The sequence below is a fragment of the Capra hircus genome, chromosome 6, assembly GCF_001704415.2.
Source record: "Capra hircus breed San Clemente chromosome 6, ASM170441v1, whole genome shotgun sequence".
In the NCBI taxonomy this organism is placed as follows: Eukaryota; Metazoa; Chordata; class Mammalia; order Artiodactyla; family Bovidae; genus Capra; species Capra hircus.
This window is the reverse complement of record NC_030813.1, coordinates 92,733,246-92,805,334: the sequence shown is the minus strand read 5'-3', so window position 1 is coordinate 92,805,334 and position 72,089 is coordinate 92,733,246. Positions and strand designations below refer to the sequence as shown.

The window sequence follows — 72,089 nt, the reverse complement described above, 5'->3', positions numbered from 1 at the left end:
GGGGATGGTCTTGATCCCTATCTCCTGTACAATGCCACGAACCTCATTCCATAGTTCATCAGGCACTCTATCTATCAGATCTAGGCCCTTAAATCTATTTCTCACTTCCACTGTATAGTCATAAGGGATTTGATTTAGGTCATACCTGAATGGTCTAGTGATTTTCCCTACTTCTTCAATTTCAGTCTGAATTTGGTAATAAAGAGTTCATGATCTGAGCCACAGTCAGCTCCTGGTCTTGTTTTTGTTGACTGTATAGAGCTTCTCCATCTTTGGCTGCATAGAATATAATCAGTCTGATTTCCGTGTTGACCATCTGGTAATGTCCATGTGTAGAGTCTTCTCTTGTGTTGTTGGAAGAGGGTGTTTGCTATGACCAGTGCATTTTCTTGGCAAAACTCTATTAGTCTTTGCCCTGCTTCATTCCGCATTCCAAGGCCAAATTTGCCTGTTAGTCCAGGTGTTTCTTGACTTTCTACTTTTGCATTCCAGTCCCCTATAATGAAAAGGACATCTTTTTTGGGTGTTAGTTAAAAGGTCTTGTAGGTCTTCATAAAACCATTCAGCTTCAGCTCTTTCAGCATTACTGGTTGGGTCATAGACTTGGATAACTGTGATGTTGTATGGTTTGCCTTGGAGACGAACAGAGGTCATTCTGTCATTTTTGAGATTGCATCCAAGTACTGCATTTCAGACTCTTTTGTTGACCATAATGGCTACTCCATTTCTTCTGAGGGGTTCCTGCCCACAGTAGTAGATATAATGGTCATCTGAGTTAAATTCACCCATTCCAGTCCATTTTAGTTCGCTGATTCCTAGAATGTCGACGTTCACCCTTGCCATCTCTTGCTTGACCACTTCCAATTTGCCTTGATTCATGGACCTGACATTCCAGGTTCCTATGCAATATTGCTCTTTACAGCATCGGATCTTGCTTCTATCACCAGTCACATCCACAATTGGGTATTGTTTTTGCTTTGGCTCCATCCCTTCATTCTTTCTGGATTTATTTCTCCACTGATCTCCCGTAGTATATTGGGCACCTAATGACCTGGGGAGTTCCTCTTTGGTATCCTATAATTTTGCCTTTTCCTACTGTTCATGGGGTTCTCAAGGCAAGAATACTGAAGTGGCTTGCCATTCCCTTCTCCAGTGGACCACGCTCTGTCATGGCATGACATTAGTCTTTCATTGATCCTTTTATGACAACTTATGAATTTATATAATGTTACCTTTTCAGGTAAGTTTAGGTTCATTCACTCACTCACTCCCAAATTTTTTCTGAAGAAAGGGCAGTGGGCATTTATTAAGCATCCTTATCTGCTGAGAGTCGTATCAGTCGTTTCATATTCCTTGACTCCTCTCAACAGCCCCATGAAATAGATACTATCATCTCCATTTTATAAGTGAGATAATACTGATTTCAAGAGTTTCAGTAGCAGAGTTAAGCCCACAGAGCTGTTGAGTGGCAGAGCTGATATCTAAGTCCAGTTTTTCTCTTATGACATCAATCATGACGTTTGCCAGTGAGGGAAGAGTGGCCCCCAAACCTTTGCCATTCCTCCACATCGAAGATGAACATGATGGTTCCTTTCAAGGGTTTTGTCTCTGCTTCAAGACAGGAGCCAGTAAAATGCTTGTAGATTTGTAAAATGTGGTCATAACGTGCCTTTCCCTCCCAAGCTCCCCATCACACGCACCCTTCCCTGGTGCTGTCTCACTCACCCCATCCTGAAGACACGTGATGATGGAGAGTCGTCCCATGTTTTCCCTCTTCACGGCCTCAACCTGTGCTGCTTTATTCCAGCCATCATCTTAGATGGGTCCATTTCTATCATCATTTACAAGCATAATTTAGCTTTTTTCTGCCTCAGTGGAAATAGACTGTATGGCTTCGTGTGACTTCTTGCAGATGATGTTACAATGTTCCTCTTGTAACCACTACACCTACCCTGTGGACAGTCCCCTTACTGACCACTGGCTTCCTAAGATATTCTACCTGATGGTGCCCTCTAGCTGCTGGGGCCTCCTCAGCCCACACACAGAGCAGGAAGGAGATGTCAGAATGTTAAACGCCCCCAGAGGGAACCCCTCAATGAGTGAAGGGTAGGAACTTGTGGATAAATACTCTGACCCCCTCATTCCTCAGTGGGGAAATTCCAAGACATGTCTCTGAAGGGACTCGAGGGAGTCTGAGCCCCAGTCGTTCACGGTAGTTACATGCTTCTCAGTATGTACATGCCTCTTCATCTTCCTTCTGTCTGTTGCAGATTGTGCTTCCCAACAAGCTGACTGTGAGAATAAGATTAGCATTCAAGGAGTTTACTGGAAAGTGCTCTCAGGATAAGTGCATGTGAAGGAAGGTAGGAAGGAGGGAGGTGAGCCAAGGGAGAAGTTAAATAGTCATGTAATTTAGAAAAGTGTCCACCGACCCCCTTAGGGAGATCAGTCTTCAAAGTTGTCTCAGTTGGATCAAAGGGCTAAGACCATGATACCCCTGCATGGACAAGTTATTACCAAATTCACTCTGTCCCTAGGAGACAGAGACCTGTTGTGAAACAGGTCCTTTTAGCTGAGGGCAGTATTTGGAGTGTGTTGGCAGCTGAGGAGGAAGGTATTTTCCAGCACTCCTAGAAGTGTGGGGATCCAACCAGTCAATCCGAAGGGAAATCAGTCCTGAATATTCATTGGAAGGACCGATGCTGAAGCTGACACTCCAATACTTTGGCTCCTAATGTGAAGAACTGACTCTTTGGAAAAGACCTTGCTGCTGGGAAAGATTGAAGGCGGGAAGAGAAGGGGACGACAGTGGGTGAGATGGTTGGATGGCATCACGGACTCAATGGACATGAGTTTGAGTACACTCTGGGAGTTGGTGATGGACAGGGAAGCCTGGCGTGCTGCAGCCCATGAGGTTGCAAAGAGTTGGACACAACTGAGCGACTTGAACTGAACTGAGCAGCTTGGGGAGTGGACCCTTCCATCCTGGAGGCAGAGCTGGGCAGCAATCACAGTGTTCACTACACTGTGCCCCTTGCGCCACTCTGATTCCCTTCATCTAAGTTCTGGAGCAGCTCTTTAGAATTCTGGTGTGCTTCTGGCATACTGTGGGGGTAAACTAAGAGGAAAGTTAGATGGATGAGCTGCAGCCTCATTACTGGTGCTCATCTCAAAGTCATGACTCATGCCCACTTCCTCCCTCTTCTACTGTCCACGGTGGATTTCCCTGACACTCAGCTGGCACTTCTGCTTAACTCATTCCTGAGGGCTGGTCCCATTCCATTCTCAAGCTGTGGCTGCTGCACTTATTCATTTACAGGCAAAACTGGGCAAGGAAATAATACCAAGAGATGCCTAAGTGAATTTCTTGGGTGCCTAACATATTTCTGTATGCCTCTCTGCATGTAAAGGAAGCCTAATATCCCTCCAGTGATCTGCCAGGAAAGTGACTCTGATTGAGTGAGTGGTTGGTTGATTGACAATTCCTGATTGCTTATCCTTCAGAATGAGTAGTCCAAAATTCTCGGTGGCTGCTATATCATAAAGCTTAATGGGATTCCCGATTTATCCCAAGTAGAAACATTTTTATTTTCCAGAGCCAGTATACCTCAACACGTAGGGCCTAGAAATGCCAGGGTGATGGGAAGCAAAATATTCCAAAGGGGGTCACTAGAAATAATGATAAATATTATTCCTGCTCCTACTCCTTGGTTTCTGGAACCACATATTCACATGTTGAGGACACAGCCATAGAGTGGTCACTGATTTAAAGTGTGCACTGAATCCTTGAGTGTACCCTCAAGTGAGTGTGCATCCTTGAGTGGGCCTCATCCTCCCTGTCTGTTGTCTCTGAGCAGACACCTCAGCTGTACCTTCAGAAGGCCTTTCATCCCAATGTTAGACTAGCAGCATCTGCCTGGCATGGTGTGGGATATTACCAGTAGATCCAGAGGTCATGTGTTCAATGCCACATCTCCTTTTCTGTAAAGGGAATCACTCATCCTGGTGTGATGTGATGTGGAACAAATATTCTATAAGCCCTTGTTGGTGGTGGTGCTGCCTAAGTCAGGCACTTGCATTACATAAAATAAGAAACGACATCAGGGCTTAGATACAATGGCCAAATCTACTTCTGGATCCCTGTCAAAGGCCCATCTCCAAATACCATCACCTCGGGGATTAGGGCCTCAGCATGTTATTTGGAGGGGGTGGGGCACATTCAATCTATAGCAGTTAATGTACATTTTAACTTCAGGCCACTTGTCTTTCCACACAAAGTGAATGATCAAGCGCACCATTCAAAGCTCTCTTCATTGGGATGCTGAGAAGATTTCCCCTTCCGCCTGTCTTTTAAACCCACCCAAGATCAAGCTTAAGTGCAGCTGCTGTCAATTTATCCTTCTCCATGAGCAAACCAGTCCATCCTAAAGGAAATCAGTTCTGAATATTCATTGGAAGGACTGATGCTGAAGCTGAAACTCCAATACTTTGGCCACCTGATACGAAGAACTGACTCATTGGAAAAGACCCTGATGCTGGGAAAGATTGAAGGCAGGCGGAGAAGGGGATGACAGAGGATGAGATGGTTGGATGGCATCACCAACTGGATGGACATGAGTCTGAGTAAGCTCTGGGAGTTGGCGTTGGACAGGGAAGCCTAGCATGTTGTGCAAAGAGTCGGACATGACTGAGCAACTGAACTGATGAGCTATTTGTAAGGGAAGCTCTCCACTTTGAGTGTGGCCATAGGTGTGAGCTGAGGGTGAGGTACTGGTGGATTAGCCATGGATGACAAGGACCTGGGACACCTGATCATACTGCTTTCTTATTCCCCACCTCTAGCTCCACCCACCCAGGGCCGGATTCAAATATGAAACTTTCATCTCACAGTGGAGTGTTGCTTGCTTGCTTGACTTTACAACCTATGGGTTGTAAATGACGACAGCTCTGGCCACATGATAGCTTGTCTCTCCCTTGCTAACAGGAAGTGAAAGTCTATCAGTTGTGTCCGATTCTTTGCAATTCCATGGACTGTAGCCCACCAGGCTCTTCTGTCCATGGAATTCTCCAAGCAAGAATACTGGAGTGGGTTGCCATTCCCTTCTCCAGGGGGTCTTCTCAAGGCAGGATTGAACCTGGGTCTCCCACATTGCAGGCAAATTCTTTACCATCTGAGCCACCCATTAGAAACTTTGTTTTTCTTTCCAGAAAGAGGGTAACTTTTCACTTTAGATGGCATAACCTTGCTCCTGGACCCTAAAGGTCTACATTATGATCTCTAAGGCCTGCTATAAACTCCACACAGATACTGCTAACACCTAAGTTCTGCTAGGTCACATGGGCAAAAATCTAAGCCATGTGACTGTAGCAGGGGACTGTTGTTGAACATATTCATGTTCAGCTGACAGCCATTCATTCACTCAATTTACTGGTTGAAGTAGTATTCCAGATATGGATTGTTCTTCCTCAGGAAACCCTAGAAGCCCACTGGGCATTGTGCGTCATCTTCATGATGGAAAGTGCATGATGCAAAAATTCATCGTTTACTCTGGAGGGGAAGTCCTGACAAGCTCCAGACCACTGAATCCCTAAGCACTTCATTGATAGGAATCTGAAATTTTCATAGGCTTTGTCTTACTCTCTCTGGAGAACATGTGTCTTACTAAGGTTGTTCACACACTTGCCACTTGTTACTTATCTAGTCAGGTTAGCATGATGTCATCCACAGTGTGGGCCAGGGCGAAATTCAAGGCTGGGGGGTGAGATTATATTACGACAGAGGACAAGAATTAAGCCTAGTCCTGGGGCAAGACTATAATTATAGTATTTATAGTACATTACAGTCTGTTCTAAGTGAACATAAGCTGTTCTTATTTTCCTTTTTGATGAGAATAGAAAAGAAAATATTTACCAGATTAATGATTGTGTACCATGTAGCTGAGGATTTCCTAATCTGCTCTATTAAAAGATACCACACCTTGGTCAATGTACAAGTAATGTAAATATTTAGTGAAGGTTGTAGTAAGCTATTTTCAGGATCCATCTGGATTTTAGAGCCTAGCCAGGCAGGCTCCTCTGTCCATGGGATTCTCCAGGCAAGGACACTGGAGTGGGTTGCCATTTCCTTCTCCAGGGGATCTTCCCAAACCAGGGATCAAACCTGTATCTCTCATATCTCCTGCATTGGCAGATGGGTTCTTTACCACTAGCCCCACCTGGGAAGCCCCAAATATTTGGTGAAACTTGTAGTAGGCTATTTTCAGGATCCATCTGGCTTTTAGACAGGCCACACTGGTGAGTTAAAAGGACCATCACTCCTGCATCCCTTAGGTCTTTAAGAGTAGTCCTAATCTTTGCCATTTTCCAAGTGATAAATACTTTTTTATTTGCTATATAGCCTGATTATACAAAAGCAGGCATTCTACTTGAGTTTTCATGATATAATAGCTCTTATCCTACAGGCCAAGGACTGGGCTTCCTTGGTGGCTTAGACAGTAAAGAATCCACCTGCAATGCAGGAGATCTAGGTTCAGTCCCTGGGTTGGGAAGATCTAGTACCTTGTATAAGGGGAATCAAACAGTATTTGTCTGTACCTAATATATATTGGAATGAATTTTTAAGCTTAGCAATATTTATCCTACAAGTAAATTGTACCTTATTTTCTCCCCTGTGCTATAGAGTAGGTTTTTATTATTTAGTTCAGTTCAGTCGCTCAGTCGTGTCCGACTCTTTGTGACCCCATGAATCGTAGCACGCCAGGCCTCCCTGTCCATCACCAACTCCCGGAGTTCACTCAACCCACATCCATCGAGTCAGTGATGCCATTCAGCCATCTCATCCTTGGTCGTCCCCTTCTCCTCCTGCCCCCAATCCCTCCCAGCATCAGAGTCTTTTCCAATGAGTCAACTCTTCACATGAGGTGGTCAAAGTACTGGAGTTTCAGCTTTAGCATCATTCCCTCCAATGAAATGCCAGGGCTGATCTCCTTCAGAATGGACTGGTTGGATCTCCTTGCAGTCCAAGGGACTCTCAAGAGTCTTCTCCAACACCACAGTTCAAAAGCATCAATTCTTTGGCACTCAGCTTTCTTCGCAGTCCAACTCTCACATCCATACATGACCACTGGAAAAAACCATAGCCTTGACTAGACGGACCTTTGTTGGCAAAGTAATGTCTCTGCTTTTGAATATGCTATCTAGGTTGGTCATAACTTTTCTTCCAAGGAGTAAGCGTCTTTTAATTTTATGGCTGTAGTCACCATTTGCAGTGATTTTGGAGCCCCCCAAAATAAAGTCTGACACTGTTTCCACTGTTTCCTCATCTATTTCCTGTGAAATGATGGGACCAGATGCCATGATGTTCGTTTTCTGAATGTTAAGCTCTAAGCCAACTTTTTCGCTCTCCTCTTTCACTTTCATCAAGAGGCTTTTTAATTCCTCTTCACTTTCTGCCATAAGGGTGGTGCCATTGCATATCTGAGGTAATTGATATTTCTCCCGGCAATCTTGATTCCAGCTTGTGCTTCTTCCAGCCCAGAGTTTCTCATGATGTACTCTGCATAGAAGTTAAATAAGCAGAGTGACAATATACAGCCTTGACATACTCCTTTTCCTATTTGGAACCAGTCTGTTGTTCCATGTCCAGTTCTAACTGTTGCTTCCTGACCTGTATACAGATTTCTCAAGAGGCAGATCAGGTGCTCTGGTATTCCCATCTCTTTCAGAATTTTCCACAGTGTATTGTAATCCACACAGTCAAAGGCTTTGACATAGTCAATAACGCAGAAATAGATGTTTTTCTGGAACTCTCTTGCTTTTTCCATGATCCAGCGGATGTTGGCAATTTGACCTCTGGTTCCTCTGCCTTTTCTAAAACCAGCTTGAATGTCAGGGAGTTCATGGTTCACGTATTGCTGAAGCCTGGCTTGGAGAATTTTGAGCATTACTTTACTAGCATGTGAGATGAATGCAATTGTGTGGTAGTTTGAGGATTCTTTATTATTAGCAGGTATCTATTTTATATGTAGTATCAATAGTTATATATGTCAATCCCAATCCCAGTCCCCCAATTCATCCCACCCCCACTTACCCACTTGATGTCCATACATTTGTTGTCAATGTCTATGTCTCTCTTTCTCTATTTGTACTTTACAAATAGGTTCATCTGTACCATCTTCTAGATTCCGCATATATGTATTAATATATGATATTTGTTGTTTCTTTCTGACTTACTTTACTCTGTATGAGAGACTCTAGGTCCATCCACACTCTGCAAGTGGCACAATTTAATTCCTTTTTATGGCTGGGTAATATGCCGCTGTATATATTTTCAACCTCATTTTTTATCAGGGCGACTAGTTGTGTTGTGGCCTCCCTTATAAGTGCCGTGCCCTACAGAGGAGGCATCTCAGGGATGCTAGGGGCCTGCCCAGCAGTATCCCTTACTGTTTCAGTAAACTAAAGGCCCTCCCACTAAACATAGTTATGTGATGAGGTTTCCTGTGTTATAGCATATCCGTTTTAGCACACCCACTTTCCTGAACCTTTTCATCGCCCCTTTCACTGTCTGCTACAGCAAATCTGGCAGTTCTGTTTCATTTAGGAGCTTGAGAAAGTGATGGCCCAGACTAAACCACCCCAGAAATGTATCTGCCTTGAGGTGTTTGCCATGGTGTTAAATCCTTTATCCCAAAAGTGTGTCCCCATATTGGTAAACTCTTTCTAACCCTGACTTGTGTCCTACCAGCCAGCCCCTTAATTTGACATCTTGGAGTTGACTTTCCCATGTCCTGTCTTGGTGCTGCAGGTCCTTTGGGGTTTAATCCTTTGCTTCCTTTGCATTGTGTTGTGAACTCACTCTATTTGCTGATCTGGTGGCAGGAGGTGGGGTGGGGCAGAGACCAAAGGAGGCCCCTGTCTTCATGCGCGGCCAGTGGGAATGTGCTTCCTTCAACAGTGCTGCCCACTTCTGCAGGCTCAGGGCCCCGTGTGGATTCTGAGAGTTTAATATGTTCTAGTGCATTAATCCAGATGTGGTCATCTCAGTTTTTAGGGTCCCAAGATTATAGACCTGGCTAGGCTGACTTCAACCTTCTCTGGAGCTCTGCCACTGTTATGATTAAGTCCTGGATGTGGTCCTTCGATTTCCCTGCCTTTTGCCAGTGGGAAGAGGAGGATCTGATGTGCTCCAAGGAGGCTGTCTGCCTTTCATATCTAGTCTACTTGCTGATTAATCATTTTGTGCCGTCTATGATCTTTTTCCAAATTATCTAATGCCTACAGGCATAGCCATCCAATTCTATTTTTCTTAGAATTATAATTTCCCAATATTTCTCAGATCCACTTCCTAATACATTTCTTTACCAGTTTGCCATCCATCCCAGTTCACAACAGGTCAAAGCGTTCACAACTGCACTACTACCTAGGGCAGGGGCCAGGCAGGCTCCCAGGGATGTGGTCCTTACTGCTGGCTGGCTGGTTGGGAATTCACTTCCAGAATCCCTTTGTAGCCTCTGCTTTCTCTAACAACATCTGGTACCCACCTTTGCAGGGTAGGCTCCCCAGCTAATCATAGTGATAAGGAGATTAGCAAGCAGAACATTGATTTGGGAGTGTTTTAGGATTAACCCTGGTAGGGGGAGAGAAGGAAGCAAGATTAGGCAGTGGGAGGCTTTGAACATGAGGCAGTTACAGCAAAGGCATCAGTGACCCCCAAAGGCAGCTTAGAAGCTAGGTCACCATTCAGATTTGATGGGAGTAGGGAGGTGAATGTGGGACATATACCCACTCGCATTGACCAGTCTTGAGAAGGGAGTCTTGGGTGAAAGCAATTCCAAGACTGTCAGCTGCAGCCAGCTGCAACTGGGGGAAGTAAATGCTTCAGCCCTGAGGGTGGATCTGGCAGCCCAGCACAGTCCTCACAGCCCATATCACTTCCCCAATCCTCACTGCACTCACTGCCTGGATCATCTCTAGCTACTGTTCTTTCACCCAAATCCTTGAATTGGAGAACTTTTGAATTAAAACAGCCTTGCATGTGGCTAGGCAGTTTTAAGATAGCTATTGCAGTAATAAATCACATTTGGAATACTTATTACAGGCAACAGGTCACAACCTTTCTTCATCTCTAAAGTGATGGTGTTTGAATAGATGATTACTAAGCGCCCTTCAAACTCAAATGTTCTACCATCTCCTTTCCTGCTCATGTCACAACATAAGTTCCTTCCTCTCCTTGTTCCCGGGCTCTGTGTCCAGCAGCAGAAGGATGGGGTAAGAGATGTCTGCATAGATGAGCCTTACTACTTCCTTTGTTTATGAGGCTACTCATTGTGTTAAAGCAGAGACAAGGCAAAGAGCTTGGCCCCTACACAGAGTTCAAAAGTTCAAAAATAAGGTGGAAAGTTTTTTCTGTTCTACTGAGGTCAGTGGTTCTTGGAGATGGGGGAAGAAAATTGCCCTCGTAGGTGGGATGCTGTTGGTAAACAAGTCTACTCCCATAGATTTTCAATGACTAGTAGTGTTTAGGGGCCAGGGGCTAGAGATGAGAGCATCTCCCATGCACAGGACACACCCAATCCAGGACTCAGCATGCCAACGGTTCTCCTGTTGAAAAACCAAAGGAAGATAATCCTTGAGTCTTTTCACTTTCTACCTTCTATAAAGGAATAGCATCAAAGGTACATCCAATGGGCTGTGGAGCAAGGTTGTGTGAGGGGGTAAGAAAGTAGAGGTGAGCCGCATTGTGGATTTCTTTCTACGTAGATTCATGTTTGGTTTGTTCACATTCAGCTCACCACATGGTTACAGGCCTCTGTGAAGACTTGGCTCTGGAATTCTCCCCACAAACTTTCCTGCTTCATGAAGTTGTACTCAGCTATGAGTCAGAGTGTAGCAAGCTGTATTCCTTCCAAAATTTCTTAAAGTGAAGGAAAAGATAATCTGTAAAGTAGCAGAACCCTTCGTTCAGTTCTCGCTGCTTATTTTTTAAATTAATTTTTATTGGCATATACTTGCCTTACAATGTTGTGTTAGTTTCTGCTGCGCAGCAAAGTGAATCAGCTATAGGTATACACGTATATATGTCCCCTTTTTGGGGTTTCCTTCCCATCTAGGTCACCACAGAGCACTGAGTAGAGTTCCCTGTGCTGCACAGTCAGTTCTCATTCATCTACTTTATACGTAATAGTTGGGCTTCCCTGATAGCTCAGCTGGTAAAGAATCCGCCTGCAATGCAGGAGACCTGGGTTCGATCCCTAGGTTGGGAAGATCCCCTGGAGAAAAGAAAGACTACTCACTCCAGTATTCTGGCCTGGAGAATTCCATGGACGGAGTCGCAAAGAGTTAGACACAACTGAGTGACTTTCACTTACATAGTAGTGGATATATGTCAATCACAATCTTCCAATTCATCCCACCCCCACTCCCTCACAATTTATTTATTTTGAGTTTAAAATGATAAAGCACATTCAAGGGGAATCAAAGTAAAATGCCGATGATAAGAGTGGGGATGTCAGCAAAGTGAATACAGAGAAATTTCCTCATGCTGCCCAGAGACCTGACAAACATCTTATAGGCTAACCAAATTTGTATTATAAATTGTATCCATCTGTGACAGCTGTGCTTTAGGGACTATCATCTGACCAGCAGCAAGCCCCAGCCAGACAAAAGAAGCAGCCTAGATGCTGCTCTAGCTTCATAGAATGAATCACAAGTTTTTAGTAAAGCCAGTATTGTAGTTTGGAGAAAATCTAGTGGCTAAGGTATTTTCTCTGTTTTTGAAATACATTGGAGTGCAGCAATTCAGTAGGACCCCAAGAGATACCTTGTGGCTTTCTCTTCCTGAATCACAAAAAGTTATACTGGAACCAAAGTATTTAAATTGGTGTCTGCTCTGGAACTTGGTTTGACTTTGCACTCATGTATTTAATTGAGACAAGATACATGTTACAGTGTTTCAGATGAAATCCCTATGCATTAGCAGTTCCATGATAAAAGTACTCTTTTTACTATTGTTAGTGAAGTCAGTGTCTGGAGGGGGAATTTTGAGAGCAGAGAGAACTATTATTAACAGTTGCTTGGGTTTGAAATTAATGCTGTTTTAAAGTTTAGGTTTTCAAGTTTACATTTTTATCAAGTTTAACCTCTAAATCTTATTCTAAGATTCATATAAATATTAATCCATTTTAGTTGATTTTAATGTTCAACTCCAGTCCAATAAATAGAACTCATCTTAAACTCATCTTTACAAACATGAATAAATTCCTCTTAAGATTGTAGAATATCTTAATATAATATTAATATATCCCACTTTTTCTAGGTATTTCAAATACGTGAGAAAAATCACAACCTTGACAGGTCTTCCTGACTACTTAAGAAAATCTTGTAATCAAGTATATACAATGATGAATTTTTACATACCAGGTTTTCTTACATACTCTAATACACTTAAAATTGATACTAAACTTTTCAGCTTGAAAATCACAGATTTAAAATAGCTACACATCAAATTGAAGTTGTATTTCTCTGAGAGGCCAAATTCTTTCAGACTTTACAAATACATGAGTCTGATTTATTCCATCAGCTCTAAATGTAATTTTAAGCCTTCCTGACTTACAAAGTCACTTATTCAACTAAGGAACAAGTTCATTCACATGATCAAACACAGTGGTGGAAATGGAGTGGCCAGATCCCAGAGGTATTGAGGAAGTGGGGTCAGTTGCTCTTGCTGAGTAACTGAAAGAGGAAAGTTAAGGAGAGAATGTCAAAAATGGCACTTGAGTTTAATTTTAATGAATAGTAGTGCCAACCAGAATGTTGGAGGAGGAAAGGCTGCCAGGAGGGTAGCAGCATGACCCTAAGGACTGGAAGATGCCTTAGCAGCTGTTATTCTTCCCATTTACAAATAAGGAGACCAAGACTCAGAAATCAACTTCTTTTTCAATTAGAAAAAGTTTTTCCAGTGTATGTAGCTAGAGAGTAACAAACATGCTTTTTTCCTGGATTCACTTCCTTTCAGTTTATCTGTCTCAAAAATAGACAGGATGCAGTGGGATCCTGGAGACATTGTTCTTGTCCTGCCAGTACTGGAACACTGACAGACAAAGCAAAGAGTAGAAAAATTGCTTCCACGATATTGCTCCAGCCTGGGGTGATATGATGCAAGATAAGGAGATTTTATTTTTAAAGCTGTAAGTCAGGCAGGTACACAACAACCTAGCTATTTTGCATTGGGTTAGATGCCACACTCCACCAACTTCATGGGCTAGATATGAACACGAATGCTAGATGTCAAAATCCCAAAGTTGCAGGACACAAAACAGTATTTTTGTGGTTAATACATGTTGACTTTAGCACTGCCAAAAACTAACACAAATTTTGGCCAAGGTTTTCCCAAAGTTATACAGACTTTTTACTTTAAATTGGTTGGATGGGCTTATTAGTCATGGGTTAACACCGAGGTCCCAGTTCTGTTCTGAGGAACTCAAGAGTGTGGAACTGGAGCACATAGACAATTGAAGGGAGCAAAAAGGAGTGAGGAGACTTCCTCAATTTTAATCTTCCTTGGAATTTTAGTTTTGGCTAGGAAAAAACCACCTTTCTAGTTCTTACTGTGACAAAAGAGACCTAGAGGGAATTTTAAGGTCCCTCTCAGTCAGTAGGATTTAGAACTGGCCAGAGTCTCCAGGAACCACAGGCATTCATAGAAAGTGAATCCCCGTACCTGCCTTTTGGGCTTCCCTGGTGGCTCAGATGGTAAAGAAACTTCCTGCAGTGCAGGAGACCAGGGTTCGATCCCTGGGTTGGAAAGATGCCTTCTCCAGTATTCCTACCTGGAGAATTCCATGGACAAAGGAGTCTGGTGAGCTACAGTCCATGGGGTTCCAAAGAGTTGGACACCATGAGCGACTAATACTTTTTGACTTGATCACACCAGTAGATAAACACACAATTACTTGCCTCACAAGCCACTAGGGGTGCTCCTTCGAGGAATCTACAGATTGCATACTAAAGAGTCTCTCTAAGAAGTTCAGTTCAGTTCAGTCGCTCAGTCATGTCCAACTCTTTGCAACCCCATGGGCTGTAGCATACCAGACCTACCTGTCCATCACCAACTCCTGGAGCTTGCTCAAACTCATGTCCATTGAGTCGGTGATACCATCCAACCATCTCACCCTCTGTCGTCCCCTTCTCCACCTGCCCTCAGTCTTTCCCAGCATCAGTGAGTGAGTGAAGTTGCTCAGTCATGTCTGACTCTTTGCGACCTCATGGACTGTAGCCTATCTACCAGGCTCCTCCCTCTGTGGGATTCTCCAGGCAAGAGTACTGGAGTGGGTTGCCATTTGTCTTTTCAAATGAGTCAGTTCTTTGCATCAGGTGGCCAAAGTATTAGAGTTTCAGCTTCAATGTCAGTCCTTCCAATGAATATTCAGGACTGATTTCCTTTAGGATTGACTGGTTTGATCTCCTTGCAGTCCAAGGGACACTTAAGAGTCTTCTCCAACTCCATGGTTCAAAAGCATCAATTCTTCGACACTCAGCTTTCTTTATAGTCCAACTCTCACATCCATACATGACTATTGGAAAAACCATAGCTTTGACTAATCAGACCTTTGTCGGCCAAGTAATATCTCTGCTTTTAATACGTTGTCTAGGTTGGTCATAACTTTTCTCCCAAGGAGTAACAGTCTTTTAATTTCATGGCTGCAGTCACCATCTGCAGTGATTTTGGAGCCCCCCAAAATAAAGTCAGCCACTGTTTCCACTGTTTCTCCATCTATTTGCCATGAAGTGATGGGACCAGATGCCATGATCTTAGTTTTCTGAATGTTGAGTTTTAAGCCAATTTTTTCACTCTCCTCTCACTTTCATCAAGAGGCTGTTTAGTTCTTCTTCACTTTCATAAGGGTAGAGTCATCTGCATATCTGAGGTTATTGATATTTCTCCTGGAAATCTTAATTCCAGCTTGTGTTTCATCCAACCCAGTGTTTCTTAAGATGTACTCTGCATATAAGTTAAATGAGGGTGACAATATACAATCTTGACGTAGTCTTTTCCCTATTTGGAACCAGTCTGTTGTTCCATGTCCAGTTCTAACTGTTGTTGGCTTTTGACCTGCATACAGATTTCTCAGGAAGCTGGTCAGGTGATCTGGCATTCCCATCTCTTTCAGAATTTTCCACAGTTTGTTGTGATCCACACAATCAAAGGCTTTGGCATAGTCAATAAAGCAGAAGTAGATGTTTTTCTGGAATGCTATTGCTTTTTTGATGATCCAACAGATGTTGGCAATTTGAACTCTGGTTCCTCTGCCTTTTCTAAAACCCTCTTGAACATCTGGAATTTCATTGTTCACATACTGTTGAAGCTTCGCTTGGAGAATTTTGAGCATTACTCAAAATGCTCAGTGATCAGTGCTAAGAAATAGAGGGAAAAAAATAGAATGGGAAAGACTAGAAATCTCTTCAAGAAACTTAGAGATTCCAAGGGAATATTTCACGCAAAGATGGGCTCGATAAAGGACAGAAATGGTATGGACCTAAGAGAAGCAGAAGATATTAAGAAGAGGTGGCAAGAATACACAGAAGAACTGTACAAAAAAAAGATTTTCATGACCCAGATAATCACGATGGTGTGATCACTCATCCAGAGCCAGACATCCTGGAATGTGAAGTCAAGTGGGCCTTAGGAAGCATCACTACGAACAAAGCTAGTGGAGGTGGTGGAATTCCAGTTGAGCTATTTCAAATCCTGGAAGATGATGCTGTGAAAGTGCTGGACTCAATATGCCAGCAAACTTGGAAGACACAGCAGTGGCCACAGGACTGGAAAAGGTCCATTTTCATTCCAATCTCAAAGAAAGGCAATGCTAAAAAATGCTCACACTACCACATAGCACTCATTTCACATTACACACATGCTCTAAGAAGTACTTAGAAACAAATTTCTTTTGTTAATCCTAAAGGCATAGTTGGATAGTAAAGAAGGGGACATGAATAAGGAAGATTTAAAAAATTTTTATTTTTAACAATAAGAAAAAGACTTGCACCCAGGATAGAATAATTGTAGCACAGTGAATCTTAATAGCCTCAGTTTATATCCTCATTGAGATTGAGATTGTCAGATTCTCATTGACTTTAGTGAAAAGTATATCAGCATATATGATTGTCTTAGGTGGGAGAATGTGGGGAGATGCTTTAACTTAAAAAAAACAAACTTTCCTGAATGGAGAAAATATTTGCAAACGAAGTAACTGACAAGGGATTAATTTCCAAAATATACAAACAGCTCATGCCCCTCAATATAAAAAATACAACCCAGTCAAAAAATGGGCTGCTGCTGCTGCTAAATCACTTCAGTCATGTCCAACTCTGTGCGACCCCATAGATGGCAACCCACCAGGCTCCCCTGTCTCTGGGATTCTCTAGGCAAGAACACTGGAGTGGGTTGCCATTTCCTTCTCCAATGCATGAAAGTGAAAAGTGAAAGTGAATTCACTCGGTCATGTCCAATTCTTAGCGACCCCATGGACTGTAGCCCTCCAGGCCCCTCGGGCCATGGGATTTTCCAGGCAAGCGTACTGGAGTCAGTTGCCATTGCCTTCTCCAAAAAAATGGGCAGAAGACCTTAATAGACATTTCTTCAAAGAAGACATACAGATGGCCAAGAGGCACAGGAAAATATATTCAATATCACTGATCATTAGAGAAATGCAGTCAAAACTATAATGAGGTATCACCTCACACTGGTTAGAATGGCCATCATTAAAAAAATCTAAACAATAAATGTTGGTGAGAGTGTGGAGAAAAGGGAACACTCCAACACTGTTGATGGGAATGTAAATTGGTGTAGCCACTGTGAAGAACAGTATGGAGATTCCTTAAAAAACTAAAAACAGAGCTACCATACAATCCACCAATTTCATTTCTGGGCATTTATCTAGAGATAACTCTAATTTGAATGGATATATGCTTCCCAGTGTTCATTGCTGCACTGTTTACAATAGTCAGGACATGGAAGCAATCTAAATACCCGTCAATGGAGGAATAGATAAAGAAGATGTGGTACATATACACCAAGGAATATTACTCAGCCATAAAAAAGAGTGAAATAATGCCATTTGCAGCAACATGAATGGATCTAGGGATTATCATACTGAATAAAGTCAGACAGAGAAAGACAGGCATCATATGATATCTCTTTATGTATAGAATCTTTAAAAAATGGGACAAATGAACCTATTTACAAAATAGAAATTGAGTCACAGATATAGAAGACAGACATTACCAGGAGCCAGCATGGGAGATCCCACCCATGACAAGGTCATGCGAAGGAGACCTGACAAGCAAAGCTTCAGGACTCAAGGGACTCCCTGGGCAGATCCCACCCATGACAAAGGTCATGAGGAAGAGACCTGACGGGCAAAGGTGAATCAGGACTCGAGGGACCCCCTGGACCTGCTCAAGCATCTGCCCCCAAACCAGAATCTATCTGTCTTACTATTTTATGCCTTTCACCAACTCTTCTGACATTAACAGGGGACTATCCCCAACCACCTTTTTCTGGAAAAAATTAACTTAGGGCTCTAGTTGATAAATCTCCTGGGCATGAAAGGCGTTTTTCAATTCAAACCCCCTGTTAGCATTCTAGCTTTCTTGGCAGGTTTATCTAGACTCTTGCAACATTGTTGAGCCAATGCTTGCTGCTAAGTTTCCACATCCCTTATTCATTGTGTTCCTGGGAGTGCATATAGTTAAGATGTAGAAAAAACAAGTAGTAGCCTTAGCATTAGCAACATTAGACTTTGAGTTAATAAGTTCTCTCTTTGCTGTAACCCACTGAATCTTTGCTCCATACAAATGTAACTCTGTACTTTAAGGGTAATGCAGGCTAAGGAATTTAAGAAAAAACATTTCAAGGAAAAGTAAGTGTTTTAGCTGAGCAACCTTTATCAAAAATGGGTCATAAAATGTGAACAGGCCTCTGGGCCAGAAGATAATGTACAAAAAATAAGACCCTTGTTTATGAAACGGTATGCAGGAAGAAACCTGGTATTGATAAAAGTTAATACTGATGGAATGTTGAGCTGACTGCATTTTTCACTTTGCTCAGTGTACAACTTAGGGTATAAAAGCTCCCCCTGAAAATAAAGTGATGGGCCTTGCTCACTGAAGCTTGGTCACCCCGTGTCATTCTTTCTTTCCTCCTCTTCCTTTTCAGGCTGACTCCCTGGAGCGCAGGGGCTCTCTGAGTTCACTTTTCTTCCCAGGCTTCTAAGACCCACTGGAGAAGGTGTCCAAGGTGAGGCACCTTCCGCTATTCAAGAGTGCACCTGTGGCCTACGTGAACAGAGCAAGTCCCATGCTGGGGCTTTATTGGTTTTCTGCATAAACCAAGGAATATCAGCCTCTTTCTCTCCTCTATTTTCTTAACTGCAATATTCTTTCTTTATCTCTCCCTATATCTCTAATTAATCTCTTTCAGTTGCTGATGCCATCACACTTCAGATGCTGACACCATCATCCAACCGGGGCTGGACCCTGGTAACTTATGGTTACCAAGGGGGAAGGAAGGAATAAATTGAGAAATTGGTACTGACATATATGCACTACTATATACTGGATAGATAACTAAAGCATGTGTGCATGCTAAGTCGCTTCAGTCATGTCCAACTCTTTGCGACCATATGGACTATAACTCACCAGGCTCTTCTGTCCATGGGGATTCTCTAGGCATGAATACTGGAATGGGTTGCCATTCCTCCTCCAGGGGATCTTCCTGATCCAGGGATTGAAATTGTGTCTCTTTATGTCTCCTGGCATAAGAGATCCTAATTTTACAGGTTTCTGAAAGTGAAAGTCGCTCAATCGTGTCCAATTCTTTGAGACCCCATGGACTCTGCAGTCCATGGAATTCTCCAGGCCAGAATACTGGAGTGGGTATACTGTCCCATCTCCAGGGGATCTTCCTGACCCAGAAATCAAACCAGGGTCTCCTGAATTGCAGGCAGATTCAGATTTACCGACTGAGCTATGACAGAAGCTATGGACTTCCCTGGTGTCTCAGATGGTAAAGTGTCTGCCTACAATGCAGGACACCCAGGTTTGATCCCTGGGTTGGGAAGAGCCTCTGGAGAAGGGAATGGCAACCCACTCCAGTATTCTGGCCTGGAGAATCCCATGGATGGAGGAGCGTGGTAGGCTACAGCCAACTTTTTCACTCTCCTCTTTTACTTTCAGCAAGAGGCTTTTTAGTTCTTCCTCACTTTCTGCCATAAGGGTGATGTCATCTGCATATCTAAGGTTATTGATATTTCTCCCAGCAATCTTGATTCCAGCTTGAGCTTCTTCCAGCCTAGCATTTCTGATGATATACTCTGCATGTAAGTTAAATAAGCAGGGTGACAATATACAGCCTTGATGTACTCCTTTTCCTATTTGGATCCAATCTGTTGTTCCATGACCAGTTCTAACTGTTGCCGCCTGACCTGCATATAGGTTTCTCACTCAGTTCAGTTCAGTCGCTCAGTCGTGTCCGACTCTTTGCAACCCCATGAATCACAGCATGCCAGGCCTTCCTGTCCATCACCATCTCCCGGAGTTCACTCAGACTTACAGGTATCGAGTCCATGATGCCATCCAGCCATCTCATCCTCTGTTGTCCCCTTCTCCTGCTCCCAATCTCTCCCAGCATCAGAGTCTTTTCCAATGAGTCAACTCTTCACATGAGGTGGCCAAAGTACTGGAGCTTCAGCTTTAGCATCATTCCTTCCAAAGAACACCCAGGACTGATCTCCTTCAGAATGGACTGGGTGGAGCTCCTTGCAGTCCAAGGGACCCTCAAGAGTCTTCTCCAACACCACAGTTCAAACACATCAATTCTTTGGCGCTCAGCCTTCTTTACAGTCCAACTCTCACATCCATACATGACCACAGGAAAAACCATAGCCTTGACTAGACGGACCTTAGTCGGCAAAGTAATGTCTCTGCTTTTGAATATACTATCTAGGTTGCTCATAACTTTTCTTCTGAGGAGTAAGCATCTTTTAATTTCATGGCTGCAGTCACCATCTGCAGTGATTTTGGAGCCCCAAAAAATAAAATCTGACACTGTTTCCACTGTTCCCCATCTACTTCCCATGAAGTGATGGGACCAGATGCCATGATCTTCGTTTTCTGAATGTTGAGCTTTAAGCCAACTTTTTCACTCTTCTCTTTCACTTTCATCAAGAGGCTTTTTAGTTCCTCTTCACTTTCTGCCATAAGGGTGGTGTCATTGCATATCTGAGGTGATTGATATTTCTCCCGGCAATCTTGATTACACCTTGTGTTTCATTCAGTCCAGCGTTTCTCATGATGTACTCTGCATAGAAGTTAAATAAGCAGGGTGACAATATACAGCCTTGACCTACTCCTTTTCCTATTTGAAACCAGTCTGCTGTTCCGTGTCCACTTCTAACTGTTGCTTCCTGACCTGCATACAGATTCCTCAAGAGGCAGGTCAGGTGGTCTGGTATTCCCATCTCTTTCAGAATTTTCCACAGTTGATTGTGATCCACACAGTCAAAGGCTTTGGCATAGTCAATAACGCAGAAATAGATATTTTTCTGGAACTCTCTTGCTTTTTCCATGATCCAGCAGATGTTGGCCATTTGATCTCTGGTTCCTCTGCCTTTTCTAAAACCAGCTTGAACATCAGGGAGTTCACGGTTCACGTATTGCTGAAGCCTGGCTTGGAGAGTTTTGAGCATGACTTTACTAGCATGTGAGATGAGTGCAATTGTGCAGTAGTTTGAGCATTCTTTGGCATTGCCTTTCTTTGGGATTGGAATGAAAACTGACCTTTTCCAGTCCTGTGGCCACTGCTGAGTTTTCCAAACTTGCTGGCATATTGAGTGCAGCACTTTCACAGCATCATCTTTCAGGATTTGAAACAGCTCAACTGGAATTCCATCACCTCCACTAGCTTTGTTCGTAGTGATGCTTTCTAAGGCCCTCTTGACTTCACATTCCAGGATGTCTGGCTCTAGATTAGTGATCACATCATTTCTCATAGAAATGATAGAAATCATAAAAATCATCCAGGAATCTTGTTGAACTGTAGCTTCTGACTCAGCTTCTGCATTTCTAACATGCTCTCGAATGATATCAACATTGCTGGTTGGGGGACCCTACTTTGAGAGGCAAGACACTAGGGTCTTGAGTTTGGGCACTGACACTTGTGTGCCACCCCCGGAAGATGCAGTTAGGGGTCTCACTCTGATTAGGGAAGGAAGCAGGGCTTTCATACCCAGCATGATGTCACCACCCTCATTGTCCCAGTCTCCAATTGGAACGTGGTGTTTTTGGGGACCAGCCACCTGGAGGTGCTGAAGAGCTTCCTTGAAAGCTGCAGAGCCATGTGAGGTCACCAGAAGGCATTAGGTTAGCCTCTGGATTGATGGGGAGGGCAGTTGTTCAGGAGTGGATGAGAAACAGAATGGTCTCCAGGTCAGAGGATGTGTCAGACTGGAGCCCCTGCTGGGAGCACTGCCCAGAGATGACCAGAAAGAATCAGGCCAGGAAGGCATTATTAGTGGCCCCATCCCACTTCATCTTTCACCTTTGAGGGACAAAGATGTTAATCCCATTGTCTAGTTCACCAGGAGAGAGGGCTGGATCAGGAATGCAACCTGGAGCTTCTAGACCTACTCAATTTAGAAATATAACAAGATGTTTATTTATTTGATCTTCAGATCTCCAATGGAGACGTTGTCATCCAGATGAGAAAAAAAAAATGCTTGCAAATCAAACTGATTTTCTATCATAGGAGTGAACTATTTTTAATATGTAGGCTTCCTTACTTTTATTGTATGAGCTGTAATGGGGACAGTCCTTCATTGGGCACATAAAATAATGAGATTGTGGTATATGCAGTTTGCCTGCTGGGATTCAAATACCAGAATTGGCATTCATAGCTGCATGACTCTGGGAAAATTCCTTAACCCCTCAGAACTTTAGTTTCCTCATCTGATCCCATCTGGATGAGTTTGGAGTGTCGCTTTTTAAATGCAGTTTCATGCTTTTTAAAATAGAATTAGCCTTGGCTTTTCTCCCATTCTAACCCCCTTCCAGCTGCTAATTTCCCTGGGTAAATACAAATAGAGATTGTATTTTATAGGGCTCTCTGTTTTGAAGAGAGAAAATTATGCTGCAGGTGTTTTTCTGGGAAAAAATACTTCCTAGGAATTCCCTGCCAGTTCAGTGATTATGAAACCATTTACCACAGACTGGGACTCAAATCCATGTGCTGGGACTCGAACCCAGCCAAAACCCTACTTGGGACCTGAACTATGTGGCTGGGACTCAGACCCAGCCAAAACCCATAGTACCTGGTTTCTGGACCTAATGAAGCTCAGGTTCTTGATGTATCATTGCAGAAAGAATTCAGTGAAAGACAAAGTGATAGGTAAGAAGTGGATTTATTCAGATACAGAGAGAGGCACACTCCATAGAGTGTGGGCCATTGTGGACGGCCACCTCAGCCTGAAGTCTGGCATGGTTAGTTTTTATAGGCTGGTGAGTGGAAGGATTATTCCAACTATTTTGGGGAAGGGACAGAGGTTTCCAGGATTTGGGCCACTTCTACTCCTTGGTCTTTTAACAGTGGCTGTCATGGTACCTCTGGGTGTGTCATTTCACTTGCTGATTCAGGATCAGGGTCTAGTCTTGTCTGCCATCTTGGTCCCATTTAATTCTAATCAGTTTATGTTGTGTCCTTGGGCTATGTTGTTCTTTCAAAAGCTGTGCCCTGTTCCTTTCCCTCCAGTTACAGTTAGGACTCCATGCTCATTTTTGAGAGCCTGGGTTCAATCTCTGGTCAGGGAACTAAGATCTTACTGGCCTTGGGGCATGGCCAAAAGCAGACAAATAAAAACCAGTCATTTAAAAACACTTCCTTGTCCTGGGGGTGGGGCCAGGAGAGAAGATGAGAGGGTGGGAGAAAATAGAAGTGGAAGAATTTATTCCCTCCTCACCCTGTTTGTCCTCAGTTCTGGTTGGGGTTGATCCCTCAGTGTCCAGGGTTCCTTTCAGGAAATTTAGCTTCCAAGCAGCAGCTCTCCAAACACTCTTCCATAACCCATTCCTCCCCTTCGCCTTCAGATAATCATGGCCGCTAGTCCTTGGGTGCCTTGACATTCCTTGTTGGTTCCTTCCACACATCTGATCTGATACAGTGCCTTCATGACTTTTCTTCAAAGTCCCAGCTGACTGTGCTTTTCCTGGTGGAACCCTAAATAATACCACAGGTAAGAATCTAATAAATGCTGGTCATCTTAAACTTCTGGTGAGAATGGATGCATTCTTGATTTTGCTTTTTACAGTAATATATACTAGTACCTTAATGTTGATGCTGAAAGCTCAGGTTCTCTATACACCAGTGCCAAATCAAATCTCAGAGTCAGAGTTTTGGGTGAAGTAGAAAAGGATAGATTTATTGCTTTGCCAGGTCAAGGGGGAGACAGTGGGTAATGCCCTCAAAGCCATGTGTAGAAGATAAAAACAAGTTTTTTAGTAATTTTTCCAAAGAGGTTGTGAGCAGCTCATGGACATTCTTCTGATGGATTGTTGCTGAGCTAAGTAGGAGTCAGCATCATCAACCTTCAGGTCCAACTGGTCTGAGGTCTACATTCTTGCGGACAGTATACCATCATTAATTGTTCACTTCTCCCACCTGGAAAGGGTTTCAGTATCTGCAAAATAGCTCAGATATTATTGTGTGTATCCATGGATGGGGAAATGGGGACTTGCCCCAAGGCTTCTCTTGACTGTTTCTCATTGGTCTCGCACCCCCTCCCTTCTCCTTCTCTAATTAACAGCTGCTTGGATCTGCCCACTGGGATGCAGCAAAGGTCATGGAGGGCTTTCCTGGTGGCTCAAACGGTAAAAGAATCTGCCTGTGATGCAGGAGACGTGGGTTTGATTCCTGGTTTGGGAAGATCCCCTGGAGGAGGGCATGGCAGCCCACTCTAGTATTCCTGCCTCGAGAATCCTCATGGACAGAGGAGCCTGATGAGCAACAGTCCATCGGGTCACAAAGAGTCGGATGTGACAGAGACTAAGCACACAGCACAAAGGTCATGGAGGCTGAATGAAGGCTGTTTCCTATAATCAAAGAAATTGGGAAAACAGAAAGGCTCTGTGCCCAGAAGCGCCACAGGGCCCTGCACAGTATCAATTTCATGAAATAATTTTAGTGCAATTTAACTTGAAAATCTTAATAATTTGAAGTTGTATTAAATCTTAATGTGCTGTTGTGTGCTTAGTCAATCATGTCTGACTCTTTGCGACCCCATGGTCTATAGCCCGCCAGGCTCCTTTGTCCATGGGGTTGCCCAGGCAAGAATACTGGGGTGGGTTGCCATTTCCTTCTCCACAGGATCTTCCTGAACCAGCGATCAAACCTGGGTCTCTTTCATCTCCTGCATTGGCAGACAGGTTCTTTACCTCTAGCATAACCTGCTGCAGCTGCTGCTGCTACTGCTAAGTCACTTCAGTCATGTCTGACTCTGTGCGACCCCATAGACGGCAGCCCACCAGGTTCCCCAGTCCCTGGGATTCTCCAGGCAAGAACACTGGAGTGGGTTGCCATTTCCTTCTCTAATGCATGAAAGTGAAAAGCGAAAGTGAAGTTGCTCAGTCATGTCTGACTCTTCACGACCCCATGGACTGTAGCCCACCAGGCTCCTCCGACCATGGGATTTGCCAGGCAAGAGTACTGGAGTGGGATGCCAGCACAACCTGGGAAGCCATTAAATCTTAATAACAATTATCAATTAATTCAAACCCGCTGGCATGCTCAAGGCACAATGGCAGTTAAAAATACATGGTTAGGTCCTGTTTTCTCCTAGTCCTGTGTTCTAGCTAATATGACAAAGACAATTATTTCCTAAATATTCCAGATGATACCTTGTACAAGATATTCTTCATTTTGCACAAGAGTTGCCTATTGATTATCTGGAATTCTATTTTGTAAAGCAATTTAACAGCTTCTTAATTAAGTTGAATATGCATATACCACATGACCCAGCAATCTCACTTCTCAGTATTTACTTGAGAGAAACAAAATCATATGTTTCTATAAAGACTTGTGCATGAATATTTACAGTTGTTTTATCCACAATAGATCAAAACTGGAAACAACTGAACTATCAACTGGTGAATGACTAAACATATGGTGGCATATTCATGCAGCGGAACAATAGTTAGGGACAACAAAGAATAAACTATTGATACCTTCAACAACAGATGAATCTCAAAGCCATTATGCAAAGTGAGAATTGACAAAAGACTGTACATGGTATGGTTTCATTTGTATGACATTCTGGAAATGACAAGATTATAGGAACAGAACAGGGGCTGAGCCTGCAATGAACTGAATGTTTGTGGTGGTGGTTTAGTCACTAAGTCGTGTCTGACTCTCGCGATCCATGGACTGTAGTCCGCCAAGCTCCTCTGTCCATGGAGTTCTCCAGGCAAGAATCCTGGTGTGGGTTGCCATGTCCTCCTCCAGAAGATCTTCCAACCCAGGGATTGAACCTGGGTCTCTTGCATTGCAGGTAGTCTCATCACTCTTCACTGGGTAGTCTCATCCCAAATTCATGTGTTGAAACTTTGCCTTTCATTCTGATAATATTAGGACGTGGGACCTTTGAGAGGTAATTAGCATTACAATGATGTCAAGGCAGAGCCCTCCTGAATAGGATTAGTGCCCTTACAAGGATCACCAGAGAACTCACTTCTCTGCTTTCATCAGAATCCAGTCATGCTTGCACTCTGATCTTGGACTTCTAGGCTCCAGACTGTGAACATTAAATTTCTATCGTTTATAAGCCATCCAATCGATGTGTGATATATTGTTAGGACAGCCCAAGCTGACTAAGGGACTATTCAAACTAAACCATTGAACTGAAAACTCAAAGAGGGTGAATTTTACTGTATGTAAGTTATAACAATTAACCTAATATTAAAAAAAGAAAGCTCCCTACATAGCTCTAATATACTGTAAGCATTGGAAATGCTTACCCTACAACAGTGCTTTTCAAATTTTACTGGCATCATAACCACCTGGAGGGTGTGTCAAACTTTTTTTGTAAGTGCTTACTGACATCAACCAACTTTCCAATTCTCTGATACTAACTAGGTGTCCAACAATTCAATTCTGACACTAATCATCTGCAGTTAGCATAGATCCTACATCCTGACAGCTCAATCTGATAAGGCTGCCCCCACTTCAGACACCAGTTGCAAATGGGGTATTCAGGCTACCCACATTTCTGCCTTGCCACCTACAAATTTGTAGATTTCTATGACTTCTCCCCTGCCCCCGATTTGATAATTTCCTAGCATGACACACACAACTTGGGAAAGTGCTTTGCTTACTGTTACAGATTTATTACAAAGGATGCAATTCCGGAATAACCAAATAGAGTTGCCTAGGATAAGGTGTTGGGGAGGAGGTGCTTCCATACCCTCTTTGGATGCACCACCCTCCCAGCATCTCAGTGTGTTCACCAACCCAGAAGCTCTCCAAATGCTGTTGCTTAGGAGTTTTTACGGAGGTTTCATTATGGGGCATGCTTGATTAAACCATTGGCCACTGATGACTGAACTCAACCAGAAAGTTCAACCCTCTAATACCGTGGTTGGTTCTTCTGGCAACCATCCCTGACCCTGAAGTTATTCAGGAGTTCACCAATAGTCACCTCACTAGAATAAAATTGGATGTGTTTGAACAGGGCTCATTGTGAATAACAAAAACACTCCTATCAGCCAGGCAATTCCAAGGGTTTTTGGAGCGCTATACCAGGGACAAGGACCAAATATAATTTTTATTATACCACAGTTTGTTAACTACAAATTGCTGGGCCCAACTCCTGAGTGTCTTATGTATTAGGTTTGGAGAAGAGCTTGAGAAATATATATTTTAAAAAGTTTCCAGATGCTGCTTCTCACAGAGACTACACAAGAGAACTTCTGTCCTTGAGGGTCACAAAAGGGCATGTCTCTCAAATATTACCTTTCTGATTCACGGCCCATCTCTTTTTCTCAATGCTACCAGATTTTTTGTCGACCACTCATTCTGTTCCAAAGTACCTCTAAATGTCATCTCAGAGCAAGTAAAGCCTAGGCTGTATGCCAATCCTTACCTAGAGCTGGGAGCTGTAAAATGTCATATGAGAGGGGAGAATTGTAGAAAGGAAGGCAGCGGGAAGAGGAAAACCCTAGGACAGAACTCATCGTTTTGGGAAGCCCATTTCCTAGTGAGGTGGGGCTGAGCTCCCTCAGTTGAAACAAAGGAGAATTCTGCTTCCTTTGGAGAATCAAGATGATTCCGCCCTTGGGCCTCTGCTGCTCAGAGGAGTGTGGGCAGAGCCAGTGGGGCTCAACTCACTTCATTAAGGTTCCCTGTTTTCTCCATCTAAGATCCTGTGTAGCTTGGCCTTACAGCTTCTTATTCCATTTTTCCAGAGTTGAACATTCTGCTTTGGTCAGGATCAGTTTGTATTTTCTCTTCAGTTCTATCTTATATGGATTTTAAATAATTCATGTGTTTATATGTATGTGTGTGGGCTTCCCTGGTGGCTCAGCAGTAAAGAATCCACCTGCTAATGCAGAAGATGCGGGTTCAATCCCTGGGTCACGGAGATCCCCTGGAGAAGGGAATGGCAGCCCACTCCAGTATTCTTGCCTGGGAAATCCCATGGACAGAGGGACCTGGTGGGCTCCAGTACATGGGGTCGCAAAAGAGTCAGTCATGACTTAGCAACCAAACTACAACAACAACATATTTATATAGACATGAATGGCCTAAATTCTGCCTTACTGTTTCACCATTCTCCCTTCTAGACCCCAACCCATTCAGATCAGCTAAGGATCCCTTTTCCTCACTCAATTAACTGACTCAAGTTATCCTGCATCTAATTATGGGTTACTATTCCTGTTCTAAATCAGGCCAAACACCCCTAATCTACTGTGAATTTTGAGGAATGGGTGCTTAGGTTTGTTTTTTTTTTTTTTTTTTTAAGCAAGTTTAGAAGTCCTTGAGGGCCCTGATTTTTACATTTCATTCTGCGTTTGCCCTCCCACTTGTCCAATCCCCCTGGGTCACGCTCAATAGATATGCCAACTCAGGTGGAGGCCTGAACATCCTGGAACTCCCATCCTTTTTCTGGCTCTGATTGGTCTTGGAAAGGAGGGGAGGAGGTGAGGAATTGGAGTAAAAAACACATTTAGGGGCAAGAAGACTTTAGGCAGTGTAGTGTCACAATTAGGAGCATTAGCTTAGGAGTCAGGTGGCCCTGGGTTCAATTCTGGTTTGTTTCTTACTAATTATGTGACTTGGAACTCGTGAATATCTCTTTGACTTAGTTCCTGCTTCTGTAAAATGAAGCTGATGGTACCTACCCTATATGAAATCAGTTTAGTGGAGGTGTTAGAATCAGGGATTCTGAACCCAGGCAGTCTGGCACCAAATTTTGACTTGCTGTTTAGTGGCTGTAAGGCCTTGAGCATGTAACTTAACCCCTCTTGTCTCAGCTTCTACATATGCAAACCCAGGGTGTTAACCCACCTAATATTGCAAGAGTAAGTTTGGGGTTTTTTTTTTTTGAGTGCCCTGAATGCTAGCTAAATTCTCAAAAAGGTCAAAATCAAACTAAAGAATGAATGCAGGATTTTGATGGCATTTTATAATCCTTGCGTGTGTGTGTGTGTGTGTGTGTGTGTGTGTGTGTATTAGGAATAAAGAAGTAAACATTGAATTGTGGACAACAGAAAATGTAGCATTTATAGATACTCTTTACTCCCTCCCAAGAAACTTTAGTAAAAATAAATCTAAAAATCAAAAGCAAAAAATAAAAGAGGGAACCAAATAGAGCTTGGAACCTGAGCATGCTGGGAGTGAAACAGGAGGGAAGCGGGCAGGGAACAACTTTTGAAAGAATTGCATAGCCCCAGGACACAACACATACCAATTAGAATTACATGGGTCCAAGATGGCAGACAAGTCAACTTCAACTAGACCTTGATCCTCAATCAGCAAGCTAAATGGCACACTGAGAGTCACCATGACAGTCCCAAGGCACCATCAAAAGACCAAAGAGTGGGCAGCTCCTGAAAATCTCCATTCCTTCCCCAAAATAGTTGGAATAATCCTCCCACTCAGTCTATGAGATTACCCACCCCATAAAAACTAACCATGCCACATTTTGGGACCACTAACTTGCCCTCTGCCATGGCCCACATTCTATCTGTGGAATGTGTTTCTCTCTGAATAAATCCGCTTCTTAGCTATCTCTTAGTCTCTCACTGAATTCTTTCTGCTATGAGACATCAAGAACATGAACTTCATTAGGTCCTGAAACCAGTCTGTGATCTCGGTTGGAAGATCATGGGTTTTGGCTGGGTTCAAGCCCTGGCCATGTGAATTCCAGTCCTAAACTGAGTTTTGGCTGGGTTTGAGGTAAATGGTTTCAGGAGCAGTCCTCTGAAAAAATGCTCCATTAAGAATGAATTGCTCATAGTTAAATGAAACATTTGCTTAAGTTTATTGAACAGCATTAGATTAATAGAAAGCATTAAAGAATTGAACTCCAAAGACCAAAAGAAAAAGGAAAAAAAGTCTGTGCAAAAGATGTGATTTTAAAAAAAAGTTCATGAAAGTTCATGCATTGAACTTTGATGAACTTGCATGAAAGAATGAAAGAATACATGTAAATGCATGAAAGAATACATCTAAATATCATCCTTTAAATGCTTTTCCTGAAAATTTTATGAATTTAAGTCTGGGGGTCTTTAAGTGTTCTTAAGCTTTATCTGTGAGAGTAAATCTTATAAAGAAACTCTTTAAAAGTAGAAGGACCTTTTTTCTCTCAATAGTGAGCTTTTAAATGAAGGATGTCTATTATGTGAACTCTCTGTTCCTTGTAAGGCTAAAATTCCATGGGTTTCCCAGGCAGCTTTTTAAATCTCTTATGGAGGCTTGCTATTCTTAGGGTATAAAATGATTGAAATGCATTCCATCATTTCCTCCTTAATTCAAGCCACTTGTTTTGTAGGAAAATTCAGCATTCAACAACAGGTATAGTATTGAAAGTAACCTTTATCATTTATAATGAAGGAACTAGCCTTAAAGAAACTCCTCCTTAATGACTCCTCCAAATTCTGAGTTTGTAGGGTACCGTATTTTTAAAATAAAGCAGATGAGGATGATCTTTTTCTGGAAAAGATTCAACCAAACACAAAACTAAAACCCAGAGCAGGAATGATGAGGGAACACAGGTGTCCTTGATGGGAATATTGGCATCAGGCACTCCTTTTCTTAACCAGTGGAGCTGGTGAAGTTGACAAAATATGTTTGCTGTGAGAAAACAAAAATAAAACAAGAGAGTCAGGCTTAGAGAAAGACTTGCCAGAAACTGGCTTTCCCCTGGAGATTTCAAATAAGGAATTTTGTGCGCACTGGTTTCCAGTTTAGTTTACTGAGCTGCCAGAATGACCCATCTCGACTCCATCTGATAAGTAATAATAGTGAAGAACAGGTATTTGTCTTAGTAGTGTTTCATAAATTTAAAGTGATCCCCATTTTGACTATCTGGAAAAAGGAAACTCTTCAGTACAATTGAAATCTACAAACTGTGGATATGCCTGACTCACCTTAACAATTTCACTAGTGTTTGTGTCCTTTTGGCTTGAGGGTTCAAGCAGATAACTGGCTTTTTGTTCATCCAGACTCTGGGGGGAAATAAATAAAAATAAAGCAATCAGTCCTGCATTTTAGGAAAGAGTTGAGTATAAAAATAAAGATTCCCACATGAGGTGTATTTGGAGGTGGGAAGTTTTAGATGTGAAGCAGGTGATTTGCAGCATGAAGTCTGATCATTAAGAAAAACCCCATTTGAGACTCACTGTTTGTGTGAGTTGGTGGAATTGAATATGAATTGACAGACTCTCAGTTGTCAGAGGTTAGTATTTTGCTGACAACCTTTACATGAATTGGAGATGGAACAAATAACTGACTCCAAGTTTGGCTCACTCCTGAAGTTTTAAGACGTTGGTTTAGTTGCTAAAGTGAAAGTGAAAGTCACTCAGTCGTGTCTGACTCTCTGTGACTCCATGGAGTATACAGTCCATGGAATTCTCCAGGCCAAAATACTGGAATGGGCCTTTCCCATGGGCCTTTCCCCCAGGGGATCTTCCCAACCCAGTGATCAAACCCAGGTCTCCTGCATTACAGGTGGATTCTTTACCAGCTGAGCCACCAGGGAGCCCATTTAGTCACCAAATCTTATCCAACTCTTGTGATCCCATGGACTGTAGCCTGCCAGGCTCCTCTGTCCATGGGATTCTCCAGGCAGGAGTACTGGAGTGGGTTGCCATTTCCCTCTCCAAAAGCTGTATCATAATATCTTTAAAATGTGTTTGTCCACTGAGCTTGGGAAAACAAAATAGACTAAAGAAAACTCTCTCTTAAAGACCTTTTATGTGAAAAAAAAATCCAATGAAATTTACTGTGGGAGAGGTTTACAGAGCCGATTGCTCTGAGTGACATCTGCATTTGATGGAACCATCAGTGAGCAAGACTTTCAATGTTCTGAAAATTAAGCAACAGCAAAGGCAGTAGGGATAATCATCCATTGATATTGATCAAGCAGTTAAAATGTGCCAGCCACTATGCTCAGCAGGTAATATGAATTATCTCAATTAATCTCACAACAATCCTATGCTAAAGGAAATACTATTTCTTCACCTTCAGATGAGGAACTTGAGGCTTCCTCAAGAAGACTTTAAATAACTTGTCCAAGATTGCACAAGAAATGCATGATAAAGCAGGATTCAAATAAAGGTTGGCTGACTCCATAACCCCCAGTTTTAGCCGCTGCTCCACCTGGGCATATCTGAATGGTTACCAAGTGCCAAAATGTCTTACCAGCAGTGAAAGAAATGAGGTTTACCAGGTAACAGCAAACTGGGAGAGTCTACTCTCCATTGGGGTGACTTTGAACAAAACGTGATTTCATGATGAGTCTCATGTTAGCTATAAAATGACAGATGGCAAAGATCCATCCATCTAGCTTTGAAACTCTACTCTTGTAATTGAAAACTACAGAATCAGAGGTCATAGACCTGTTGGGCTCTTGGCCAGAGCCTTCCAATTTGGTTTCTGAATTCATGATAGAAATACAGATTTCTGACTGTCTGGACTAGAGTATTTTCACTACTGACTGCCATGAATTTTTTATAATTATTTGCAACTTTTGCTTGTATATCTGGTTAAAATTCAGAAATGTAGACTCTGGTGAGAAGATAAATTTTTATCACTTTAAAACAATTGAGGTTTAAGTAGAGAAAATTAGGGTGTATTACTTCCCCTGGTAGAGAGATGAGAGACTTGACTCATGACAGAGAAACTGGCAATAAAAAAACAGAAGGAAGCCTCTGTTCTCTAGACCAGGGGTTCCCAACCTCTGGGATCCAATACCTGATGATCTGAAGTGGAGTTGATGTAATAATAATAGAAATAATGTGTGCAGTAAATGTAATGCACTCGAATCATCCCAAAGCCATCCCCCAACTCTGGTCGGTGGAAAAACTGTCTTCTATGAAACCAGTCCCTGGTGCCAAAAAGACTGGGAACTGATGCTCTAGACAGCCAGAGGAATTACTCCTAAATAGGTCATGACTACACTTCACATCTCCAAGTTGGAGGGCAATAATCATGGTTTAGTCAGAATTTTTATTGTTAATGATAGTAGTAAAAATGTAATGTCTTTCTAATGAAAAATGTCCCTACTTATTTTTGCTATCCCATGGGGTCGCAAAGAGTCGGACACAACTGAGCGACTGAACTGAACTGAACTGAATGCTTCTTTATTACAAGTTAAGCACAACTAGTCTGAAACCCAAAGCCCTAATATCAAAATGTGCTGTGCTTTGTCATTCAGTTGTGTCTGACTCTTTGCGACCCCGTGGACTGTAGCCCGCCAGGCCCCTCTGTCCATGGGATTCTCCAGGCAAGAATACTGGAGTGGGTGGCCATTCCCTTTTCCAGGGCATCTTCCCAACCCAGGGATCGAACCCAGGTCTCCCCCATTACAGGCAGATTCTTTATCATCTGAGCCACCAGGGAAGCCCAAACAAAAAGTAGCTGCTTACAAATGTTTCCAAAGGTTAAAGCAACCAAGGGAAGAGTTGCTAATGAAAGCCAAGCCAGGGCTGCCCTGAGAAGGATGCTCTGACTGTAGTTCAAGGTGCTGCGGGGCACCTTGGTTCATTCAAGGTGGATCCAGGAAGAAGAAATCACAGTTCTAGGCAGTGATAGTTAAAAGATCTACCAGCTCCCTTAAAAATAGTCAATCCAACATTTGTTGACCCTCTCCCATCTGAAAAGAAAGGGATAAACATCAGGAATAGGGAAATGAATAATGTCTGATTCCTATCTGTAAAGAACTTATTTTCTGATGGAATAAAAGAGAAAAACAGACAAACAAACCTGAATGTTTCAACACAATGATGCCAAATAATTACAGCTAACAATTACTGAACATTTATTACTCTGTCTGGAACTGTACTAGGGGCTTTACATGCAATGTTCGTCTCATTTGATATGCCGTGGAAAATGCCCTAATAAAGGATTCCACAGATGTCTCTGGGAGTACAGGAAAGGGCTTATTGAAAGGGGATATACCATCTCAATAAAAGAAAATGTCTATTAAATTTCTTGTAGCCATTACTGTCCCCTTAGCCTAATTTTTAAAGCAGAGTTAGGGGTTCACAGTTGACAGAACCTAAAGGATGATTCCATAAGATAGACAGACATTCTGACCAGGGACTGATGTGGGTACTTATTCTCTTGCACTTTAACTTCTGGGGAACAAATTGTCTGCTTCTGCTGGCAATTGGATTTTGACGGAATAGAGAAGAATCTTGGTTCTGTCCTTGTCGAGTGGTATGTCTCAGGGAAGTTAGTTAGCTTCCCCAAGCCTCAGTTTCTGTATTTGTAAAGGAATGGTAACAACAGATATATCTGAAAGGGCTCTTGAAAGAATACAGTGAATGAATGTTCACGAAACATGTGCGTTAGCTAGCACCTCACCCCTACCCCCACAAAGTATGTACTTAACAATTTTACTGATTCTCATTATTAGTTTGAGAATTAATTGCTGGTAACACTCCAAATTAATCACTTTGAGGAATCATACATTATTTTTTATTGCAACTTACATGATTTCTGTGTTTGGACATCCACGCCCACGGGGGATGATTTGAAGTCTTTCAATGAGCTGAATGGGGAAATAGTTGTAAATCTTTCCAATGCATTTACACTTTAAGTTTGTGTTATTGGTCTCCAGAACACCTATAAACACAGAATCAGTTACTTTAATCCCTTTGGCATATAATTCACAACTAGAATTAATCAGTAATCTCTCATACTGTGCATTTGAAGATTTAAACATTTCAAGTCAATACTTCCACTGATACGCCTTTAGTTTGTGCATTTCTGCTTGTCTTGGCTTATTTTCAAACATTTTCTATCAAAACCTTAAAAATAAAATCAGCTTTTTAAAAACACAATAGCTATTAAAATTTGTGACAGCATTATATTGATACTCAGGTGGTTGCCCATATAATAAAATTTGAGAACAGCCACTGTGGGAACTTACAACTCAGTTATAATTCATGCAACATAAAATTGATCAATCTTCACTCCCAATACATAAAGAACCAGAAATGAACTAGTTAACTGAGTCTCCCAGAGCATTATCAAGTTGTAACTCTATCAAGCTCTTTCTTATCATTACTCCCTACTCTCCCAACTCACCCTCTTTCTCTAAGGAAATACCATGAAGGTATTTTTTGTTTTTGTTTAATATGTTGGTCCTCTAACTCAGTTGCAAACCATTATCAAAAACTGCCAATAATAAAAATTCAACTGTTTGTATTCAACAACAAAAAATGTGCTAGTTACTTTAATAGGTAACCTGTCTTATGCACTTTAAGGAATTCTACTTTCTTTAACCCTAGTGCCCACCACTCCGCTGGACACAGAATTGCAATTAAAGGAACCAGGCTCTCAAGGTGTTTACACTTTAGTAGGGGAAACAAAGGAACAAAAACTAAAGTATCGCAGAATGCTGTATTTCCCCCAAGGTCCAAACTGCATGAATGAGAACAGAGGACTTTGCCAGCAGCCATGGAAAAGCTTCCTAGAAGGAGAAAGGGATGAGGGTGTTAAAGAATGAAATGACATGAAACAGGGTTAAAATCGGGAAAAAAATCCCCACATTTTAAGAACAAAAACTGGTCCTCTACACCTGAGCAAAGTATCTCATCCTACACATGATAATTCCTGGTGGACTCTCATGATCCCTTCAGTTGCATAAAACTTTACCTTTCAGCTAGATATTTACCTATTTACACAAAGAAATCCTCCCCGTTTAGACTTGGAAGTCTGCTTCTTGGCAGAAAGTGTGTACCCAAGTACTCCTGTTGTACTTGCAATGTTTCTTGTCAGAGCTGACCCTAAAAAATTGTATTAGACTATCTCTGCAGGAGACCAATGGGTTGGAGTCAATAGCGTTTGATCAAAAAGGGGTAGCGTTGAGAGGCAAAGTAAAGAAGAGATATCTGGAAAAAATGAGTTATAGGCAGAGTGGCATCTGAAAAAGGCCAGGAATAGGCAGCCGAGTGTCAGTCTCACGGACTTGGGACCTCTGGCATCTCCGCCGGAGAAACATACAAATGTTTCCAGCCTCTAAGAGTTGAATCTCTGAACACCTTACTTTTAGAAATCTAGGAGCAGTTGAGCAGTTTCCCCCTCTTCATTCACACTTCCCCTCATTTTCCAATTGGAAAAAAAATTGAAATGGCTGAAGACCATTTGAGCTCAAAGAACAAATGATAACACAAGTGAAGGTTCTCACCGTGGACAGGAGAGAGGCTGAAGGCCAGCAGCGTAAGAAGCAGAGCTCCAGGGGTGAACCTCATTCTGCCTCAAGGTGGAGTTCCCGCTTCAGCTTCAGATCCACACTGTGGGTTCTCAGCCCAGAGACTCCTATTTATTTAGACCAGTAAAGCCCTCCCACTGCCTTTGTCTCCAGGAGGTCAGCTGCATCATCAGTTTTAGAAGCTCCCCAATATGCTGAGCTTGCTTTTTTTTTAAACCCCTCTTGCGAATTTTATGCATTTGCTTCAGAGCACTAGTAGTATAATAAAGTATTTCTTGAAAATGTGGACTCTAAATGGCAGGGATGCTGCTGGAATTTGGAGATGGGAGAGAGGGAAGTTTGGAGACTCCCCGGCACTCTCTCTGTAGGTTCACACTCAGGAATTGTGGCTTTGCTTACTGCTCTCAATGAAGGATCAGTGGGCTGTCCCAATGGCATCTGAATAGATCCTCCAGGAAATCAGAAACTTGTCAGGCACATCATTGTGTTTCTAGCACCTGCAAGCTTCCCTAACCTTTGATAGGTGCTCAGTAGATATTTGTAGACATAATAAATATCTCCTTATAGACAAATCCCTATGCTGACTAGGTTACTATTTTTCTATCAGACTTTCCCACACCTTATTTCACTATCTGAAATATATGATTACTTAAGTAATCTCACCATCATAGAAGTCCTGGAAGGGGACAAGTGGGTATCCCCTCATTGATGTGGGTGTGTCTTGAAGGGAGAAGAATTTTAATAACAGCTCTGAAAAGGAGAATCTTTCTAGCTCTGGTATGCAAGGTATTGACCTTGAGAACCAGGTGTCTGTGGAGGGCATCATTAGAATTTCATCAAATAACTGAACCTCGTATTACAGTCTGTTTAATAAAGCATGTGTGCAGTTTGGTTTTGATCCGGCCAAATAGCCCATGGACCTAATGAACCACAGTCTTAACTCACTTGTTAGAGCACTTTGATTAATGAAAAGAATAAGAAAAATATATGGGCAAAGGCTGATCTGTCCGGGAGCACCTCTGGGCTGCCCTGGAAGTCTACAAGTGTGGATGTGTGAACCCAGAAGCTTGGAGCCACTGAGAACTCAGAGGTTTGGTCCTCCTGGTGTGGCTTCCTAATTAATTAATTTGAGTTTTGCTACTCAGCACTGTGGATGTTCAGCATGTTAGATGCCCCCGTGTGTATGGGATGGGGAATAATAGTAATGGCATACAGCCTTCATATGCCAAGCAGTCCTCCAACTGGCCCAAATGACTGTGGTGACCAGGAACTCATCAGTCTTGAGTCAGCCCATTTCACTGTCTGGGCAGTTCTAGTTGTTAGAATTGGAGAAGGAAATGGTAACCCACTTCAGTATCCTTGCCTGGAAAATCCCATGGACAGAGGAGCCTGGCGGGCTATAGTCCACAGGTTTGCAAAGAATCATATATGACTTAGCGACTAAACAACAACAGTTGTTAGAAAGTTCTTCCTTCTGTGTATATAAAAGCCACTTCCCTACTGTTCCAGTCACTTTATAATACTAATTCAACCGCTTACCACTGTATAAAAGCACTTGCTCTTTCATGTGATGGGACTCCAAATATTTGAAGATACGGTGTGTGAATTGGGCCTCCCAGGAAACAGATGCTGAGATGGATGTTGGAGGAGAAGAAATTTCTTTCTTCCTTTTTTTTTCCTTGTTGACTAACTCCTATATGTATGTGTTAGTTGCTCAGTCGTGTCCAACTCTTTGCAACACCGTAAACTGTAGCCTGCCAGGCTTCTCTGTCCATGGGGTTTCCCAGGCAAGAATACTGAAGTGGGTAGCCATTCCCTTCTCCAGGGGATCTTCCTGACCTGGGGATTGAACCTGGTTCTCCCATACTGTGGGCAGATTGTTTACTATCTGAGCCACCTGGGAAGACCAACTAACTCCTAGGATAGATCAAAGTGCGGAGGAGACAGGGGTGGGTTTGCCCAGTGAGGCAACACTCGTCTGATTGCAACACTGATCTGACAGTCTGGGACAACTCAACAGGAGCTCCCAAGAGAAGACTGTCCATCAAATGAGCTCCATGGTGGGCAGAGATCCAGCCCTACCATCCCCTCTACCCCAACACTGGCATGTCCAGTCACTGGCAGGGGCTTCTCAGAAGCAGCACGGTCACTGGTAGAAAGCTGAGGCAGAGCCTGAGGGTGTCAGCAGCTGGAGACTGTCGGCTGACTGCACTTCTGCCAGTTGGCCAGCAAGGTGTTTCTTTGAGGGAGATCTGAGCAGTGAACTTCCAATGATTGGTCACTGCACAGGGTTGTGAACTGGATGTTAACAGTACAAAGTATGGAGTCACATGGTCAATGACTTTAGTTTGCTACGCCTCAGAATTATCAGTTTTCATATGAGGATAATACTAATTTTAAAGGATTTGTTTTTGGAGAATAAAATCATGTAGTCTATTTAGAATTCTTGACAGAGTGCATGGCACCTAGAATGTGTTCAGTCAATGGCCTGTGTGTCCACCCATTCATCCATTATCAATAGGTTTAACTTTCACTCTAAAACCCAAATGAACACATTTCAAAGGTAAATATCCTTTTAATCTATGACAGTTTGAAGCTTTCTCACCATATTTTTTACAATCATTTATCTTCAGAAAGATAAACCACCAGCTGGATTATCTTTTTGAAATCTGTTCATCTTTTTCTTTGTTTCTCCTAAAATCATGACTGCCCCTCCTTCTGTCTCACTAGGCCTTCTCTGACTCTCTCTCATACACACTCTTGCATGCACACACTTCTGAACACCACACTAGCCCAAATATAGCTTTGCCAATACAAAACAGAGGAAACCCATCACCTCCTTTGTCGTAGGCACTGTTCTTCTACTAATGCATCCCTCGGCTGAATAACATTATTCTGGTCATTTATATTGAATTTTCAGGGAATGATTTGTTTTTCTTTTGATGTGATCAATTTCTGACTATGTCTCATTCATTTCATTTGTGGCCGCTTGTGCAATTTGAGTTTGGGACCCAAGTGTAGGAGTTTTCCATTTGCCTCTGTTATGGAGATTGCATATCTCCTTGTCAGAACAAAAATGAGAGATGCTGACAGTAACAGGAAGAGCGTAGGAACAAAGGTAACTGAAAAAGAACTCTGAATAAATCCAGGAAATTCCACAGTTGGCTCTTATTTAAAAAGGACTGTCAAGGAGCTAATTTCACAACAGTTCTAAAATCTGATTTTGTTCCTTTTATTGTCCAGAGTTTGTGATTTAGCGTATACTGACCAAAGAAACTTTATACTTGCCTGCCCCAAGATTGGATTGGAGAATGGGCAGCTCTTTAGTAGCCAGATGGTTCTAGAAGTTTCAAATCAAATTCTCCATGACCTCATTTACAATAGGGATATACATTTCAAAAACTTTGAAGCCAAGAAGAAAAAATGTTTTGAAACCATAGATTTAGGGCCCACGTGGAAATTTTTTAGGTAAAAAGTAATTTTTGTAGATACCTTTGTTTGAATACATAAAAACCTAACTTGGTTTATATCAAATCTGATTTCTTATGATCATATATATACAAACTTAGGGAAAATGAGAAAATGATAGGGAGGGTTTTTTTTTTTTTTCTCCCTGACTTTGGAATCAAACCAGATTTTCTCTTAGACCCAAGGAAAACTGGGTAGTTTTGAGTTATTGTTGTTTTTTCAGTTAGTCATGTCTGACTCTTTGCAACCCCATGGACTGTAGCCTGCCAGGCTCCTCTGTCCAAGGATTTCCCAGCAAGAATACTTGAGCACCTTGGTACTGAAATTGTGGTCTACGGACTAGCATCATTTGCTTTGTCTAAGAGCTTGTTACAAAGGCAGAATCTCAGATCCTACATTTTAACAAGATTCCTAGGTGATTTAAATGCAACCTTAAAGTCTGAGAAGCACTGATCTGTATTGCATGAGCCATATGCAATATACAAATTACCTGCAGAGAAATATTTGCACAAGTCATCCCCTCAGGGTATGATACTCAGATCCCTTTTGTGAAATTGGACAGGACAGACAGACTCACATGGCTAAAGGCACAGCCGTGACAGGTACAGGAAGGGAATTCTCTCTCAAGATATCAAAAAGCAAAATGAGGGACTTCCCTGGTGGGCCAGTGGTTAAGACTTCACCTTCCGGCACAGGGGGTGTGGGTTTGATACCTGGTTGGGGAGCTACATGTCTCACGGCCAAAAAACTAAAACACAGAACGGAAACAATATTGTAACAAATTCAATAAAGATTTTAAAAATGGTCCACATCCAAAAAAAAAATCTTTAAAAAATAGCAAAATGTCACTAAAGAGACAGCATGATTGGTCAAAGTACCTACCAGTCTAGCTAGTTAAAGGCATTGAACAGAGGATCCAGGGCAGAGTTTTAAATGATTCAAGGGATAAAATCCTGGTAATTTTTAAGCAGCTTGTAATATCATAGGAGACAAATGCCATTGTGACCAAATTGAGAGCATTTTCTTTCATCCCATTTCAAAAGCAACTTGACTAGAAAAGAGAAACTTTCTCTATTCTGTTAACTAGTGTTTTAACTTGCTGCACATCTGACATTTACTTCAGCCTTTTAGCATAGCAGGAAAGTATTATAGCCTAGCAGGTAAGAGCTCAGGTTCTGAAATCAGACTTGTCTGGGTTTGCATCCTCACTGTAAGACTTACCTGCCTTACACTGTCCCCATGGTTCAGTTCCTCTGTGCCATTGGCACTAGTAACAGAGACACCTTCTTGGAGAGACCTATAGGGGCTTCCCTGGTGCTTCCCTGGTGGCTCAGCTGCAGGAGACTTGGGTTCAATCCCTAGACCAGGAAGATTCCCCAGAGAAGGAAATGGCAACCCACTCCAGTACTCTTGCCTGGGAAATCCCATGGACAGAGGAGCCTGGTGGGCTACAGTCCATGGGGTCGGAAAGTCGGACCCAACTTAGCAACTAAACAAGAGCAACACAGGGAGCCTACCAGTGATGGAAAAGTGCTTCGCTCAGTGTTTAGGCAAACAGTAAGCACTCAATAAATGTTCGATTTTTTACCTTTGTGAAAACACAAAAGTTTATTATTTTGAATTTGTTTTATTGTGATAGGAACACAACGTGAAATCTATCCTCTTAATTTTTAAGTGTATAATAACATTAGTGTTGACTATAGGTACAGTCTGGTCCAGCAGATTTTCAAGTGCTTATTCGTCTTTTTTAGAAGCAACTTCGGCTTAGTTTGTGAGTCAAGCTCCTGACATGAATTAAAATGTCACTTAGGTTTCCATTAAACACATGTGATTTCTTATGTAAAGGCTCTCTGGCCAAAAAACTGTTCCCCACTATACACTTTGAACAAAATTACTGATGTCTTTTCCCTAAGAAGCCACCAGTGGAGGCTTGTATTAGCTACGAATGTACTGAGGTTTTATCAATTGACTGTTTTGCCTTTTGCCATCGTTTTCGTCTTGACGGAATTGCTTATCACAGCCTGTTATAAGGTTGTTTATCAGACAATCCTTTCAATACCCATATTTGAGGAAAAGCTATTTTCAAAGGTAATTACATTCATATTTCAAGTTTTGCTCAAATTCATCTCACATATAGTGAATCCCAGACAAATCTAAACTGTCTAAATCTTTCCTCTGTACTCGGGTGGTGATTTTTCCAGAAGACTGCTAGGTGGCGATGTTACTTACCAAACCAGCCTGCTGAAAGGGAAAGGCAGGCCCACCGGTAAAGATCCCGCAGTACTGACAAGAGGGCTATGTTGCCTATTATTTCTGTGTTCAAAGCTTTATCTGATTTTGGTTGATTGCTTTTTAAAGAAATTAAATATTGTGGGTTTCTTCATTAGGCTGAAATGTTCCTCAAAGAGGGGAGAAAAACCCCTAAAACTTTGAAGTAATCCAACAAATTCTGGGCACTGTCCAACTTCTTGGCCCTGAGATTGCAAAATCAGATTGTGCATCAGTTCTCTGCTCTGCAGTCACGTTAGGCCCAGCAGCAGCTGAGTGTGAAGCTTCTGAGATTAGAAAGTTTTCTGAGAACAGTGAGGCTATCCCCTACCAATGTCAAAGTGATGGTCAAGTTTTCCAGCTCAGCCCAGTGAGCTGTAACAAAAAGGTCATTCTCTTTCTGCTGTTCAGAGTCTATAATGAACAGATTAACTCATCATCTGCCTTTTTATCTTAGCTTGTTGTTGTTGAGTCACTAAATCATGTACAACTCTTTTGCAACCCCCATGGACTGTAGCCCACCAGGCTCCTCTGTCCATGGGATTTCCCAGGCAAGAATGCTGGGATGGGTTGCCATTTCTTTCTCCAGGGGATCTTCCCAACTCACGGGTTGAACCTGTGCCTCCTGCATTAGCAGGCAGATTCTTTACCACTGAGCCGCCAGGGAAGCCCTTTATCTTAGCTGTCAATACATTTATGTTATCGCCATGTATGGATGGGGTTCTGGATGCTAAGAATAAAAGTCAACAGTTTCCAGCAAGAGCACCTTTATTTAACTTAGAAGGTTTCGGTGTATCACTTTGTAATGTCTAATGTTCTACAGCCCCAGGTGTCCCTAGATAATCCTCTTGTCCTTGTATTCCTTTGTCAGTGTCTGCTCTTTCTCTAACCAGACTTTAACATTCTCTTCTTACTGTGCAGTTTCCCCCAAGGCAAACTTGTCTCTTCCCTACTTCCAATTTAGATGGAAGTCCACTCACATCAGTATCTATTCAATAGTCTGGTGGTCATGGCTACATAGAAGCCTCTGAGATTCCTCTAACCAATCATATCCCAAACTGAACTTGGTTTAAAATCTGCTTTACCTCCAGTATTCCAAGTCTGAGTAAATGAAATCATTCACCTAGTTGATCAGAAACCAATAAGTCATCTTTAATTCCTTCCTCTCCCTTGTTGTTGTTGTTCAGTTGCTAAGTCCTGCTCGACTGTTTGTGACCACATGGACTACAGCACACCAGGCTTCCCTGTCTTTCACTATCTCCCAGAGTTTGCTCAAACTCATGTCTATTGAGTTGGTGATACCATCCAACCATCTCATCTTCTGAGGCTCACTTCTCCTTCTGCCTTCAATCATTCCTAGCATCAGAGTCTTTCCCAGTGAGTTGGCTCTTCGAATCAGGTGGCCAGAGTATTGGAGCTTCAGCTTCAGCATCAATCCTTCCAATGAATATTCAGAGTTGATTTCCTTTAGGATTGACTGGTTTGATCTTCTTGCAGTCCAAGAGACTCTCAAGAATCTTCTCTAGCATCACAGTTCAAAAGCATCAGTTCTTTGGCACTCAGCTTGTTTTTTTGGTCCAACTCTCACATCTGTACGTGACTACTGGAAAAGCCATAGCTTTGAGTATATGAACCTTTAATCTCCATTTTTATCTCCAAGAGCAGCCATTTGTATCTGGCTTTGCCTACTTTCCTCACTTTTATCGCCACCCCTTACTCCAAACCACCATTGTTAGAACTCCTGTAGTGGCCCATTAACTGCTCTCTTTCCATCTCCCTTCTGACCCATTTCCTACACTGCAGCCAGAATCATCTTTTCAGGACAGAAAATTGATTATGTCATTGGTATTCTAGAAGCTTCTCACTGTCCTAATATGCATCAGCTCTTCTGTGGATCCTGACATTCTTTGCAATTACATCTCTTGCCTCACTCCACCCCACCTTTCAAAAGATAGATTTGAGGACCCTTTGTAATCCCTCACCACCTCCCCACCCAACTAGGAGTCTGAAGTTCACCGGTTAACACCTTTTTAAAGATTTTAATTTTGTATTCCAAATGAATACTTCCTTCATCATTGGCTGTACCTGGATATTTAAAGTTTTTTCCTCTAGCCCTATTCCTATGGCTTCAGTTATATTTATTCTCAATAACTGTGTGTTGCACCAGGGCTGGAAATGATATACAATGTTGTGTTAGTTTCCAGTGTATAGCAAAGTGATTCAGTTATACATACATATTCTTTTCATTATGGTACATTATAAGATATTTAATACAGTTCCTTGTGCTATACAGTAGGACCTTGTTTTATCTGTTTTATATATAGTGGTTTGTATCTGCTAGTCCCAAATTCCCAATTTATCCCTCCCCCTTCCCTTTTTGTCCCCCTTCCCTTTTATAACTGTAAGTTTGTTTGCTATGTCTGTAAGTCTGTCTCTATTTTGTAAACAAGTTTATTCGTGTCATATTTTAGATTCCACATATAAGTAATGCTGTATAATATTTGCCTTTCTCTTTATGACTTGCTTCACTTAAGCATTAATCTCTAGGTCCATCCATATTACTGCCAATAGCACTCTTTCATTCTTTTTATGGCTGAGTAATATTCCATCATTTGTATACACCATATCTTCTTTACCTAACATCTGTCAGTAGACATTTAGGTTGTTACCGTATCTTGGCTATTGTAAATAGTGCTGCTATGAACTTTGGGGTACATGGATCTTTTCAAACTAGAAAAGGCATTCTAGTTTGAATGCCTAGGAGTGGGATTGCTGGATAAAATGGCAACTCCATTTTTAGTTTTTTGAGGAACCTCCATGCTGTTTTCAGGGGTTACTGTATACCAACTTACATTCCCATCAACAGTGTAGGAGCATACCCTTTTCTCCATACTCTCTCTAGAATTTATTATTTGTAGACTTTTTGTTTCATTTTTAATTTATTTTTAACTGGAAGGTGATTGCTTTACAATGTTGTGTTGGTTTCTGCCATACATCAACATGAATCAACCATAGGTATACACATGTCACCTCCCTCTTGAACCTCCCTCCCACCACATCCCACCCTCTAGGCTGTCACAGAGCACCAGGCTGAGCTATCTGTGCTATAGCGCAACTTCCAATTAACTATCTATTTCAAACATGGTAATGTATATATCTCAATACTGTTCTCTCAATTCATTACACCCTCTCTTTCCTCCACTATGTCGAGACATAGATAACAGGATTATGAAAGTGAAAGTTTGCGACCCCATGGACTGTAGCTTATCATGTTCCTCCATCCATGGGATTTTCCAGGCAAGAGTACTGGAGTGGGTTCCCATTTCCTTCTCCAGAGGATCTTCCTGACCCGGGGATCGAAACTGGGTCTCTCACATTGTAGGCAGATGCTCTACCATCTGAGCCACCAGGGAAGTCCTAACAGGAATATGGAGATATATATATAGCGGCTGGGAGGAGCTACCCCGCGTCCAAGGTCAGGGGCAACAGCCGAGACGAGCTACCCCGAGTCCGAGGTCAGGGGCGGCCTAGAGGAGACACCCTGCGTCTGATGTCAGGGGCCAGGAGAAGCCACCTCGCGCCCGAGGCCAGGGGTGGTGACCCTGGGGAGCCACCCCGAGCCCGAGGCCAGGGGCGGCAGCTGGGAGGAGCCACCCGAGGAGCGGTGGCAGCGCAGGCCCAGGAGGGCCTAGAGGAGCTATCCCACGTTGAAGGTCAGGAACGGTGGCGGTAAAGAGATACCCCTCATCCAAGGTAAGGAGCAGTGGCTGTGCTTTGCTGGAGCAGCCAAGAAGAGATACCCCCACGTCCAAGGTAAGAGAAACACAAGTAAGATGGTAGGTGTTGCAAGAGGGCATCAGAGGGCAGACACACTGAAACCATACTCACAGAAAACTAGCCAATCTAATCACACTAGGACCACAGCCTTGTCTAACCCAATGAAACCAAGCCATGCCTGTGGGGCAACCCAAGATGGGCGGGTCAGGGTGGAGAAGTCTGACAGAACGTGGTCCACTGGAGAAGGGAATGGCAAGCCACTTCAGTATTCTTGCCTTGAGAACCCCATGAACAGTAGGAAAGGCAATATGATAGGATACCGAAAGAGGAACTCCCCAGGTCATTAGGTGCCCAATATGCTACTGGAGATCAGAGGAGAAATAACTCCAGAAAGAATGAAGGGATGGAGCCAAAGCAAAAACAATACCCAGTTGTGCATGTGACTGGGGATAGAAGCAAGATCCGATGCTGTAAAGAGCAATATTGCATAGGAACCTGGAATGTCAGGTCCATGAATCAAGGCAAATTGGAAGTGGTCAAACAAGAGATGGCAAGGGTGAACATCGACATTCTAGGAATCAGCAACTAAAATGGACTGGAATGGGTGAATTTAACTCAGATGACCATTATATCTACTACTGAGGGCAGGAATCCCTCAGAAGAAATGGAGTAGCCATCATGGTCAACAAAAGAGTCCAAAATGCAGTACTTGGATGCAATCTCAAAAATGACAGAATGATCTCTGTTCATCTCCAAGGCAAACCATTCAATATCACAGTTATCCAAGTCTATGCCCCAACCAGTAACGCTGAAAGAGCTGAGGTTGAACGATTTCATGAAGACCTATAAGACCTTTTAGAACTAACACCCAAAAACGATGTCCTTTTTGTTATAGGGGACTGGAATGCAAAAGTAGAAAGTCAAGAAACACCTGGACTAACAGGCAAATTTGGCCTTGGAATGTGGAATGAAGCAGGGCATAGACTAATAGAGTTTTGCCAAGAAAATGCACTGGTCATAGCAAACACCCTCTTCCAACAACACAAGAGAAGACTCTACACATGGACATCACCAGATGGTCAACACCGAAATTAGATTGATTATATTCTATGCAGCCAAAGATGGAGAAGCTCTATACAGTCAACAAAAACAAGACCAGGAGCTGACTGTGGCTCAGATCATAAACTCCTTATTACCAAATTCAGACTGAAATTGAAGGAAGTAGGGAAAACCACTAGACCATTCAGGTATGACCTAAATCAAATCCCTTATGATTATACAGTGGAAGTGAGAAATAGATTTAAGGGCATAGATCTGATAGATAGAGTGCCTAATGAACTATGGAATGAGGTTCATGACATTGTACAAGAGACAGGGATAAAGACCATCCCCATGGAAAAGAAATGCAAAAAAGCAAAATGGCTCTCTGGGGAGGCCTTACAAATAGCTGTGAAGAGAAGAGAGGTGAAAAGCAAAGGAGAAAAGGAAAGATATAGGCATCTAAATACAGAGTTCCAAAGTATAGCAAGAAGAGATAAGAAAGCCTTCTTCAGCAATCAATGCAAAGAAATAGAGAAAAACAACAGATTGGGAAAGACTAGAGATCTCTTCAAGAAAATTAGAGACACCAAGGGAACTTTTCATACAAAGATGGGCTCGATAAAGGACAGAAATGGTATGGACCTAACAGAAGCAGAAGATATTAAGAAGAGGTGGCAAAAATACACGGAAGAACTGTACAAAAAAGATCTTCATGACCCAGATAGTCATGATGATGTGATCACTAATCTAGAACCAGACATCTTGGAATGTGAAGTCAAGTGGGCCTTAGAAAGCATCACTATGAACAAAGCTAGTGGAGGTGATGGAATTCCAATTGAGCTGTTTCAAATCCTGAAAGATGATGCTGTGAAAGTGTTGCACTCAATATGCCAGCAAATTTGCAAAACTCAGCAGTGGCCACAGGACTGAAAAAGGTCAGTTTTCATTCCAATTCCAAAGAAAGGCAATGTCACAAAATGTTCAAACTACCTCACAATTGCACTCATCTCACATGCTAGTAAAGTAATGCTCAAAATTCTCCAAGCCAGGCTTCAGCAGTATGTGAACCGTGAACTCCCTGATGTTCAAGCTGGTTTTAGAAAAGGCAGAGGAACCAGAGATCAAATGGCCAACATCCACTGGATCATGGAAAAAGCAAGAGAGTTCAAGAAAAACATCTATTTCTGCTTTCTTGACTATGCCAAAGCCTTTGACTGTGTGGATCACAATCAACTGTGGAAAATTCTGATAGAGATGGGAATACCAGACCACCTAACCTGCCTCTTGAGAAACCTGTATGCAGGTCAGGAAGCAACAGTTGGAACTGGACATGGAACAACAGACTGGTTCCAAATGGGAAAAGGAGTACGTCAAGGCTGTATATTGTCACCCTGCATATTTAACTTCTATGCAGAGTACATCATGAGAAACGCTGGACTGGAAGAAACACAAGGTGTAATCAAGATTGCTGGGAGAAATATCAATAACCTCAGATATGCAGATGACACCACCCTTATGGCAGAAAGTGAAGAGCTAAAAAGCCTCTTGATGAAAGTGAAAGAGGAGAGCGAAAAAGTTGGCCTAAAGCTCAACATTCAGAAAACGAAGATCATGGCATCTGGTCCCATCACTTCATGGGAAGTAGATTGGGAAACAGTGTCAGACTTTATTATTTGGGGCTCCAAAATCACTGCAGATGGTGACTGCAGCCATGAAATTAAAAGACACTTACTCCTCAGAAGAAAAGTTATGAGCAACCTAGATAGCATATTCAAAAGCAGAGACATTACTTTGCCGACTAAGGTCCGTCTAGTCAAGGCTATGGTTTTTCCTGTGGTCATGTATGGATGTGAGAGTTGGACTGTGAAGAAGGCTGAGTGCCGAAGAATTGATGCTTTTTAACTGTGGTGTTGGAGAAGACTCTTGAGAGTCCCTTGGACTGCAAGGAGATCCAACCAGTCCATTCTGAAGGAGATCAACCCTTGGATTTCTTTGCAGCGAATGATGCTAAAGCTGAAACTCCAGTACTTTGGCCACCTCATGTGAAGAGCTGACTCATTGGAAAAGACTCTGATGCTGGGAGGGATTGGGGGCAGGAGGAGAAGAGGATGACGGAGGATGAGATGGCTGGATGGCATCACCGACTCGATGGACCTGAGTCTGAGTGAACCCCGGGAGATGGTGATGGACAGGGATGCCTGGCATGCTGCAATTCATGGGCTCGCAAAGAGTCAGACACGACTGAGTGATTGAACTGAACTGAACTGATTGCCTTCAGAGACCAACTTAAGAAAACATTGTAATGATTTATGTCAAAAAACCTTTTGCCTGTGTTCTTTTCCAGGAGTTTTATCGTGTCTTATCTCATATATAAGTCTTTAAGCCATTTTGTGTTATTTTTGTGTATGGTGGGAGGATGTGGAATGTGGATATTTTTGAAGTTTAGAGTCAGGCAGCACCCTGCCTCCCTTCTACGTTCATGGTGGAGTGTCAGTCAAGTTGCTGGTGTCTAAAGAACCACCCCCTCCCCCACCACTGTCACCAGCTTCTAACTCTACTCTCTTTCTTGCTGTGTAAGGCATCTTGCTCAGACTCCATAACTTCTTTTTGCCATTTTTTTGTTATTCAAATAATCTTTGCTCTATGTACTGAAAAAAGTCGGTATTTGCACAATCCAAAGCGCTTCTCCTCTCTCCCAGACAGTGAAAACTTTGACTAGAGGGGCTTGGTCTGGGTAAGCGAGGCACAATCTGGATGTCCTTTACCTCCCCCGTTCCTCTTCCAGGCTTGTGTAACTTGTCAGGAAAGGCAGACGGAGGCTGGAACCATCATCTTCCATGGCAGGGTGGCAATCCCCACCCAGCCTGTTACTCATCATTGTGTCTCTACTATGGATGCTTCTCTCATTGTGGATGCCTGCTGTGTGGCAGGGCTGGCTCTCTCAGGGAGACCCCGAGGAACCTCCTTAATGCAGACGTAGCAGAGCTGACTCTGAATTAACTCCTTCCACAACTCTTCAGCCTCTACCACAGGGTCATACTCCATAGCCACTTGTTGCTGGAGTCACCTTATCCCTCGCCAGCCCTTTTGGAGGTGACACACTGGTGAGACAACTGAGCCTGGCTGTCTCCTGCAGAGTCCACTCAACCTGCAGATGGGTAAAAGTTGTTGCCATGGCAACCAGTGGAAAAGCAGGCTGCCTTGCTGGTACCTCCTCTTTCAGCATCGTGTTTCCCCTTTCTCTAAGCTGCAGCAGCCTCAAGCACCCTGTCTATTTAGTGGCTTGCCAGTGTTCAAAAGAGGAGAGGGAAGAGCGTTTTTTATATACCTGGCAACCTTCTGAAGTTCTCTCCTCTCTCTTGGTCTTCTCCTTACATTCACTGGAGGTAAGGGGAGGAGAGAGTGTTCTTTGATTGGGTTCTTCCTGGTAGCACTTTGAGCAGGTGGCCATGCTGCTGGTGGTACTCTGGACATAGAATGGAGCTACACAGTGGATCCTGCAGGCTGCCCACCCAACATTCACTCTTGTATTTCCATTTTTTAACAGAACCCTATTGAATTAGACCACTCAACCTCTTCCACGCAGCCATGCGCACCAGATGAGCTATACTGGCCCTTAGGGGAAAAGCCTCCTTATCTTAACCAGTCATGATGATTCTACTTTTCTAAATCTGGGGCCTGAGAAGGACATTTTAACTCTTAAAGTCGAGATAGTGTAAGTGGTAGCTTCTTCTTGCCTTAGAACATTGTCCTCAGGCTAGATCTTTTCATGAGTAGACTATTCCAGGTGTCATATCCAGATTTAACAGAGACAACACATGGAGGAGTTCCTTATCAAAAGAATGAAGACATTCTTACTGTTTCAGACAAAAATATTTCTTTATTGTTAGAGCCATTTTTAGCTGCATCTTTCGTTTCTTAAAAACATCCTGATGGACCCATGTTCTTTTGGTTGCCAACTTTAGATCTTAGCCCCCGTCCAGGACACCAGAGAAAATGCCCAGTATTTCCTGTTATGGTACCTTCTGTCTGTGTCAGTGATATGCAAAAAGCTTGCTTTGTTCACTAAAAAATATGTAAACATCACAAAGCAGAACTTCTAAAATATGAGTGTGAGAAAGTCAGTAAAGGGGCAGCATGGGGTGGTCAATTCCTCATCCCTAGCAGGCTGAAAAGACTGGGATGACTAAGAGGGCTGGAATACCAAGTTGAGGAGTACTGTTAGTCGCTCAGTTATGTCTGACTCTGCAACCCCATGGACTGTAGCCTACCAGGCTCCTCTGTCCATGGAATTCTCCAGGCAAGAATACTGGAGTGGGTTACCATTTCCTGCTCCAGGGGATCTTCTCAACTCAGGGATTGAACCCAGTCTCTGGCAGAATCTGCAGGCAGATTCTTTACCATCCGAACCACCAAAGTTGAAGAGACTGTGTGATAATGACTTTGGATACAAGCATGCTTGTTTGGAGCCCAGGGGACACTTGTTCTTGTTTGGAACAGAGAACTGGGGAGACGGCCGGTCTCTCTAAATGCCCTGCAGACAGTTGTAACACTCCAAGACTCTGAAGGCTCAGGATGACAGACCAGTATCCTCATAGAAGGTCCTGGCAGGACAGCAGTGATGCATCTTGATACAAAGTCCAGAACAAATATCACAACAGTTTTTGCATGTCTCCCTGAAGCCAGTGGGGCGCTCTGTGGGGCAGCAGCCCTGTAGACACGTGGCAGAGATAAAGGAGTACTGACACGTGCACCATTGTGTTTATGGTCAGAGGCGCTGCTTTCACACCTTGATACGAAACTCATCTATGGGTCATGAACAAGAGCTTAATCACTGTCACCTCTTGGTTCTTTTCTATTTAGGGTGAACTCAGTCATCATCATTGATTCAAGTGTCTATGTTGGGCCCAATGCAATATGCACGAAAAACATGTGGTCCATACCTTGGGAAAATCAGCCCCAAATTTAGCCCCTCTGTTGCATGCACTAAGCTCAGTGCGTCCTGATGAAGATTCTAAGAGCATAAACTTGGATTACTCTCACTCAGGATGTCTCAGGGGGGTTGAAATGTTCTAATTCCAACATGTTTTCTTAATTACAAAGGATAAACACTTTTAGCAGAGAACTCAAAAGCAGCTGCTACCCACAGTAAATTAAGTGAGCAGAAATTGGAGTTACATCTGAGGACCTTCTACCCGCTTCAGTGATATGCAAAAAAAAAAAAAGAAAAAGAAGAAGGCTTTGTTTTATGGGCACCCAAAATTAAAAGGAATGTGTTGGTCAATGTTATAAAACAAACATTCTGGAAAATTAGAAGTTCTGATTTGTGATGTTTGCCAGTTTCCACGATGTAGATACTCCCACCATGGTCAATTTCAAGCTACCCAAGGGAGGTGGCAGAGGTGGAGTGGGGACTGACAAGCCCCATTGGAGCATCTGCCCAGCTGCCTGTCCACAAAACCAAGGACTGTTTCTAGCTTTGGAAATGAAGTGTTTATTCTGTACCTTAAAACAAAAAAAAGATTGTTGATTTATTTATTTGGCTATCCTGATTCTCAGCTGTGGCACTCAGGATCATTTTTAGTCGTGGCATGTAGGATTTAGTTCCCTGACTAGGGATTGAACCCAGGCTCCCTGCACTGGGAATGTGGAGTCTTAGCTACTGGGCCACCAAGGAAGTCCCTATTATGTGCTTTGACATTCATCTTAGCAGGGCCTGGGCAGGCTGTGCTGCTTTCTGAAGGTGGATGGCCAGAAGGAAGTTCTGAAGCTAGGCCACTGCCTATAGTGCTGTGACAAAGCTGACAAACTGGACCATTTGATTCAAGTGTCAGTGGAGTCTCTGATCAGCCCTCTGTCTCAACATTTTTTATTGCTGTCTCTGTGGCAGAGACAAGTCAAACCACATGATCTTGTTCTCCAGAGACATGGTGCTTCCCAGGGCCTTTGCCTGGAGCCCTGATGACCCAGGTTCCAGGGCAGATGGAGAAGCATGGCCTCTGTGAACATGAAGCCAGTTGTTGAAGAGCTCACTGCTCTGCTCCTCTTCATGACTCACTCTGGAGTTTCCCGAGATACTCAAACCAAACTTCTCCAACTCAAAATCCAGCACCCTAACCATTAGGCTGAGCCCTCAAGCATTTGTGCTACAGTGGGTTTGCCATGAGGCTAATGTTAGTCTTAAGCAAAGGCAGCCTTGCCTGCTATGATGTAGTCTTCAGTATGAATCCCATGTCACACAATGGTGAGGCTGACCTTTTGCCGGTGCTCTGGAAAGGGCCACTCCTTTTTGATTCCCTTCCCAGCCCAATCCCTGGTCTTTGTGACTCCATGGACTGAGGCCCGCAGTCTCCTCTGTCCATGGCATTTTCCAGGCAAGAATACTGGAGTAGGTTAGCCACCCCTTTCTCCATGGGTTCTTCCCAACCTAAGGATCAAACCTGGGGTCTCCTGCATTGCAGGCAGATTCTTTACCATCTGAGCCACTAGGGAAGCACCTATCTCTGAGTTCAGTCCAGTCCCCAGTAACTGTTAGAAAGATCCCTGTCCTCTTACTTCCAAGCACCTGTCTATCTACACCTGGGGGCAGCACTGGTCCTCCCTACTCCCTGCTGGTTGCAGACAGAGCTTTTTGCCTAGCTTGTAATAACCAGGATGACATGTGTTCCTTTATCCAAGGACACCCTTCATCTACAAACACGGCAAGGTTTTCACTGGAACCAGGAGATTCAGATGTGAGAGCTCATGGTTTCTGAACTGACTACTTAAGCTCTGATCTCCAAATTTTCTCATCTACTATAAATGGAATAATAGCTATCTTCACAGAGGAACTTAAGAGCCTCTTGAAGAAGGTGAAAGAGGAGAATGAAAAAGCTTGCTTAAAACTCAATATTCATAAAACTAAAATCATGGCATTCAGTCCCATCACTTCATGGCAATTAGATGGGGGAAAAATGGAAATAGTGACAGATTTTATTTTCTTGGGCTTCAAAATCACTGTAGGTGGTGACTGCAGCCATGAAATTAAAATATTCTTGGCCCTTGGAAGGAACCTAGACAGCCTATTAAAAAGCAGAGATATTACTTTGCCAACAAAGGTCTGCATAGTGAAAGCTGCGGTTTTTCCAGTAGTCATGTACAGATGTGAGAGTTGGACAAAAAGAAGGCTGACTGCCAAAAATTGATGCTTTTGAACTGTGGTGTTGGAGAAGACTCTTGGGAGTCCCTTGGACTGCAAGGAGATCCAACCTGTTGATGCTAAAGGAAATCAACCCTGAATATCTATTAGAGGGACTGATACTGAAACTCCAATACTTTGGCCATCTGATGCGAAGAGTCAACTCGCTGGAAAAGACCCTAATGCTGGGAAAGATTGAGGGCAGGAGGAGAAGCGGGTAACTGAGGATGAGACGGTTGGATGGCATCAGTGACTCAATTGACATGAGTTTGAGCAAACTCTGGGAGATAGTGAAAGACAGGAAAGCCTGGTGTGCTGCAGTCCATGGGGTCGCAGAGTCAGACAGGACTTAGTGACTCAACAATAACAACAAGAACAGGGATGGTATGAGAAATTAATATGGGATTTCCCTTGCAGTCCAGTGGTTGAGATGCCACGTTTCCAATGCAGGGAGCCTGAGTTTGACCCCTGACTGGAGAACTGCATCATACATGCCACAGCTAAGACCTGGCCTAGCCAAACAAAATATTTTAAAGACATCTTATTAAAAAATAAAAAAATAATATATGTGAAAGTGCTTCATAAAATATAAAATGGTTTTAAATGTTGCATGTTTTACCGTCTTTTCATTGCTCCACTTAGACATTTCCATTAACTTTAATTCCTGAGGTCAGCATCCTCAAAGCTGCATAAGTTTGTCAGCTTTGCTTTGGAAAGTTAGATCTCAAGGGACTATCCACCCATTCATTGTGACAGCATTAGATGAATCCCCAATTTTGGTGTGATGCCCCACAGAGGGCACATCCAGGAGACGACGTGAGGCAGTGGTTGGTGCTCCCTCTTAACTGTAAATTGAAGATGATTCTCTCTCTGTTGTTTCAGGCCTGGCTGGTGCTAACAGTGTTTGAGGTTTGAAACAGTTTTGTTTTGTCACCAAGTGATTCATAACAGCCACCACCAGGGAAGTGGAGCAAACTTTCAGTTCCTCCCAATCTCCTCTAGTGAAGAATTTCTTGCTTTGTTAATTGGGAAGAATGGATGAAGGCAAAGAGTTGCCTGAGATCACAAAAATCCAAGAGAATGATGAAAGAATAGAGCCCAGAGATAGGAGAGAAAGATCTAGGTGAAAACCTGAACTCTGCCCACATGTTTGTAATTTCGGAACCTCTCTGGATTTGCTGAGAAAAGAAGAGAAGCAAAAGGCAAAAAAGAAAGGAAAGATATACCCGCCTGAATGCAGAGTTCCAAAGAACAGCAAGGAGAGGTGAGAAAGACTTCCTAAGTGAACAATGCAAAGAAATAGAGGAAAACAATAGAATGGAAAAGACTAAAGATCTCTTCAAGAAAATTAGAGACACCAAGGAAACATTCCATGCAGATAGGTACAAGAAAGGACAGAAACAATGTGGACCTCACAGAAGCAGAAGATATTAAGAAGAGGTGGCAAGAATGCACAGAAGAACTGTACAAAAAAGATCTTCATGACCCAGATAACCACAATGGTGTGATCACTCACCTAGAGCCAGATATCCTGGAGTGTGAAGTCAAGTGGACCTTAGGAAGCATCACTACAAACAAAGCTAGTGGAGGTGAGGGAATTCCAGCTGAGCTATTTAAAATGCTAAAAGATGATACTATGAAAGTACTTCACTCAATATGTCAGCAAATTTGGAAACTTCAGCAGTGGCCACAGGACTGGAAAAGGTCAGTTTTCATTCCAGTCCCAAAGAAGGGCAATGCCAAAGAATGTTCAAATTACTGCACAGTTGCACTCATTTACGTGCTAGAAGCGTCATGCACAAAATCCTCGTAGTTAGGTTTCAGCAGTATGTGAACCGAGAATTTCCAGATGTACAAGCTGGAATTAGAAAAGGCAGAGGAACCAGAAATCAAATTGCCAACTTTCACTGGAGCATAGAAAAAGCAAGAGAATTCCAGAAAAATATGCACCTGTGCTTCCTTGACTACACTAAAGCCTTTGACTGTGTTGATCACAACAAACTGTGGAAAATTCTGAGAGATGGGAATACCAGACTACCTTACCTGCCATCTGAGAAATGTGTATGCAGGTCAAGAAGCAACAGTTAGAACTGAACATGGAGGAATGAAATGGTTCCTAGGGCTTCACTGGTGGCTCAGACAATAAAGAATCCGCCTGCAATGTGAGAGACCTGCGTTCAATCCCTGGGTTGGGAAGATCCCTGGAGGAGGACAGAGCAACCCACTCCAGTATTCTTGCCTAGAGAATCCCCATAGACCGAGGAGCCTGGTGGGCTACAGTCCCTGTTGTCACAAAGAGTTGGACATGATTGAGCAACTAAGCACACACACCTCCAAAGTGGGAAAGGAGTATGTGAAGGCTGTGTATTGTCACCCTGATTATTTAACTTCTTTGCAGAGTACATCATGCAAAATGCCGGGCTGGATGAAGCACAAACTGAAATCAAGATCGTCAGGAGAAACATCAACAGCCTCAGATATGCAGATGATACCACCGTTATGGAAGAAAATGAAGAGAAACTAAAGAGCCTCTTGATGAAGGTGAAAGAGGAGAGTGAAAAAGTTGGCTTAAAACTCCACATTCAAAAAACTAAGATCATGGCATCTGGTCTCATCACTTCATGGCAAATAGATGGGGAAACAATGGAAACAGTGACAAACTTTTTTTTCTGGCGCTCCAAAATCACTGCAGATGGCGACTGCAGCCATGAAATTAAAAGATGCTTGCTCCTTGGAACTATGGTTTTTCCAGTAGTCATGTATGGATATGAGAGTTAGACCATAATGAAGGCTGCACACTGAAGAATTGAACTGTGGTGCTGGAAGAGACTTAGGAATCTCTTGGACTGCAAGGAGATCATACCTGTCAATCCTAAAGGAAATTGGTCCTGAATATTCATTTGAAGAACTGATGCTGAAGCTGAAGCTCCAATCCTTTGGCCACCTGATGTGAAGAACCGACTCATTGGAAAACTCCCTCATGCTGGGAAAGATTGAAGGCAAGAGGAGAAGGGGGTGACAGAGAACAAGATCGTTGGATAGTATTACCGACCTAACAGACTTGAGTTTGAGCAAACTCCAGAAGATGTTGAAGGACAGGGAAGTCTGGTGTGCTGCAGTCCATGGGTTCGCAAAGAGTCAGATGTGACTGAGTGACTGAATAATGACTGGATTTCTTCATCTTTAAAGTAGAGCTGATAATACTGTGATGTACAATTAGTTGCTCAGCCTCCAAAATTTCTTGTTTTGAAGAAAGCCTCTATTGTGTGAGTCTTGGGGGGCTGTAAGGTCTCATTTCCACTCTAGAATCTAAAAAGGGTCTGGTACTAGGGCATAAGACCCAGGAGGACAATCATACTATTCCCACCCCTAACTTGGAGTCCTGAGAAATTCAGTCTGTGACTTACCTGGACTGTTCCTGTGACAGGACCTTATGGCTCCTGCTGCCCAGCTCCTCATAGCTTTCCCCTGGTTCTACAGCCTTTTTTTTTTTTTTTTTATTCCAGGACCTTTCAAGGTCCTTTCAATGATTTCTTTTCTGTTCAAGACAGTGAGGATTGTTTTTGTTACTGTGCATATTTGTCACTGACAGCCTAGACCTCTGTGTAGACAGATATTATTCCCTTTTTATAGATAAGAACATTTGGAGCTCAGAGTTTAACTGATTGGTTCCTGATTCCAAAGTCTATCATTCACCATATATGTGTTGCACTCTGACTATGTGCCAGGCTCTTGCTGATATGAGAGACCTGGTACTGATGACACGGAGAAGAAACCAGCACAGGGCTGTGCAGAGTGTGGTATCAGGACCCTGAAGGTATCAGGACCATTGGAGCACTTACACACACGTGGATTCCAGGGTTTCACTTAGGGGTCAGAATGCCTGGGGGTCAGACTAGGGAAGTGGCATGTTTAATAAGCTCCCCAGATGATCTTGGTACTTGCCAGTATTTGAGACTCCTTCCTAGTATTGTTGGTAAAGAATCTGCCTGCCAATGAAGGAGACATGGGAGACGCGGGTTCGATCCCTGGGTTGGGAAGATCCCCTGGAGTAGGAAATGGCAACCCACTCCAGTATTCTTGCCCGAAAAAAATTCCACGGACAGAGAAGCCTGGCAGGCTTCAGTCCATGGGGCTGCAAAGAGACTCATTTGAGCACTCACACCACCACCACGCCCTAATACTGTAGCACCAGCCATAGGAGTAGGAAATGACAACCCCTCTCCAGCACTCTTGCCTGGGAAATCCCATGGACAGAGGAGCCTGGCAGACTATAGTCTGTGGGGTCACAAAGAGTAGGACGTGGCTGAGCAACTAAACCACAGCAGCTGGGTCATGGAGAGCAGGACTGCACATATGCTAAGCCTCCTGCATTTCCATTGCTGTCTTAGTCCGGCCACACACTGAATTAGTGCATGGGATTTCTGCAGGAGAAGGGATAATTCTTTAGCTACTGTCTTGCCAACTGATCTTATGTTAGCTGTTTGGTTTTAAACTCAGTAACACAAAAGGAGAGAATTGCAGTGTGCCTGTGTCCATGGAAAATACATTCTTTAGGCTTTCCAGAGACAAATTTATGATCAACATTTTGATCCTGTGTTTTGCTTTATTATTATACCATGTGCAATTCTATTTTGAATCATTTATTTTTTAAAAAAGAGGAATAATGCTTGTATTGGCTGAAATTAATGAAAGGTTCAAACTTTCCATAAATTGCCTCTGTGAATCCCCCACGCCATCAGCTTCTTTGAAGTGGGATGGTAACTTGACTCAGCACTTTTGACCTTGGCCCACACATTGCTCTGCTGGAAGAAAAAGACTACGCTTTACCTTAGATTGCTTCTTCCTCCTTTAGAAACGGGTTTCTAAAGACAAAGTAGAGAAATTCTCTGAAAGGACATTTCTGACATGTATGGTAAGTGGCTGGAAGTGTACATATAAATTTTGGAGGTTAGTCTCTTCTGCTTTAAAAATGTATCATACCTATCCTGGAGCCACTCAATATAAAGGTCTCTGACTTGGAACTTCCCTGCAAGTCCCAGATACTGTGATCACACTTGAATAAAAACTGTCATTTATGTGCTTCAAATATTAATAAATTGCACAGAGTACCAAAATGAGCCATCAGCTTGTGGTATATATGAAAAATCTGAATACAGGAAATGTATAGGCAAGTGTTTAGGAGAAGAAAAATGTGAAGAGTGCTGTTCTGATGGAGGCATTGGTAAGTATCTTCATGTTATCTATTGAACTGAATGAACTTCTCCCTAAATTCCAATATCTATTTGATGGAACAGATTAAGCCAGTTGAAAACATGAACATTTATCAAACTCTTTGTTGTAACTGTTCAGTTGCTAAGTCATGTCCAACTCTTTGCAACCCCATGGACTACAGCATGCCAGGCTCCCCTGTCTCACTATCTCCAGGCATTTATCAGATTCATGTCCATTGATGGTGATGCCATCCAACCATCTCATCCTCTATCACCCCCTTCTTCTCCTGCCTTCAATCTTTCTCAGCATCAGGGTCTTTTCTAGTGAGTCAGCTCTTCGCATCAAGTGGCCAAAGTATTGGGGCTTTGGCTTCAGCATCAGTCCTTCCAATGAATATTCAAGGTTGATTTCCTTTAGGATTGACAGGTTTGATCTGCTTGCTGTCCAAGGGACTCTCAGGAGTCTTCTCTACCACCATAATTTGAAAGTGTCAGTTCTTCAGCACTCAGCCGTCTTTATGGTCCAGCTCTCACATCCATACATGACCACTGGAAAAACCATAGCTTTGACTATACAGACATTTGTCAGCAAAGTAATGTCTCTGCGTTTTAATGGGCTGTCTAGGTTTTTCATAGCTTTCCTTTCAAGGAGCAAGCGTCTTTTAATTTCACACCTGTAGCCACCGTCTGCAGTGATTTTGGAGCCCAAGAAAGTAAAATCTGTCACTGCTTTCATATTCTCCCTTTCTCTTTCCTGTGAAGTGATGGGACTGGATGTTCTAGTCTTACTTTTTCGAATGTTGAGTTTCAAGCCAGCTTTTTCATTCTCCTCTTTCACCCTCATCAAAAGGCTCTTTAGTCCTCTTTACTTTCTGCCATTAGAGTGATATCATCTGCATATCTGATATTGTTGATATTTCTCCTGGCAATCTTGATTCGAGCTTGTTATCATCCAGCCTGGCATTCCATGATCTGCATATAAGTTAAGTAAGCAGGATGACAATATACAGCCTTGTCATACTTCTTTGCCAATTTGGAACCAGTCTGTTTTTCCATGTATGATTCTAACTGTTGTTTCTTGACCTGCACACAGGTTTCGCAGGAGGCAGGTAAGGTGGTCTGGTATACCTACCATTTAAGAATTTAACACAGTTTGTTGTGATTCACACAGTTTAAGGTTTTAGTGTAGTCAATAAGCAGAAGTAGATGTTTTTATGGAATTCTCTTGCTTTTTCTATGATCCAATGAATGTTGGCAATTTGATCTCTGATTCCTCTGTTTTGTCTAAATCCAGCTTAAACATCTGGAAATTCTCGGTTCATGTACTGCTAAAGCCTAGCTTGAAGGATTTTGAGCATGACCTTACCAGCATGTGAAATGAGTGCAATTGTGCAGTAGTTTGAGCATTCTTTGGTATTGCCCTTCCTTGCAGTTGGAATGAAAACTGACCTTTTTGAGGCCTCTGATCACTGCTGAGTTTTAAAAATTTTCTGACATATTAAGTGCAGCAGTTTCACAGCATCCTCTTTAAGGATTTTATATAGTTTAGCTGGAATTCCATCACCCCCACTAGCTTTGTTCATAGTAATGCTTCCTAAGGCTCATTTGACTTCATACTCTAGGATGTCTGACTTTAGGCTAGTGAGCACACCATCATGGTTATCTAATTCATTAAGACCTCTTTTGTACAGTTCTTCTGTGTATTCTCGCCACCTGTTCTTAATCTCTTCTGCTTGGCCCTTATCATTTCTATCCTTTGTTGTCCTATCCTTGCATGAAAGGTTCCTTTGACGTCTCCAGTTTTCCTGCAGAGTTCTCTAGTCTTTCCTATTCTATTTTTCCTCTACTTCTATGCATGGCTCATTTAAGGTGCTTTCTTTTCTCTCCTTGCTACTCGGTCAGTCTTTTTATGGCTCCAAAACACAGTCACCCTGAAATATCTGCCAAATGCCAAATCCATACCAAGCAATTGCTATTTGACCTTGAGGTCAACAAGTAGAACTGTGATACCACTTTCAACTATTTCCTCTGCCCCGCCAGTGATCAAAGTCAGGCTCATGCAAGCACTTCTCTAAATTTCAAAATATATATGGTCTATGATAATAGGCAGCCTTTCAAGCCACATGAATATTAAATAGAAACTTAGATTGAAAATAAAAGTGGTTTAGAGGAAGTTGCTTAAACCATGAGGGATAATTTTCCATTCTGGTCATTGTAAAAGGGAACCTGATCATCATGTGATTAACTTACCTACATATACCTTCATTTAGTGGTTTTAAGGGTGGTAAGCCATGATTGCTATAGAGTGTTCAGCTTTGCTTTTGTTTATATATGTTTGAGATGGGAGGGTTGGGTGTGAGCAGAACCTATGAAGTTATCCCCAGCAAAGAAATGGAAAAACAGGCTCCGTGAGAGCAGATGAAGAGAATGAGAATGAAGCCAGATCCACGTTCCAGGCTAGAGAGAACCCAGAGCTTAAAGGACAGAATAGCCAGGCAGTTAGTTTTGGGAAGAAACTCCCTTGTTGACATATGCACATGCCAATGACAAATAAGAGAGGATAGGTTTAGAAATAATTCTGGTGTGTCCTCTCAGTTGGCACAAGTATTACCAGTCATATAATGTATAAGGTTGCACATCCGTAAGGCTGAGCTAAGCTGACTGGTGTATGAAGTCCTAATGATGCTTAGTTACGAGAAGTGACTCTCAGAGGTGGGCAGCAGGTTTGGTACCAGAATCCCTGGGGGTTGGGATCAATCAACTTCCCCACCCACCCCAAACATAGTGTCCCATCTTCCAAATTGTAGTTTGCTTCAGGGGTAAGAAACAGTAAAGTATGCACCCAAATTAATAGTAGCATTTGATTGTTCACTAGAATATTTTCTATGAAGACTACAGTGATAGAAAGGGGGAGCAGGCTTCTTGGAAAATTGATGTAGGAATCAAAGGTGAAAAGAGGAAATGGAGATTATGAAAAGGAAACAAGACACCCCCCACATCAGTCACCCGTCCTGGTGCCCCACCTCATTTCAAAACCCTTTCAGGAGTGGAGATGGGGCTGAGAAGGTAGACAAAAGCACTTATGCCAGTCCTAACGGAGGGCTGCCTCCTCAATCCAGTTCCTCTGTGCAGAAGTTGTCCTTGGCTTAGCCTTCCATCCCCCTAGATCCCCCTACACTGACATCATCCCCTTACATGACCCTGTTTCCCAGGCCATTGGACTGGGACTTCACGGTCCTTGTCCTTGGTGAGGAATATTAGTAGATCTGAAAAGACAGAGCTAGACTTGAATCTTGGTTCTGCCACTAATTAGTTTTCATGGCCTTTGGTGTATTACTTGCTTTCTTGGCACCTTGGTTTTCTTATTTTTAAAATGATAGTCATGGAAAAGTTAAGTGAGCTGAAGTGAAGTATTTGATGCACTGCCTGGCACAGCTAGCAAGCAGCCTTTGTGAAGATTCCAGTTAAGCAGGTACTGGTCTCCCTCCTTTAAGCCATTATTCTACCAATTACCCAACTCCACTGTTGCATCTTTAATCTTTAATCCAAAGATGCATTAAAGATTTACTGAGCATGGCCCTGACCATCAGAACAAGGCCCAGATTCCCCAGCAGCCAGTCCCTTCCATCAGGAAGCCTCCACAAGCCTCTTATCCTTATCCATCAGAGGGCAGACAGAATGAAGATCACAGTCACAGGAAACGAACCAAACTGATCACATGGATTACAGCCTTGTCTAACTCAATGAAGCTATGAGCCATGCTGTGTAGGGGCATCCCAAGATGGACGGGTCATTGTGGAGAGTTCTGACAAAACATGGTCCACTGGAGAAGGGAATGGCAAACCACTTCAGTATTCTTGCCTTGAGAACCCCATGGCTGCTGCTGCTAAGTCACTTCAGTCGTGTCCGATTCTGTATGATCCCATAGACAGCAGCCCACCAGGCTCCCCTGTCCCTGGGATTCTCCAGGCAAGAACACTGGAGTGGGTTGCCATTTCCTTCTCCAATGCAGGAAAGTGAAAAGTGAACGTGAAGACACTCAGTTGTATCCGACTCTTTGTGACCCCATGGACCACAGCCCACCAGGCTCCTCCATCCTTGGGATTTTCCAGGCAAGAGTACTGGAGTGGGCTGCCACAGTATCAAAAGGCAAAAAGATATGACGCTGAATGAAAAAACTCCCCACATCAGTAGATACCAAAATGCTACTGGAGGAGAGTGGAGAAATAATTTCAGAAAGAATGAAGAAAGGGAGCCAAAGTGAAAAGAGCACCCAGTTGTGGATGTGACTGAAGATGGAAGTAAAGTCCAATGCTGTGAAGAACAATATTGCATAGGAACTGGGAATATTAAGTCCATGAATCAAGGTAAATTTGAAGTGGTCAAACAGGAGATGGCAAGAGTGAACATTGACATTTTAGGAATCAGTAAAATGAAATGGACTGGAATGGCTGAATTTAGTTCAGATGACCATTATATCTACTACTGTGGGCAAGAATGCCTTAGAAGAAATGGAGTAGCCATTATAGTCAACAAAAGAGTCCAAATGCAGTATTTGGATGTAATCTCAAAAACGACAGAATGATCTCTGTTCGTTTCCAAGGCAAACCATTCAATGTCACAGTAATCCAAGTCTATGCCCAACCACTAATGCAGAAGAAGCAGAAGTTGAATGGTTCTATGATGACCTACCAGACCTTCTAGAACTAATAACACAAAAAGATATCCTTTTCATCATAGGGGTCTGGAAGGCAAAAGTAGGAAGTCAGGAGATACCTGGAGGGACAGGCAAATTTGGCCTTGGAGTACAAAACAAAGCAGGGCAAAGGCTAACAGTTTTGCCAGGAGAACACACTGGTCATAGCAAACACCCTCTTCCAACAACACAAGAGATGACTCTACATGTGGACATCACCAGATGTCCAATATAGATTTCAGATTGATTATATTCTTTGCAGCCAAAGATGAAGAAGCTCAATACAGTCAGTAAAAAGACCAGGAGCTGATTATGGCTCAAATCATGAACACTTTATTGCAAAATTCAGACTTAAAAAGAAGGAAGTAGGGGAAACCATTAGAACAATCAGGTATGAGCTAAATCAAATCCCTTATGATTATACAGTGGAAGTGACAAATAGATTCAAGGGATTAGATCTGATAGACAGAGTGCCTGAAGAACTATGGACAGGGGTTTGTGGCATTGTACAGGAGGTGGTGATCAAGACCATCCCCAAGAAAAAGAAATGCAAGAAAGCAAAATGGCTGTCTGAGGAGGCATTACAAATAGCTGAGAAAAGAGAAGTGAAAAGCAAAGGAGAAAAGGAAAGATATATTCATCTGGATACAGAGTTCCAAAGAATAGCAAGGAGAGATAAGAAAGCCTTCCTCAGTGATCAATGCAAAGAAATAGAAGAAAACAATAGAACGAGAAAGACTGGAGATATCTTCAAGAAAATTAGAGATACCAGGAAGATATCTGGAGTGAGAAGCTGAGTGAGCCTTAGGAAGCATCACTACAAACAAAGCTAATGGAGGTGATGGAATTCCAGCTAAGCTGTTTAAAATCCTAAAGGATGATGCTGTGAAAGTGCTGCACTCAATATGCCAGCAAATTTGGAAAACTCAGCAGTGGCCACAAGACTGGAAAAGGTCAGTTTTCATTCCAATCCCAAAGAAAGGCAATGCCAAAGAATTTTCAAACTACCACACAGTTGCGCTCATTTCACATGCTAGTAAAGTAGTGTTCAAAATCCTTCAAGCTAGGCTTCAGCTGTATGTGAACTGAGAATTTCCAGACGTTCAATCTGAATTTAGAAAAGGCAGCAGAACCAGAGATCAAATTGCCAACATTCCTTGGATCATAGAAAAAGCAAGAAAATTCCAGAAAAACATCTATTTCTGCTTCATTGACTATGCTAAAGTCTTTAACTGTGTGGATCACAACAAACTGGAAAATTCTGAAGGAGATGGGAATACCAGACCACCTAACCCACCTCTTGAGAAATCTGTATGCAGGTCAAGAAGCAACAGCTAGAATCAGACATGGAACAACAGACTGGTTCCAAATTGGGAAAAGAGTATGTCAAGGCTGTATATTGTCACCCTGCCTATTTAACTTATATGCAGAGTACATCATGCAAAATGCCAGGCGGGATGAAGCACAAACTGGAATCAAGATTGCCAGGAGAAATATCAATAACCTCAGATATGCAGATGACACCACCCTTATGTCAGAAAGAGAAGAAGAACTAAAGAAACTCTTCATGAAAATGAAGGAGGAGAGTGAAAAAGTTGGCTCACCATTCAAAAAATGAATATCATGGTATCCTGTCCCATCGCTTTATGACCAATAGATGGGGAAATGATGGAAACAGTGACAAACTATTTTCTTGGACTCCAAAATCATTGCGATGGTGGACTGCAGCCATGAGATTAAAAGATGCTTGCTCCTTGGAAGATAAGCTGTAACAAACCTAGATAGCATATTAAAAAGCAGAGACATTACTTTGCCAACAATGGTCTGTGTAGTCAAAAACCATGGTTTTTCCAGCAGTCATGTATGGATATGAGAACTGGACCATAATGAAAGCTGAGCTCTGAAGAATTGATGCTTTTGAACTGTGGTGTTGGAGAAGACTCTTGAGAGTCCCTTGGACTGCAAACAGATCAAACCCATCAATCCTAAAGGAAATCAACCCTGAATATTCATTGGAAGGACTGATACTGAAGCTCTAATACTTTGGCCACCTGATGAGAGGAACTGACTCATTGGAAAAGACCTGATGCTGGGCAAGATTGAAGGCAGGAAGAGTAGAGGATGATAGAGGATGAGATGGTTGGATGGCATCACTGACTTGATGGATATGAGCTTGAGAAAGCTCTGGAAGTGGGTGATGGACCGGGAAGCCTGGCATGCAGCAGTCCATGGGGGTCACAGAGTCAGACACGACTGAGTGATTGAACTGAACTGAACTGAACTGTTGCATCTAACTCTGAGGAATACAAGTATTTGTTTCTACCCATTACCCTGCAGGACTGTGCATTCCTGCTGAAAGAGGTCAAAACCTTATGGCTTTGTATTCCTCACACTGCAACTTGTACTGTCATCAGTGTAAGCTCAATGAAAGTGTCCTGGATCCCCACGGTTCCTCTGCTGACTGAATGCATAAGTTAATGAATAAAAGAGGAATGGTGGTGGGGAGAAATGAAACTAGAAGTCTTCATTAAGTGAGAGGAATGTTCCAATACAGCATCCTTTTCTGGTTTTGACTGGTTCAGCAAGGAAGACACCAGACTTACCGGATCTTATTCTGAATACTGTTGACTAGCTTGTGGGCAGAGGAAGTCTAGGCTGTGTTTACTTTTAAAGAGCTATACAAGGAAGCCTTGTTGGAATTTCCGCACAAGGTTGTTGAAATAGAAGTGACTAAGAAAGAGAAGCCCCGTGCTGCCAAGACATGGCACAGTTTCACATTATCTGTCATCAGCTCGAGAGGTTGGAGTCTTCTTATATTTCAGCACCACCTACTGCAGCTGGGTCTGCTGACAGCAGGTTCTCTTGATTTCCCTTGTGAACACAGAGGGTTTTTTTCTTATTTCATTATTTTTCATTGAAATATAAATATATATACTTACAATATTACATTCATTTCAAATAGACAACATAATGATTAGATGTTTTTATATGTTGTGAAATGACCACCATGATAAACCTGATTACCATCTGTGCCCATGCAAAGTTATTATAATATTATTGACTATAATATGTTTTATATTCCCGTGACTTATTTATTTTATAATTGGGAGTTTATACCTCTTAATCTTCTTCACCTGTTTTACTCATCCTCCCGTTTGACAAACAACAGTTTATTCTCTGTATCTATGAATCTGTTTCTGTCTTTTTGTTCAGTTGTTTTGCTTTTAAGATTTCATACATAAGTGAAATCATATAGTATTTGATAGTAAAATCAAATACAATATATAGTATTTCACATTTAAGTGAAATCATCATATATTATCTGATTTATATCACTTAATATAATACCCTCTGGGTCCATTCATGTTGTCAAAAATGGTAAGATTTCTTCTTTTTTAATGGCTGGGTAACATTCCATATGTGTGTGTGTGTGTGTGTGTGTATACACATACTGTATCTTCTTTGTACATTCATCTATTGATGGACATTTAAGTTGCTTGCATATCTTGGCTATTGTGTATAGGCTGCAAAGATATAGGGGTGCATATATCTTTAAGAATTTGTTTTCTTCAGGTAAGAAATTTTACTTACTCAGAAGTAAAATTGCTAGATTATATGGCAGTCCTATTTTTAATTTTTGAGAAATCTCCATAATGTTTTCCATGGTGGCTGCACCAGTTTACATTTCACCACCAGTGTACATAGGTTCCCCTTTCTCCATATCCTTAGCAGCACTCGTTACTTATTGTTACTTATTGTCTTTTTGATAATAGCCATCCTAACAGGTGTGAGGGGATATCTCATTGCCGTTTTGATTAGCATTTCTTTGATGATTAGTGATGTGGAGAACCTTTTCAGTGTCTGTTGGTCATAGTTATATCTTCTTTGGGAAAATGTCCGTTTAGATTCTTTGCCCATTTTTTGATTGGATTGCTTTTTTTTTTTTTGGATGCTGAATTGTATGAGTTCTTTGTATATTTTGGATATTAATCCCTTATCAAATATGTAATTGGCACAATATCTTTTTCCATTCAGGAGGCTGATTTTTTAAAAATACAGTTTCCTTTACTGTACCAAAGTTTTTTAGTTTGATATAGTCCCTTTTGTTTACTTTTTGCTTGTGTTTCCCTTGCCTGAGGAGACAGATCAAAACATATTGCTGAGACCCAGATCTAAGAACATACTGCTTATATTTTTGTTTAGCAGTTTTATGTTTTCAGGCATTTTATTTAAATCTTTAATCCATTTCGAGTGTAGTTTTTTACGTGATGTGAGAAAGTAAACCAATTTTATTCTGTTGCACGTAGCTGTCTAATATTCCCGACACTATTTATTGAAGTGGCTGTCTTTTTGCCAATGTGTATTCTTATCTTCGTTGTAGATTAATTGACCATGTAAGTGTGGATTTATTTCTGGGCTCTCTATTCTGTTCCATTGATCTGTGTATCTGGTTTTTTTGCCAGTACTATACTTTTTAAAAAAATTTATGTAGCTTTGTAATATAGTTTGAAATCAGAAAGTATTATATGTTGAGCTTTGTTCTTTCTCAGATTTCTCTGGCTATTCAAGATCTTTTAAGTTTCCATACAAATTTGAGAATTATTTGTTTTAATTTTTGGAAAAATGCTATCAGAATATGGATAGGGATTGCTTTGAACATATTGATTACCTTGGGTAGTATGGATATTTTAACAATATAAATTATTCTAATTCATGAGCATAATACATGCTTCTATTTGCTTCTGTCATCTTTAATTTCATTTATCAAAGTCCTACAGCCTTTGGAATTCAGATCTTTCATCTCCTTGGTTAATTTTATTCCTAGGTAATTTTTATGCAATTGTCAATGGGATTTTTTAAAAGTAATTTCTCTTTCTGATAGTTTGCTACTAGTGTATAGAAATGCAACAGATTTCTCTACATTGATTTTGTATCCTGAAACTTCACTGAATTTATTTATTAGTTCTAATAGTCTTTGGTGGAGACTTTAGGGTTTTCTGCATTGTAGCATCATGTTATCTGCAAGCACTGACAGTTTTAGATCTTTTTTCTTTTTTCTTTCCAAATTGGAGTTTTCAAAATTTCTCTTTTTTTCGGTCTGATTGCTATAGCTAGGCTTTTCAATACCATTTTGAATAAACATAGTGAGAGTTGGCATGATATCTTGTTTCTGATTTTCAAGGATACTTTCAGCCTTTCACTATTGAGTATGATGTTGACTGTAAGTTTGTCATACATGGACTTTGTCATGTTGAAGCATGTTACCTCTATACTCACTTAGTTGAGAGTTTTATCATAAATGGATATTGAACTTTATCAGTAGCTTTTTATGCATCTATTGAGACGATCACAATTTTTATTTTTCAGTTTGTTAATGCAGTATGTCACATTGACTTATTTGCAGATATTGAAACATTCTTGCATCTCTGGGATAAATTCTACTTGATCATGGCATATGATTCTTTTCATGTATTATTGAATTTGGTTTGCTAATTTATTTTTTGAGAATTTGTATTATGTTTATCAGATTCAGTCTGTAATTTTATTTCTTAGCAGTATCTTTGTCTGGTTTTGGTATCAGGGTAATGATACTCATAGATCAAGACTGGAAGCATTTCTCACTGTTCAGTGTTTTGGAATAGTTTGAGAAGGATAAGTGTTAACCTCTTGTTAAATATTTGGTAGAATTCATGTGACGCCATCTGGTTCTAGACTCTTGTTTCATGGGAGGTTTTTGTTTTTGTTTTTTAATTGCTGACTCAATCATTACTGGTAATTGGAGTGTCTTTATTTTCTATTTCTTTATGAAATAGACTCTCTAGTCTTAGAAGTTCATACATTTCTACAGATTTATCAATTTCTTATATGTTGTTCAATGTATTAGTTATAATTGTCTATAATAATCTCTTTGATCCTCACTTTAACATTTCTTGTAAAACTGGTTTAGTGGCGCTAAACTCTTTTAGCTTTGTTTGTCTGTACAACTCTCTCTCTTCTTCAAATCTGAATTACAGCTTTGTTGGGTAAAATATTCCTGGTTGTAGATTTCTTACTTTCATCCTTTTAAATATATCATGGCACTCCTTTATGGCCTGCAAAGTTTCTGCCGAAAAGTCAGCTGGTACACAGGGATTTAAATCCCCTGTTTGTTAAATTCTCTTAAACTCATATTCAGTTGACTTGGCATGAGATACACAATAAGCCTTGTGTAAAAACCAGACCATGATATTGCATGACATTGCATGACCAGAGATTCTAAAAACCTTAGCTGAAACTAAACTAAAAACCTTAGATTAAAAAAAGAACGCTGCCAACATTTTGGTTTTAATAATAGCCCTGACTTCCCTGGTGGCTCAGACGGTAAAGCATCTGTCTATAATGCGAGAGACCTGGGTTCGATCCCTGGGTCGAGAAGATCCTCTGGAGAAGGAAAAGGCAATCCACTCCAGTACTATTGCCTGGAAAATCCCATGGACAGAAGAGCTTGGTAGGTTACATTCCATGGGGTCACAAAGAATCGGACACGACTGAGCGACTTCACTTCACTTCACTCACCAAATTTAATCATCTTGTTCTTTTAAAAAACTTGGAAATATGATTCCATTGTGTCCCTTTGGGAGCAGGAAGAGCAAAGCCTTGCCCAGGGCAAGTCATCTAGGAGGCCATTGGTACTGGCCTGGGCCTCATGTTACAAAATGTGTCCTTCAGACTTTCACCTTAACTTCAACTGAGGTTATGCCTGTTGTCTCAGACATCCCGGACAGAAGTGAAAGAAGCCATTTTCTTTTTCATGGAACTATGCAATCGTCTCATTATGATACTACAGAATCTGAATAATTTTTATCAACCTCTTCATGAACAGTACAGTTATACTGTATTGCTTATATGTTTTATACATATTAATTTATTAAATATAAAAACTTAAAATACACTCTGTTTTTGCCAGTTATTTTACCATAAATGCCCAGTTCTAAGAAAATATTCTTCTAGTGAGTGCAGTGCAGTGCTCAGACGCTCAGTCATGTCTGACTCTTTGTGACCCCATAGACTGTAGCCCACCAGGCTCCTCTGTCCATGGGATTCTCCCAGAAAGAATATTGGAGTGGGGTGCCAGGTTCTCTTCCAGGGGATCTTCCCACCTCAGGGATCGTCCTGTGTCTCCTATGTCTCCTGCATTGGCAGCAGATTCTTTACCACTTCCACCGCCTGGGAATGAGTACCTAATTATTAGCAATCATTAGTCATGGGTTAGGTTTAAATGCTGCAGATCTGGTGTTCACCGGATGTGGCAATTTATCTTCTCCTGACCCTTTGCACTTGAATGCAAGGGAGATGGAGCAAATGAAGAATTTCCCCCATCATCAGTGTCAAAGGCTCTGTTAACTAGACTGCCTACCTATCATTTTTTGTGTGCATTATGGAAAAAGCTCATAAAATGTGCCCCAGGATGTTTAGGAATCAGTACCACAGTTTCCTGGACAGTAATAGTAACCAATGGTGTGAGCAAAGAAAGGCAATGCCAAAGAATGCTCAAACTACTGCACAACTGCACTCATCTCACACACTAACAAAGTAATGCTCAAAATTCTCCAAGCCAGGCTTCAATAGTACGTGAACCATGAACTTCCAGATGTTCGAGCTGGATTTAGAAAAGACAGAGGAAACAGAGATCAAATTGCCAACATCTATGATGCTTTTGAACTGTGATGTTGGAGAAGACTCTTGAGAGTCCCTTGGACTGCAAGAAGATCCAACCAGTCCATTCTAAAGGAGATCAGTCCTGGGTCTTCTTTGGAAGGAATGGTGCTACAGCTGAAACTCCAATACTTTGGCCACCTCATGTGAAGAGTTGACTCATGGAAAAGACTCTGATGCTGGGAGGGATTGGGGGCAGGAGAAGAAGGGGGCGACAGAGGATGAGATGGCTGGATGGCATCACCAATTCAATGGACATGAGTCTGAGTGAACTCCTGGAGATGGTGATGGACAGGGAGGCCTGGCATGCTGCAATTCATGGGATCGCAAAGAGTTGGACACGACTGAGTGACTGAACTGAACTGAACTGATAGAATCTTTGAAAGAGCAAGAGAGTTCCAGAAAAACATCTACTTCTGCTGTGTTGACTATGCCAAATACTTTGACAGTGTGGATCACAACAAACTGTGGAAAATTCTTCAAGAGATGGGAATACCAGATCACCTGCTGCTTCCTGAGAAATCTGTATGCAGGTCAAGAAGCAACAGGTAGAACTGGACATGGAACAACAGACTGGTTCCAAATAGGGAAAGGAATACGTCAAGGCTGTATATTGTCACCCTGCCTATTTAACTTGTATGCAGAGTACATCATGAGAAATGCTCGACTGGATGAAGCGCAAGCTGGAATCAAGACTGGCGGGAGAAATATCAATAATTTCAGCTATGCAGATAACACCACTCTTATGGCAGAAAGTAAAGAACTAAAGA

The 72,089-nt window shown here is 42.2% G+C and overlaps 1 protein-coding gene across 1 annotated transcript; it reads right to left on the bottom strand.

The window, feature by feature from the left end:
- Positions 29,562 to 36,073, bottom strand: CXCL13 (C-X-C motif chemokine ligand 13). The gene is made up of 4 exons (XM_005681804.3): positions 35,961 to 36,073; positions 34,261 to 34,393; positions 30,694 to 30,771; positions 29,562 to 30,397 (listed from the first exon to the last, which is right to left on the bottom strand). Exons 1-4 carry the CDS (start codon positions 36,022 to 36,024, stop codon positions 30,343 to 30,345), a joined length of 330 nt encoding a protein of 109 aa, XP_005681861.1. The 5' UTR covers positions 36,025 to 36,073; the 3' UTR covers positions 29,562 to 30,342.

Bases quoted from the DNA above. Each gene is read 5' to 3' on its own strand.
- CXCL13 (XM_005681804.3), bottom strand. From the start codon at position 36,024: ATGAGGTTCACCCCTGGAGCTCTGCTTCTTACGCTGCTGGCCTTCAGC. The intron at 34,394-35,960 runs GTGAGAACCTTC...CTGTGTTTATAG, and splicing joins CAGCCTCTCTCCTGTCCACG to GTGTTCTGGAGACCAATAAC. The intron at 30,772-34,260 runs GTAAGTTGCAAT...ATTTCCCCCCAG, and splicing joins TGTCCAAACACAGAAATCAT to AGTCTGGATGAACAAAAAGC.